This window comes from Emys orbicularis, chromosome 12, assembly GCF_028017835.1.
Source record: "Emys orbicularis isolate rEmyOrb1 chromosome 12, rEmyOrb1.hap1, whole genome shotgun sequence".
NCBI lineage: Eukaryota > Metazoa > Chordata > Testudines > Emydidae > Emys > Emys orbicularis.
The window spans coordinates 19581615-19652857 of NC_088694.1; the positions used below are offsets into that span (position 1 = coordinate 19581615).

The 71243-nt window shown below is 46.0% G+C and overlaps 2 protein-coding genes across 4 annotated transcripts; both read left to right on the forward strand.

Moving 5' to 3' along the window:
* The first annotated feature begins 9710 nt into the window (after window positions 1-9710).
* Window positions 9711-40852, forward strand: HNF4A (hepatocyte nuclear factor 4 alpha). Of its 3 annotated transcripts, none has more exons than XM_065414393.1 (11): window positions 9717-9831; window positions 9935-9937; window positions 18714-18888; window positions 21674-21768; window positions 25164-25270; window positions 29455-29610; window positions 33903-33990; window positions 34977-35132; window positions 37214-37450; window positions 38577-38699; window positions 40710-40852. In XM_065414393.1, exons 1-11 carry the CDS (start codon window positions 9717-9719, stop codon window positions 40850-40852), a joined length of 1398 nt encoding a protein of 465 aa, XP_065270465.1. The 3 variants fall into 3 exon arrangements, with proteins under 3 accessions (XP_065270464.1, XP_065270465.1, XP_065270463.1); XM_065414391.1 differs by lacking the exon at window positions 9935-9937 and adding an exon at window positions 39509-39537 and having other exon boundaries at window positions 38577-38703; XM_065414392.1 differs by lacking the exon at window positions 9935-9937 and having other exon boundaries at window positions 9711-9831.
* Window positions 40853-62147: 21295 nt separating this feature from the next.
* On the forward strand, window positions 62148-69254 carry TTPAL (alpha tocopherol transfer protein like). Its single transcript, XM_065414914.1, has 5 exons — window positions 62148-62205; window positions 64113-64566; window positions 65332-65525; window positions 67928-68038; window positions 68979-69254. The coding sequence occupies exons 2-5, from the start codon at window positions 64128-64130 to the stop codon at window positions 69252-69254; spliced, it is 1020 nt and encodes a 339-aa protein (XP_065270986.1). The 5' UTR covers window positions 62148-62205; window positions 64113-64127.
* Window positions 69255-71243: the final 1989 nt, after the last annotated feature.

The following is a 71243-nucleotide window of genomic DNA, read 5'->3' on the forward strand; positions in this document are numbered from 1 at the left end:
TTTTGGAGCTTTTTCTTACATAGGCACCTATTACGCACCACCCCCGTCCCGATGTTTCACACTTGCTGTCTGGTCACCCTAGATCTACACCAGCTCTTTACCTGATGCTTGTTTCAATTGGCTAGAGAACTATAGCTCTCTGCACCCCGGACTGACTCCAGACAAATTCCTCAGAGCTGCTTATTAACACACAGAAAACTCTGCTCTGTAATTGTTTATGGGACAAATTCCGACAAAAGGCAAATGGGATTTGACAATGTGGCCAAAATATCCCTGTTTACAAAAAGTATGACAAAATAGAAGCCCTTGGCTTTATCTTTCCCATTTGGAAACAGCCACAGAGCAAATATACTCAGGGCACGGAAGGGGGGGAAATTTATATTGACTTTAGAAAAACTGTTCTTTAAAAAAATAATCTCTCTAGATGCCCAGATTCAGTGCTGGACCCCAAAGTCTTGCATAAGGGTTTAAAGCCTGCCTGCTAGCTTGCAGGGTTTGTGTGTGAGCAAGTCATGCAGTAAACTATTCTCTGTTAATTTTTTAATGCAGAATAAACAGGCCGAGAAATGATTAGCATGCAAGTAAGTTCAGCCGAATTGGGGAAATGAGAGAGTGAGGAGGCTAGCTGGAGTTATCAGTTAACCACATGAAATGCCTTTGCTTCCAAGAGCTAATTCTGCCTGTTGCTTTCTGTACCCTTTTAAATAGCCTTTTTTAAAATTTAAGTAATGACCTAAAATGGCTAGTATAAGCACAATGGGAGCCCTTGTTTTCTCTTCTCTTTTTCTGTTCGTAATGGCTGCGCACAGGAATTGCAGGTGATAAGGGTCCTACCTGGTTTATTACAGATGATCAACATCTTCTTCCCCATTCCCAACTTTGAAAGGAAGCTGTTAGATTAAGACGAAAATGTGGAAATCCACTTTGTATGTGCGCAACCGTTCTGGTGAGAGTTTCAGTACGATCCCAGCAGACCCAACGAGTGAACAGAAGAGACTGCGAGGCAGGGAAAAAGCATAACTAGGTAGTTGCTTGGAATGGAGTTTGGTCAGTGGTCGGAGATCTATATTCTCAGATAGACAGGACTTTGTCCACAAACTGGAATTTGAAATTTCAAAGGGAGAAAAGCAGAAGGGACCTTTCCGGGTGTGGAGATGACTATGTGACGTTATTTCCCCAGGACTTTTGTTCTTTAGCTTGTAACTCAGGCGGTTTGCGCTTCTCCCTCAGCTCATTTGGTGAATGAGAGACCGAAAGATCAGACAGAGAGAGAGAGAGATTTCTTGATGACATTCAATGTGGCAATAAACACATGTCCCAGCTTCACAGTACAAAACTTTCACAGTACAGATCCAGTACAGAACTTTTCCAAAATTTGGGGTGGGTTCAGACCCAGCGTTTTGGGTTTGAACCCAGCTCTGGTTTACATACACTCATGACAAAGCCACTTTGGTCACAGTGGAGGCCTGGAGAATGTAGGCCGAAATGTTTAGAAATGGCCTCTACATTTGCACCAGCTATGAATTATTCAGGCAAATTGTAGCAACTAGATTTCTAGCTCTAGGCCTGAAGGTGTAATTCAGGATCTTAGATATCCAGTTAATGCCATTTGGGCTTGAAATTGTTGTGGGTACAACATTCTGCATGAAAAACTAGAGGCCAGGGGGAGGCCCAGCTGAAAAACAGATCTTGAAGGTGAAGCCTGGATGATTACTAGAAACTTGTATGTGTTTGAGATGCAACGTTCCAGGTACTACTCACTCCAAACCATGTGGCTACAGCCCTACCTGCTGCTTTGGCAAAACTTCACCAGGGATCTTAAGAATGTTTTTTCTAGGTCATCGGTTCCCAGACTGGGGGGTGCACCCCCCTGGGGGGGCATGAAGAAATTCCAAAGGGGGCGCGAGGCTGTGAAATTTTCATAAAGAAAATATTTTTTATCAGCGTAAATTTGTTATGTATTTATTTATTTTACTTATTTATTTAATAGCCCAGCAGACAATACATTATACATATTCTGTATACATAATAATAACTATTCATAAAATTGTCCAATTACAGGCCTATATTATTTAACTACAATAAAGTATTAACAATTGTCTCGTTTTTTATTATGAATATAAGTAGACAAGAATAAAGGTATAACATAAAGTACAATAATAATAAAAATACAACTATAAATAAAAGTATATAACTGCAATGTTTTCAAATTTCATACCATAAAATGCAAATATTTTTTATTTTTTTGCCTTTCGACATGTAGGAGTTTCGGTTGGTGGGGAGGCCGAAGAATGATGTAGAAAGCAATAGAACTTTTTAAAACTTCTTAGCTTGCTAGCGAGAGTGTTCGAAACTGTTCTATCGTGGGAGTGGTTACCTCCACCACTCACCGTGCAAGACCGGCTACTTGCCGGACTGGTGGTGGGGTATATATAGGGCAGCACGCATCCGTACATAATAGTAGTAGTAAATAAACGTTCGCGATAACTCAAATTAACTTGCATCCGTTATTATTCACGAATCCAAAAAAATATTTTTATAGATTTTTTTATTAGTATATTATGGCTGCGATTAAGAAAAGGAAGTACGATGAAGGCTACATTAAGTACGGTTTCACCATCATGGAAAAAAACGGGATCGATCATACTCAATGCATAATATGCCATGCAGTTCTCAGCAATGATGCCTTGAGTCCTAGTCGTCTTGAGCGACACTTGACAAAACACCACAGTGTTCTGAAAGACAAACCAAGAGTTTTTTGCTGCTAAACTTCAAAATTTAAAACGCATGAAGCTGGATACTACTGGCGCTTTTCATCAAGCGTCGGCCAAAGTGGTAGAAGCATCTTAAGAACTGTCATTGCTCATCGCTAAAGCCAAGAAAGCGCACATAATAGGAGAAACTCTTGTGAAGCCTTGCTTGTTGAAAGCAGCTGATATTGCGCTTGGTGCCAAAAGCAAGAAAAAAATATCGGAAATTTCGCTTTCCGACAATTCCGTGAAACGTCGCATCGATGACATGGCGAAAGATCTAAAACTTCAAGTTGTGGAGGCAGTGAAAGCTTCTCCTTTTTTCGCAATTCAGTGTGATGATACCACTTATGTAGCACAATGCTGTCAGTTGCTTGTCTACGTTCGATTCATTAACGATGGAACTGTGAAAGAAGAACTGCTTTTTTCGAAGGAATTGACGACCACATCAAAGGCTTCTGGTGTTAGGAAAATGGTTTCTGACTTTTTCGAAGAAAATGGACTTTCATGGGAAAAACTGGTTGGTGTATGCACAGACGGTGCTCCAGCGATGTTTGGCTCTCGCTCTGGATTTGTGACATTGGAGAAAGAAAAAAAGTCCAGACGTAACCACGACTCACTGCGTCATACACAGACAAGCATTGGCTACTAAAACCCTTCCAGATGACCTACATGACTCATTGAATTTGGCCATCAAAGTTGTCAATTTTGTGAAGAACAGCGCTTTAAATACGAGACTTTTTGCAGCTCTTTGCGCAGATTTGGGAGCGGATCATAAAATTCTTTTGTTTCACATGGAGGTACGATGGCTTTCCAAAGGGAACATGCTTTCGAGATTATTTGAACTGAAAGACGAAGTGGAAATTTTCCTCGAGCAACAGAAAAAAGAAGAGTTATATCATGCATTTATGGACCAAACTTTTCAACTTTCACTGGCATACCTCGTGGACATTTTTGAATCTTTGAACAAACTCAATTTGAAGCTGCAAAAAAACAACGCTGCAAACATTATAGTGCACCACGATGCCATCAAAGCATTTACGGGAAAAATCAAGCTTTGGAAACGTCAGACGCAAGCTCAGACACCTAACTTTTCGTCTTTTCCAACATTTTCATCACTCGCTGAAAATGAAGGTTTCCAAGAACTTTGTAAAGAGGATGCGAAGAACAAAATTGTGTTTCATGTGGACTGCCTTGCTGACAAATTCATCCGCTATTTTCCGGACAACTTTTCTGGCAACCCCATTCATAAATTAGCATGTAATCTGTTCAACATTGATGTCGATTCATTGCCAGAAGTATTGCAAGAACAAGCACTCGAAATGAAATACGATTCAAGTGCGAAAGATATTTTTGAAAACTTAAGCCTGGAGGAATTTTGGATAAAATATTTCCCAATTTACCTGAAAGTTGGAGAAGAAGCACTACGTATTATTCTTCCATTTTCGTAGACGTACCTCTGTGAATAAAGCTTTTCAAGTTTAGTCATAATAAAAACGAAACAAAGGAATCGACTGGATGTCGAAAACGATTTGCGTTGCGCACTTTCATCTTTCAAACCTAGAATTTCCCAACTCATGAAGAAAATACAGCATCATCCTTCACATTAAATTTGTTTTGTTTATGCTATATATTATTTTAAATTACATTTTTATTAAATGTTTGTGCCAAGAAAAACTATTTGTGCTTATTTTTCATTTTAAATAAAATATTTATACCAAGTTTTTGTGTTTATTTTTAATTTTAAATTATGAATTGAATTAGTTAAAAGGGGGGTTGGATGATGGTAAAGGAGAGGTGGGGGGCATGAGGGTTTCTCAAAAATTAAAAAGGGGGCGTGATGCCAAAAAGTTTGGGAACCAATGTTCTAGGTCTTTCTGATCCAAGGTCTGCTTTAGGTACAAGCAATGCAACTGACCACTTGAGGACACACTTTTTTGTGGGCTCCCTGGTTCTATGCTGAGTGATTTCATGGACTAACCCATCTCCCTCTCCAATTGTGGGACTCGGGATGCAAACACTCATCATGGTATCTCCCACTCCTTCCAGCAGCCCAGAGCTGTAACTCTTGCCTTGGTCCTTTTCTGATGCCTCTTCACCTAACTCTCCTGCAGCAGCAAAAAGCTTCACTTTTTCTGGTCTGCTAATCCGACTCTGCATGGAAACCTTGCAAATGAACAGGGTGCCTTGGGATGGCCATTGGGGTCTGTAGGGAGTGCAGGGCAGAGTGTCTTCGGTTCCTGGGGAATTAAAGATCACCTTTGGAATCCTATTTTCAACAGATTATGGAGCCTCAATGCAGTGCTTTTGAGCCAATATTCCTCACAAAATTATTCTGCCATATCATTTTCTGCTTCCAATGGCTTCTGCTTACTACAGGCCTCAGGCTTCCTGGATGTGAGGAAGGCCGTCTCCGTGCTGAATGGAAAGAGAGGCCTGAAAAATTGCTTCCCCTGCATCCTTCGCTGTTACTGATAGCGCTTACTGGATAATAAAATGCCTTGCGTGTCTATCAGCTAATACCTTCAATCAGCCAATGGTCTCAAACACTTTACAAACATTAATTATTTCAGCCTTTGTCTGTTTTACAGATGATAAATCAAAGCACAGAGGCGAAGTGATTTGCTCAAAGTCACAGAGTAAGCCAGCAGAACAGGAATCCTAACGCCCAGGCTGCTGCTCTCACCACTAGGCACACTGCTTCTCATGCCTCCCATCTGGCTATGGCTTCTGAATGGTGACAGATTGTGTTTTAAGAAGTCACTGGGGTTTTCCTTTCTCCCTAAAGAAGAACAATGATTTTTCAATCCACTTTCAATAACTCCATTGACAGGACAAGGTATGGAAGTGCTGCCAAAAATCATGTCCCTGAATATCTGCACAAAAGAGGTTCCACGTTAGTCATAGGGCAGTGGGGGTTATACGGCCGGGGCCATGTTCTCTGCTGGTATAACTCCATCGAATTCAATGGGTTGCCACTTCCACTGACTGTGAAGATAGTTCTGCATCCCTTTCCCTTCTTCCAAACTTATTCTTCCTTGCAATTTAGAAGGGGGTTGTTACATTTATTTGTAATAGAAGTAACAATCTAAAATTGTCAGTATATGCCTGTTATAGATTTTGGGCTCAGCCACGCCACACATATAAGCAGGCCAAGTGACCCAGTTACAATCTGCAGCGTGGACAAGCATCATCTGTGTTCAACTCTTGTCGTGTTCACAGTATAAATTGTAACTGGATCAGAAGACAGCCATGTTATAACTTCAGTGGCTCTGTGCAAGTGGTACAGACAGACCGCTCGTGTGTCTCTCTCTGTCTCTATGCACATAGGATGATTATATCCTTCCCATGCCTGTTTATTAATTGCCCGGTATCATGCTCCTCATTTAATGAGGCGCGTATCTTATTTGCTGGGAATCCCCTTTCCTCTTAGTGAAATTGCCAAGCTTGTCAGTCTGTATATGGGGCAGGATTAGTCTCATGTCACCCTTGTATGAGGAAAAACACAGGAAAATTTACTGCTCTCTGATAAAATTGAATGATTGCCCCATGCGCAGGGTATTCCGGTTCCTGGAATTCTAACAGTTTCCTATTACAGCTGTCTCACATAGTATGAAGTGCTGAGAAGGCAGGTGGGGAGAAAGATTGATGGGGTGGTAGGAGGAAGTTTCCCTAACCAACTGGATTCTGTCTGGGGCTCTGCTCAGTGCATGTGGAGCTGCCATTCACCGGGACTCTCATCACCAGGACAGAACATGGAGAGACCCATTGTCCAGCCCAGATTCCACCCTTAAACGCTCCATAGCTTCTGCCTTCTTTCCTCCAGCTGCTGCTACTTGCTAAAACTGGGCCAAATTCTCCTCTCAGCTGCACTGGTGTCAATGGGCCTGATCCTGGACCCATTGAAGTTGATGAGAATATTTTCTGTGACTTCAAAGGGCATTGTGTCTGCCCCAGTGTGGGGTTACTCCTCTGAAGTCAGTGGATTTGCTCTGGATTTTTACCAGTGAGATCAGAATTTGTCCCTCCCTCTGACTGGTACTAAAAGGGAAACATCTGCTAAGTGGGGCAGAAAAATTCAAATCAGCCTAAAAAGGAAGAGATTTGTCCATTAAATAATGTTTTAAGGAGTCCCCTCTCAGGCCACCCATTCAGTGGTCCTGGTCTATGTGCTTAGCCCAGGATGGGTCAGTGTGTCATTCAAAGATGCCATCACACAGGCACCAAGTTACCACTGATTCATCAAGGGAATCTCTCCTAAATTCCCAATAGAGAAGTTGTCAGTCTCTCAGGGAGAGGAGAATCTTCTCATACTAGATTGGAGCTTGGGTAACTTGACTAATGAGTAGGATGGTCTATTGTTGATGGGAGAAAAATCAAGCATTCCTGGTAGTGAACCCCATCTCTGCTTTGGTGTGACCATCCTCAAGAATGCAGGAAGTGTGTAGTCTCCTTGTCTTTGACCTCTCTGCTGAGATAAGGGTTTTGTGATATGGAAGTTAGGTGTCTTTGAGGATCTGGGCCTTGTACACTAGGAACTGAACTGAAAACACCAGTAATGGTGGATTGCAGTCACCACCAACCTAGAGGTGAAAGGCTCCTATGTCCTGTTGACAGTTCCCAGCCTCCTGTGCCATCTAATTTCCCTCAATCTCCCCCACTCACCTTTCGTATACATCTCTTCATTTTCTATTCCTAGCATTCTGAATCCTCCCTGACATACGTCCTCCAGACCTAATGGGAGTGAGCAAGGATTTCAGTCTTATTTAGTCAGCAGCCTAGTTGAACAAAGACTTGTTTTGCTGAACTAAGCAAAATGGGCCATGCTTTTATGATATTTTACTAGACACTATGGCAAATCCTGCACATATTTGACTTAGTGTCTGCACCATTTATCTAATCAAAGGGATCACTCTGGCCAAGCCTGGATTGGAACTGAGGTCCCAGGAATGAGGCTGTTAAGGGGCTGTATTCCCCCCACACACACCTCACACACATTGTTTCAAACAAATGAATTCCTGGCTCAGAATCCTCCTTGCTGAAGGGGAAGTGATATACCAGCCATGTGAGTTCAGAGGGGGATCTTTTGTATCTTTAATGATCCTCCTGCTCCCACCCCAGGGAAGGAACACTAGACATCAATCCCAAGAAAGGAATGTGGGGCTTTCCCATACCTCCAGCAACCAAGTGGAAGCAAGGTAGCCTATGGAGCATACAGCAGTAGCCTCAGGGTATAGGTGGTGTCTGTGCCTTCAAATATAGACTGTCAGTGTCTTGGGGCACAGACTTTGCAAATCACCATGCTGAGGACATCACCATGATTTTCCGTTCATGTGTCGAATGTCACAGCCCAATGGCATGTACAATTTCAGAGTCTGAGACCCCAGGATTTCAGTGTTGAGCTGCCATAGGGAAGCCATTCATATCAGTCAAGTCTTTTTGACTCAACGTGACCCAGTCTGTCCTGTGTGCCTGTGAAGAGTGATCAAAACTAGTTCAGGGCCATTAACTCGCAGTGTGTAGACTAAATCGCCCTGCATTGATTGAGAAATAAACTGGGATGTTTTGATTACATAGAGAGCTGACACTAATCGTTAATTACTGCCCCTTCTATGCAATTCAGCTGATGCTGTTAAGTGATACATTGATTTCCACTTGTTGATCTTGTGTTATTGTGCAATGGAAATTACAGTGGATTATACAAAATCTTCCCAGTGCAAACCACTGCCACACCCTGAATAAACTGGCATCTCATAAAGCCCACACGCAGCAGATGAAGCCAGGAGCTCTGAAAAAGAAAAAGAAAAAGCTCTGTTTTCTGACATTTGTAATGTACATTCTTACTGTCCTGTATTATTTGAAGGTCTGATCCAAAGCCCATGGACGTTAATAGAAAATCTCCCATTGATTTCAATGGGCTTTGGATCAGGACTTAGCTCTACAGCATGTGTTGCGTGCTATAGTATATAAGAAAGACACCCTGCAGAATAAAGTTCTGTTGCATTGTAAAATGCCTGGGGGGATTTTTAAAATACACACACACAGGGCAGATTTTTCAGATTGGCCCTTGAAAATCAAATACAGGAAAATGAGCTGGTCTTCCGGGCTGAGATTTTTCAAAAATGTTAGGCACAAAAAAAAATGTCAGTGCAATTTTATGCCTGATCCACCGTGCGCTCAAAATGCACCCCGAGTCACACTGGTGTTCACATTTGACATGTACCTTTGCATGCCTGGCTCTTCTGAAAATCTGTCCCTGAAAGTTGTTGGGAAAGGCTGTGGAGTGAGAGGTGTTTATAGTGAGCTCTGGCCCTGTAAAACTCGGTTTATAGGGAAGTAAAATGAAAGTCTCATGTTGTTACCATGTGTAAATGGCAATTCCGGTTAGAGTGACCTTCTGTGAAATGAAAGCGAGAGAGAGAAAAGGGTGTGGGGGACGAGAGGGAGAGAAAGCCGGAGGATATGGAAGGGGAGGGAACAGGGCAAGAACGTCGTTCTCCAGGAAGGGTTTTTCCAAGTTCTGACACTTCAGCTAAAATTAAGACCAATAATAACAATTAAGCATCAAGATCAATAGCCCAGCGAATGTACTTCACTCATGGAGAATGCTCCTCTCTCTAAATGCTGCCACCCCGGCATGTGCCCAGAAGCTGAAATCAGCAAAGTGCATGTAGATTCAATAATAAACAGTCAACAAAATCGCTGCTGCCCCACCAAAAAAAAAAAAAAACCCAACCATCCAGCTTAGCGTTCACCAGTGGGTGAGATGATTAAAGATTAACCCCCCCGCCTCTTGCCTCCACCCCTCTGGGGAGTATAGGCCTTGAAGCTCAGCAAATCCTTTCAGAGAAATATTTGAAATAAAAGACAACAGATAGGGGACGCAGTGAAGGCAGCCGGAGGCTGAGGGGCCAATAACCTCCGACGAGGGAATCGCTGCAATCTGGCCCGTGTTTGCTGATGATAATGCGTCTCTCCAAAGCCCTGATAGACATGGAGATGGCAGATTATAGCGCAGCTTTGGACCCAGCTTACACCACTCTGGAGTTTGAGAACATGCAGGTGCTGGCCATGGGCAACGGTAAGTCTACCGCTGGGTTTGCTTTTGCCAGTCGAAGGTGGGATCAGTGGTAGAGCCAGCCAGTGCCTTCGGGAGCACAGGTCATCTGGCAACAGGCATGTAGCTGGTGCAGAGGGCACAGGGGGAGCTGAAGCACCAAGTCAGAGGGGGACTTTTCCTGCTCCCGTAGAGAAGTGTTTCTGTTTAACTAACACGCCACTTGAACTGATTGAATGACATTAACTCAGATACCAAGGCAATGGGTGTAGTATAAGAACCTGAATAGAACAGAATTTTCCTGCTCAACATCTGGCCCTGGCAGACACAGCAGAGGGACTGGGGGCCCGAGCTGACAGTGACTGTCTCTCACAAGTCCCTAACCCAAAGGAAAGGAGAATGCAGAGTGAAGGGTGGTTCTTTACCTCCCTGCTAGGCAGGGCTTCCGAGTAAGGAGCTTTCCATGGCTTGACAGAGATACTGTGAAGTCCAAAGTTGGGACAGTGAACCTGGACAGAGAGCAGCCCCTCTAGCAGTGAAGTAGAATGAAAGCCCCAGAAGGTTTCAGTGCATCACACTATACAGATTGTAATACCTCCACATAGAGAGAAGCTGTTCATGTGCACAGGTGGCATGACATTTCTCTTTACAACAGGCTGACCGTAGCTAGCTTGAACCCCGTTGCATGGCATAATTGGTGTGAATTGAAACATATGTGGGGCTCTGAGGGGAAGGTTCAGTCCTTTAACTGGAAATAGTATCAGTGTATCTTATAGCTGTGATAAAAGGGCACTTTCACCCACACACCCTGGGGAGAATCACAATTCTATCAGGATTTGCAACATTGTCCCACTGGTTATATTTTGGAACTTGTGAGGATTCCTTTTTATTAGACACTCAGAGACACAATCAATGAAAATTCCTCTCCGGGGCCCCCCCAAGTCCTCTCTAAATACTGGGTTAATCACTAAGCTAAGTATGCTGCAGAAAGCAACTAACTAGCTCTCAGAGCTACCAGAATGACGTCCCCGCACCCTGGTCAGCTCCCTTAACACGAGCCTGCTCTGAAGACACAAACAGTTTTACTTACAGAATCCTGTCACTGATCTAGTCTCACTGTGGCTGCAAGAGAGAACTTCTCCTGCCACAAACCATCTATATAGAGTTGGGCTCCCCCTGTATATTGTCTCTCTGCTCAGCACTCCATGGGGTCAGCATCTCCAGAGCATATGAACCCAGAGGGAGCAGACCTGAGTGGTGGGTGTAATCTGCCTGAAGTAGGGCATAGATTGTAACTACCATTAACTGCATCAAGTCCCAGTACGCAGAGCTCCCCTCTCCAGTGCTGTCTCATGCAGCTTGGCTAAGAACGCTGTCAGATTTTCTAGAGGTGGGAAAGACTTATTAAATCCCCCAGCCTCTGCCAAGGGGCTCGTTAGGGGCAGAATGGGTGAGAGAGAGAACATAATGGGTTATGCTATGGAAATTAACTCCACAGCCCTGAAACATCCCTCATCTGCTGTAACTCCTCCAGCCATTGTTTTGGGTCTTGGTCCCACATTTGCACCTTGGCAGGCTGAGCGATTTGGCTTGGAGAGTTCAGGGGACACAGGGTGGTGGGATGCACAGAGAGGCAGCTGCCTTTACGCTCCATCTCCTTGAATTGTGTGGAACCAGTTGACTTGCAGAGATGCCAGTATTTATTCTTACAGGTGGGCCTAGGCTTTACTACTAAGCTTAAAGCCCCTTATGTGGCCCTTGTACCATCCATCTAATGTATTGAACCCTCTTATCTGTGGGGAGTCATAGAATCATAGAATATCAGGGTTGGAAGGGACCTCAGGAGGTCATCTAGTCCAACCCCCTGCTCAAAGCAGGACCAATCCCCAGACAGATTTTTACCCCAGTTCCCTAAATGGCCCCCTTAAGGATTGAACTCACAACCCTGGGTTTAGCAGGCCAATGCTCAAACCACTGAGCTATCCCTCCCCCCCCCCCCCCCGCTCTAAGGCCTAGAAAGCCCATTGAAGCTTTGTAGGGCCAGAGTAGACACTATCTGTACCGAGTTTGTTTAAATATGTTTTTAGCAGAAGTGGCTGACAAATTCTACAGGGATAGCCCTGATTTTATAAGCTGTAGAAAAGGTGATCCCCTTGCAACAGGCCCTGTGGGGAGAAGAGGAGAGTATCAGCTTCATTTCCTACAACTTTTCTCTTCCAAGAAGTTTGTGTGTTCAGGCCCAGTAGGAAAAATGCCCTAGAAACACTCTCCTAGTAACCCAGCCAATTCATCTGAACAGCTTCCCGCTTTTTGATATGTGATACTTTGGGGCCTTTGAGCTATAATGGAGAAGATTTTAGTGAAAGTCTACATCAGTGGCTCTCAATCTTTCCAGACTACTGTACCCCTTCAGGAGTCTGATTTGTGTTATATAACCCCAAATTTCACCTCATTTAAAAACTACTTGCTTACAAAATCAGACATAAAAATACAAAATACAGCACACTATTACTGAAAAATTGCTGACTTTCTCATTTTTACCATATAATTATAAAATAAATCAACTGGAATATAAATATTGTACTTACATTTCAGTGTATAGTATATAGAGCAGTATAAACAAGTCATTGTATGAAATTTTAGTTTGCACTGACTTCACTAGTGCTTTTTATGTAGCCTGTTGTAAAACTAGGCAAATATCTAGATGAGTTGATGTACCCCCTGGAAGACCTCTGCGTACCCCCAGGAGTACATATACCCCTGGTTGAGAACCAGTGGTCTACATCTTTATAAAGGATGGGGACATGAGGGTTAACTCTGATTCTGGCAAAATTCCCACTCAGGCAACCACAATCTGCCTACCTAAATAACCCACCTCTTCTGCTTTTTTTTTTTTTTTTTTTAATTGGACACAGTCCTCTACATTTCTGATCCAAAACTGCTGTGAAGTGTTGCTGTGTGCTGTTAAACAGACATTATGTTCCATTCCAGAGGTGGCTGCATTTCAATGGTAGATGCAGTTCATACCTTTTTATAGTTTTGATGCTTCTAGTTTTGGAAAATGCTTTGGGATTGGTCAGGATAAAAATTGCTATACAAGAGTTAGATCATTTTCAGTGTTATTAGTTCCCTGGCTTTAAAGGGGAATTAGCTTTTTCATCTTCTTTGTCCTAACTTCTGACTAATCCCCATTAAACAGGCATTGTTGGGACAGCCAGGGAGAGAGAACAGTCAGTTAAGTTTCTGACACTATACAAATAATAATAGTTTGAAAATTATCCATCAGCAAATAATTCTGTTTCCGTTTCCAGCCAGTGAGAATAGGAGACTGGTAGACTGTAAGCTTTTTGGGGTAGGGACTGTCTTTTTGTTATGTGTGTGTACAGACTCAGCACAAAGGGGCCCTGATCCCTGATTGGGGTCTCTGGGGACTACTGTCATTCATTTAATAAATAATGAGGTGATTGTGTGCAGCGCTCTCTGATGTTTTTCTTCTCTGATTCCATATCTTTGTTTTATGTTATATATGTTTGGAGGAAATTGACATATACTCATTTTTCTGACATGATTTCATCTCTGGCTGTCTGAGAGCCTGTGAACTGTCACACCAAGAGGAAGCATGTTTGTAGGCAGCAGCCTTCCTGCAAAGCATCACAGAGGCTACTAGCTGAAAGCTAACGAGACGTGACTCACTCGCGCAGGGGGCAGGTGCCAGATGGGGCAGCACAACTATAAAAGCGACCCCTAAAATCCAGAGTATCAACGAGAGGGAGCAAAACCTAGAAGGGCAGAATGCATGGGGACAGGTAGATAGGAGCTCAGAGAAGGAGCAAGTTCATGGATGATATCGAAAATCAGGAGGGTGATCTGGAATTGGAATCAGAGAACGAAGCCTGTAAAGGGGACAAAGGCTGCAGGGAAGGACAGGAAGGGAGTGTAAAAAAAAAAAAAAAAAAACCTCATTAGCCCACCACAGGAGAGATCATACCAGCTCCAAATTTCTCATCATTAACATGGCAGTGCAGGCTGATACTACAGCCCCCAGCATATACCTTGATCCAAGGGGCAGGGGACATTGTATGCTCCGGACGGTCACCTTTCCCTACTAGAGGGGGGGGAGGGGGGCTTCAATTTACTCTGTTCTGTGTAAATTCAGTATGGTCCTCTCAATCCTGACAAGATGCAAACACAGCCTGCTGGACTGGACAACAGCCACTTAGAAAGCTTACATCCAGACAGAATCCCCCCTCCCACCCTGCCTCAGCTGCTGCTGCTGCAGAGGATGGATCGAGCAGACCCAAAGCCTTAGGGCTTGTCTGCATGGGAGATTTTGCCCAGTTATATCAGTAGAATTATCGCGATCTAACTAAACCACTCGGGTTATACCAGTATAACTCCCCCACGCAGACACTCTTATTCTGAAATAGGCTTCTGCTGAGTTTGAACAGCTTCCAAAGTGACATAAGCCAAACCAGAAAAAGGCCCTCTGGGAGCAGAATAAGAGTGGCCATGTGGGAAGTAGAACTCCAGTGCTTTAAATTCACACCCCAGTTTATACCAGTATAACTTCCCCACACAGACAAGCCCTTACTCAGAGGTAAGTGAAGAGATATTTTGCTGGGAGTTTTGGTGCCTGTATGTATCTCTATGCAGTGGATCAGGGGAACAATTTCCTAGGCTGTGGTAGTCCAGCTCTCTAGCCTCCCTGGAGCCTAGTTAAACAAACAGGCAAACAAAAGAAACTTCCCACAAGCAGGGCTTTAAACAAAGAGCTCCCGAGGCTCCTTCAGCCTGGCCTCTAAATGAACTCTTCAGCAACAGAGCTTTGCCAGCAGCATTGTCCTACCCTCCTCTCCGCCCAGGATTCTGGCTCCTACTGCCAGCCCCAGCCCTTCCGGGCACAGCCCTCTTATCATGTGCTGGTGACAGGCCTAATTTGCCCAGCCTTGCTTCCAGGTGGATCTCTGCACCAAGGCAGCTGTGGCCTGTACTGAGAGAGTGTTAACCCTCTTCCTGCCAGAGCCTGCATGAGGTCTATACATCCCTTCACAACAGGAAAGGAAATCATGGGTAGGAAGCCTTGATGGTGGGTAGAATATTGGGTTTCTTCCTCTCAGACCAGACAGATTCTTTGTGGGGATTAGGGCAGAGATTCATTCACAGTGCAAGCCCGAGGAAGCCAATGGCGTTACCCCAAGAATGGGTTTGACCCCAAGGCCCCATGAGATCCAGTGTCTGCCATGTGCAAGGCAGAGGTTCATTAAAACCTTTTTAGGATTCCAGTTCATTTTTAGTTTACGCCCTCTGAGTTTTTGCTTTGAGTTTCACACCTGGGTATGGGACAGAGACCATGTCACCATGGATGGTTGATGATGGCCTTCTAGAGCCCCGATAGAAATTCCAGCAGTCTCCATTAGAATCCTTCAGGTAGCTTTCTAGGGTTTTCTCATGGTCTCTCCTAATTCCTACTGGCCTCTATCAGTGTCAGTGGCAGAACAGCGGTGGGACCAGTAGAAATCAGAAGACCAGCAGACTCATTTCTCTGTTTCTATGACCATCTGGAATCAGTAAATAATTTTCATCTGGAATTTCCATTGAGGAAGACGAAGGTATCTGTGCTGATACATGACACATGGAGGTGTCAGTCACAGTTACAGGGTTAGCAGCATTCGATGCCATCAGCCTTAAGGTTTGGTTGGCTCCCATCCTTCCCAGTCAATGTTTATGCAAAGCCCCTGGGGGAGATGATATCCTAGAAATCATAGAAATGTCAGACTGGAAGGGACCTTGATAGGTCATCTAATCCAGTCCCTTGCATTGAGGCAGAACTCAGTATTCTCCAGACCAGCCCTGACTAACCTGTTCACAAAAACCTGCAATGAAGGAGATTCCACAACTAGAGCCCTGCGCAGATACAAATTTATATCTGTTATCTGTGGATATAAATGAGTATCTGCGGAACCGCAGGGCTCTCCCGGGAACTCAGCGGCAAAATGAGCAGAATATGGGGCCACCGCTCTCAGGAGCCAGCGCCGGCAGCTCCTCCCATGTGGCTGTACTGCCCCCAGCCCCGCCCCCATCCCTTCCACGCAGCTGTCTGCCTGACTGCATCTCTTTTCTGGGGTCCATACAGCCACGCCGGAGGACAGGGCTGGGGGCGGGGTTGGGGGACGATACAGCTGCACTGGAGGAGCCGCCGGCGCAGGGCGCTGGCTCCTGGGTTCTGCTCCTTTTGCCCCTGCAGTTCCCGGGAGAGCCCTGCGTTTCCACGGACACCCATTTATATCCGTGGATATCTGCATCTGCAGATATAAATTTGTATCCGCGTAGGGCTCTAGCCACAACCTCCCTAGGTAATTTGTTCCAGTGCTTAACTATCCTTACAGCTAGGAAGTTTTTCATAATGTCCAACCTAAATCTCCCTCGCTGCAATTTAAGCCCATTACTTCTTGTCCTGTCCTCAGTGGATAGGGAGAACAATTGGCCACCCTCCTTTTTATAACAATCTTTCATGAACTTAAAGAATGTTACTATGTCCTGCCTCAATCTTCTCTTCTCCAGACTAAATAACCCCAATTTTTTCAATCTTTCCTCATAGGTCATGTTTTCTAGATCTTTAATCATTTTTGTTGCTCTCCTCTGGACTTTCTCCAATTTGTCCACATCTTTCCCAAAGTGTGGTGCCCAGAACTGGACACAGTACTCCAGTTGAGGCCTTATCAGTGCTGAATAGAGTGGTAGAATTACTTCTTTTGTCTTGCTTACAACACTCCTGCTAATACATCTCAGAATGATGTTTGATTTTTTTGTAACAGTATTACATTGTTGACACATATTTAGTATGTGATCCACTATAATGCCCCAGATCCTTTTTCCTAGGCAGTTATTTCCTATTTTGTATATGTGCAATTGATTGTTCCTTCCTAAGTGGATTACTTTGCATTTGTCCTTATTGTATTTCATTCTGTTTATTTCAGACAATTTCCCCAGTTTGTCAAGATCATTTTGAATTCTAATCCTGTCCTCCAAAGCACTTGCAAACCCTCCCAGCTTGGTATCATCTGCAAACTTTATAAGTGTACTCTCTATATTACCATCCAAACCCATTGGGGTCCTGCAGGGATCCAGAACAGTTCCCTGCAGAACCCCAATCAATATGCCCTTCCAGCTTGACTATGAACCAGTGATAGCTACTCTCTGAGTACGGTTTTCCAACCAATTAAGCACTGACTTTATAGTAGGTTTGTCTAGGTTATATCTTCCTAGTTTGTTTATGGGAAGGTCATGTAAGGTTGTATAAAAATTCCTACTAAAGTTGAGATATGTCATATCTACTACTTCCCCCTATACACAAGGCTTGTTACTCTGTCAAAGAAGGATATTAGGTTGGCTTGACAAACCCATGTTGACTGTTACTTATCACCTTATTATCTTCTAGGTGCTCACAAATTGATTGTTTGATGATTTGCTCCATTATTTTTCTGGGTACCGAAGCTAAGGTGACTGGTCTGTAATTCCCTGGGTTGTCCTTCTTCCCAGATGGTGGCTTGGGGTGTAATGTTCTCAGAGACTCAAGGATGCCCAGATCTGTCTCCCAAGTTCTACACTCTCAGCCCTCTCTTTCTGGGCTGGAGTGCGCAATCCTTGCTCAGATGGGGGGAGCACTGACTCACACAAGTCAATGGGGCTCATCATGTGGGAAAGGGCTCCCTCACCTCAGTAAGGACAGCCCAATCTGTGTCTGACTGCGCTAGGGATCATCATGAAAGTGAACCGGCTGCGGCCTATCCTGACAACCCAGGTGTGGTGCCTGTTGAAAGGAAGAAGCATTTAGAGCAGTGGGCTGAGGCTGCATTTGAGGGAGTTTGTCCACACTGTCCACCAAGATGGTTGATGCCCTCAGAGACCTTTCGGATTAATTGCTGCTTCTGGATTGCCAGTTGGAAACAGTGGCCCATAAGGTATTTTTCCATCAACCGCTGGCCACGAGGCTCTCATGCAAACCTCACAATAACTATCCCTATGTTTGTCACCACACTCCTTTAATACATTCTACTTAGGGCTAGTCTGGGCTCTTGGAAGGCTAAAACTAGTGCAGAATGCAGCTGCCTCCCTATTAAATTGGGTGGCCTACACTGAGCACATGACACCTCTGCTCCAAGCACTGCCCTGGCTAGCTGTCTGCTTCCAGGGGCAATTCAAGGCGTTGTGGTCAGCACCGCAAAACAGCAACTGAAATGTGAAAATCCCCAATGAATATCGGCTCTGTGCAGTGCTAGCTGTGAGCTGTGTTGCCACGAAGTTTGAGGCTGTGTCTGGATTCCAGACTGTTTGAATGCTAATCACACTGTTTGTGTACAGTGATTTTCACCAGAGGGTCTCGATGCACTTTGCAAACATGAAGTATTTACTGTCCCCCTTAAACTGAGCCATTGGGTGGCCTGATTTTAAGGGGTACTGAGCACCCAATGCCCTAACTGAAATCCATGGGAGCTGTAAGTGTCCTGCTCCTTAGGAACTCAGGCCACTTATTTGGGTGCCTAACTTTAGGAATCCAAGTTGGAACATTTTGACCCTAGGGCCGGATTTTCCAAGGAGCCGAGCACCCCCAGCTTGGTACATCTGTAGCAAGATATTGAAGTACGTGCATGTGTGTGTGTGCGTGCATGCACAGGTACTGTAACTAGAAGTGCTGCTGCACCCCAAGGCTTGAAGAGGTTTCCATTAGCTACAGGGTTTACAGTCTGGTTCAATGGCTCTCAGCACCCCCATGATACAAATTGTTCCAGCATCCCTGTGTGTATGTGCATGCCAAAGGGTCCCCCTGGTTACCTCCTGCCTCCTTGGGTAAAGAGCAGCTTCTCTGACTCTTCATTGTCTCCTTCTCTTTGTCCTTCCCGACGTAGACACGTCTCCATCAGACGCAACAAACCTCAACGCCTCCAATAGCATTGGGATGAGCGCATTGTGCGCCATCTGCGGGGACCGTGCCACGGGGAAGCACTATGGGGCCTCCAGCTGTGATGGCTGCAAAGGCTTCTTCAGGAGGAGCGTCAGGAAGAACCACATGTACTCCTGCAGGTACGGACTGAGGGCACCAGGGCATCATGCTATGCGAGGCTCCAGCTGGAGCAGGGCATGTGCCATAGACAAGAGTGGGAACAAGTCTACCAGGAACTGCTCTGAGAATCCCCCAATACTTGGGGTCACTATTCCCTGTTGTCTCCCTTTACCCCACATCTCACAGTACTGGCCTGTCCTTCCAGCTGAGGAGGGCTGGACACAGCTCCCAGCAGAGCTCCTCACCAGCCTCAAGCCAGGGGTCACCTGAGAGTAGCAGGGAATGACGGCCTCATTCTATGGGGCTAAGCACTTTCTCTGCAACACCCTCCCCCTGCTGGGCTGGGGAGAGAGGCTGAGAGGAGAGGTCATTGCAAAGCAAGATAGAATGTTTCCTACTGCCAGGGGCTGAGCACCTTGCCTCTGACGGGCAGACGTGGTGATGAACTCCCATCCCTCTGTGTGGGGCAGTGCAACAGGCCATTGGGATATTACTCCTGCATCAATCCCAGCAGAGTCTGGTCTGGGGTAAAATTTCCAAAAGCACCGAAATAATTGTAGAAGCCTAAGGCCTATTTTTAAAAGTGACTTAGGCACTCGGGTGGGGGGTGGGGTCCAGATTTTTAAAGGGACATCAGCCTTGCTCAGCTGAGCAGAGCTACGCTTAACCTCTTGGCAGCCCGTTCCTGGTGGAATTTTCAGCCCGGAGTGAGGTAGCTCCATGCCGCCTAAGCTCGCTATAGAGTGCGTGGGGATAGTCAAGCACCTAAGAAAGCAGAAGTTGGCCAGCTGAGCAGGGAACTGCCTAACCAAGCCAGGAGTGAAACGCTGGAGAGAGGAGAGGGACTTAGGGGCCTCCGTGGTTGAGCTGCTGCACCTGGCTGATGGCCCAGAGATAAACACCTCCTTCTGCCTGGGAATCCCAGCTGTGAACCCTCTCCTGGAGTTATGCACCTAAGCCTAGATAGCCCATGGCCTAGCAGCCAGAACCACCTCTCTCTGGCTCCTGTTCACGTTCAATACCTCACTCACTCTCGCCCTACGTATATCTGTGACCCTGGCTGTCTTGTGTGCAGATGCTGAGCTTCCCCCACCATCTGCAGCCAGCCTTCCTGCTTCAGGGGGTATCAGGTATCAGGTCTTAGGCATACTCAGAGCATGTCTATGGGATGGGGCCCTACTGACAAGACAGGCATCCCCCCACCAAGTTTGAGAATCCTTCTTTGGGGCCTCTGGGGTTTCAGTTTGAGCTGGGGCTCTGAGCAGCTTGTTAGCTGTGGGGCAGCAGCAGCACTTAGACTGTCTTGAAAATGCCAACAAGCAGAAATGTAGGCACTGTGGGGTTTAGGCGGCACCTGAACTGCAGCTTTGAAAATGTCAGTGGTGCCCCCGTGACGACCGTAGCACCTAAAACCCTTTACAAATCTGGCCCGTGGGTGCCTAAGTTTCACTGAAAGTCAATGAGGCCTCAAAGTCCCTTTTGAAAATGAGACTGAGGTGCTTTTGAAAATGGTATCCTAGATCTCGGGGAAGCCGGCTGGGCAGTGTGAATGCAGCACCTGAGGAGCAGAGAGGAGCCCCCGATGTGTGACAGAGGTGTAATTTGAAGTGTAGCTTGGAGCCTAGGGCTAAGCTTTTCAAAAATGGGTGCCTAATGTTAGACTCCTGCATCCATACTTAGACACCTAAATAAGTGGCCTGATTTTCCAAAGTGCTGAGCATCCAGGAACTGCGACTGACTCCAGTGGTCACAGTGACACACTCAGTAGTTTGGAAAACAAGGCCACTTATTTAGGTGCCTAAACACGGACTTAGAAGGCTACCGCTAGGCACCTATCCTGGAAAATATTGGCTATGGGCTTTAATAGAACACAATGAAACCAGCGCTCTCCAAAGCTAAACAACTGACATGCCGGGGGCCCTTTGTCCCTTGGGTCACCCTACACGCCATACTCACAGGTTTAGTAACCTGACGTGATCAGCCAGCTGAAAACTATATAGCGAGCATGAGAAGTGCCAATAAAATCTGTACTGCAAATGGCTATTGACATTGTGCTACACACTAGAGCCATAAACAAGGGAAACAAGGAAGTGTCATGGATCTGGATAGAGCAGTGGGGAAGGAAGAAGTTGCTTTGGTTCCGATCAGTGAAGCTTGGGGGTTATACTGGGAGATGGGTCTGTTTGAGCTTTAGTGCAGTGTTGTGTGGTGATAAAGAGCGGGAACCTGGGGGTCAGGATGCCTGGATTCTAAGCCTAGCTCTGGGAGGGACTGTGGTGTAGCGCAGTGATTCTCAACATATTCCATACCAGACCACCCATCCTCCAGGCTCTCCCTCCTATCTGGCTGTGTTCTACTGGGGACCCCCCACTCATTTAGCAGTATAGGGGGCAGGTTGGTTCTGACCCCCCTGTCACTTGTGTGTGACCCTGCTGGGGGTTGTAACCCCCATCTTGATCAACCCTTGTCTAGTGGTCAGAGAAAAGGGCTAGAAGTCAGGACTCCTGGCTCGTATTCCCACCTCTGCCATTACCTTGCTCTGCAACCTGAGGCAAGTTTCTTGGCTCCCACAGAAATTAATGGGAGTTGTGTGTCCGAATTCCTAAATTTCCCTGCGCTGCCTTAGCTGCGATAATTCTTCCTCAGTTCCTGGGGGAATAGTAGGTTAATTGAGAGCCTCATATTAAAGCGGCCCTGTAAGGGCTCTGCTCTGGTTTTGTGTCTCAGAGCACAGGGCCCCTGTGGGTTGCTCTCTCCATAGGCTCTAGGCTGTTGCTGCTGCTCACCCCCCTTTCTCCTCCCCAGGTTTAACAGGCAGTGTGTTGTAGATAAGGACAAAAGAAACCAGTGTCGATACTGCAGGCTAAAGAAGTGCTTTCGAGCAGGGATGAAGAAAGAAGGTAAGTCACCGCGTGCTCTGTCTGTTCTAATGCCAGCCACTGGTTGGGTGTGACACCAATTACACAGCTGGTTTGGTTGCCTCTACCCTGCCAACCACAGACACCTACACACCACTTCACACAAATACATACCAATCCAATTATGTACACTTCCAGAGATTCGCCAAGATCCTAGAGACTCCCACCTGTGCACCAACATCTACTTACACTCACAGAAAACACAAAATATTTACAGGCAGGCACGCCCTCCCTCCCTCTGACACACACACCTACCTTGCACTTGCACATCCAGTGTAGCTGTATACACATGTATAGGACCCATATCGCTGAACCATTTAGAAAAGCTTCATAATGTTGGCAAAAGCACCAAGGTTCAGAGCCCCAGTTAGTTTGGATACCGAGAAGATCGCCACATAATTAAGACCCTGAATGCATGAATCACATCAGGTCTGATCAGTGTGAAATCAGCTGTCTCTCACTTTATATCAATTATTTTTGAGGGGGTCGGGGTTGGCTGCAAGTTCTCTCCCCCTGGAGTATCTGATCATTCTGGAGTCCGGTGAGTAGTCACTGGGAATTGAGTAACCACCAGTGTGTCCCACAGGGCCCAGCAGACTTTTTGGCCTTTCCTCATTTGGCCTGTGCCCTAAACTAGAGGATAGGTTACCTAGTTGATTTCCAACTACTTAAGGCCTTCTCTGCAATGGAGAACTGTTTCAGTAGAACACTACAGAGCCTATACTGGCATAGCCACCTAGTGTAGACAGTGTACACCAACAAGAGGAGTTTTGTTGCTTGGGGGTGTGGTTTTTTTCACACCCCTGACTGACATATTTATGCCAATATAAGTTTTAAGTTTAAACCAAGCCTAAGGTGTGACTTTAAATCAATATAGTTATACTGCTCTAAATCCCTGTGTGGACACTCTTATTCCAGTATAAGGGTGTCGTCTTTGGTTTAGCTTATGTCACTTGGGAAGCTAAACCAAAAAAGTGTACTTCTGTAGTGGAATAAAAGTATCCACAAAGGGAGTTATATTTGTATAGCTTTATAACTAGTAAAACTTTCCCGTGTAGACAAGACCTCAGTAGTGTTTTGTATCTGCTTCTTTCTGGGATGAGCCACTAGTCCTTGCTCTTTGGCATTGAACTTATTCTGCTGATGAGGGAACATGAGGGTCTCCATTTGGAGGAGACAGACATTTTTGTTTTTGAAAACACTGGCCAATAATTTTTTATGTCGTGGCAAAGTTCGAAAATTCTTGATCCTCCTGCCCCGAATAGGGATTGGTGCAAAGGGCTATTTTCAATAAAGAGCATTTCTGCTATATTTTTTATCCTGAGGAAGTGCTGGTGGCTTTTACATAAGGAACAAATAACCAGGGACATTTTACACACTGAGAGAAGTGCCTTTTCACAAGTTTACCAAAAAGCAAAACTGTATTCATTTTTGCTCAAAATTTTCATTAGTATCCAGAGAATTATCCACAGTGTGGGGCATACTGAGGGAGCCAGCAAAAGGCCCATATACCACTTAACTCCCACTTAATCCCAAGTGGCGCATAGACCCCATGCTGGCCTTCTGCACAGAGATCAATGTCGCTCTATACACAGGCAATGGCAACATGTCCACTCCAAAATGGTGCATTTCCACCTTTAAGAAAGACCCTGGTGGAAAGTGCTGATAATTCACCCCCAGTAAAATGTGTGAATGGTCATCAAAATATCCACTGTCAGGTGCGGCTACTCACCACAGCCTCGCTTCGCTCCACATGCTCCCTGCACAGCTAGCTTTGGGGCCTCTGCAGTGTTTCCTGATGGGCCAGTCAGTGGCGTAACCTCAGAGATGAATTTGGTTCTGCAAATGCACAACTTAAAACCCAAAGTTCTCCTGATTCCAGCCCATTGAATAAAGCGACCTCCCAGGATAACAGACACCTCAAGCTGCAGCAGCCAAAACACGGGCCCTTTGAGAACACCCTAACCCTGCCTTCCATGAGGAACGTTTCTCCCCATACTAATAGGAGATAGGCATTGCTAAGGGCTTGCCTTAATTTTGCCTGGAGGACAGAGGAATCCTCTCTCTTTAGAGCCGACTCACCTTGTGCTCGAAGCTCTGCTTGTGTCTGTTAATATTCAATAGAAGTTACATTAGGTCCATGACCAGCTAATACTGAGCAAACATTTAGAAAACATCCTGGTGTGACTGAACCCGGGGCCCGGCCACTGATAATGAGCAGCGTAACCTTGAGAGCTATTTACAGCTGCTGACTGCAGGGCTTTTATTTCAGCCGAGCCTAGTTATTGCTTTTTATCAGACTGAATTATACATTCAGAAAATATAAATCCAGGGAGCCACAAGCGTCGTGCAGAGATTTTGGTGATACAGTGGATCGATAGCCTCTTCTAGCAAATTGCTCGGATGACTGTATCTCTTCCAGCGTGACTTGCCTACCATGGGTCACAATCAGTGCCTTTCAGCAGATACTGGAATTCACCTCTTCAGCATTATTGCCCCAACAGCAGCTGACACCCCTTAGACCTACAGCCTAAGCCCTTCAGAGGAACAAACCAACCAGGGAGATATATGAGAGAGAAACATACCTGTCACTGGGACTCTTCAGTCTCAGATATTCTGTGTCATACCTAACTGAGAGCTTAGATACTCTGGCAATAGTTGCTGCAAGATGCACAGTAACTATTTGTAGTAACACCGTCATTGTTTCCTTTATCATTCTAGCATACAGCTGGTTCCCCAAAGCACTATTGTACATCTCTAAGCCGCATGAAGGCAAAGCCGTATTGGCCACATTTTCAAAGGCTTCTGAAGTTATGTCCACAAAATACATTTGTACCCAGCTTTTGTGTGTACAGAGTGAATAGCTGTGTGCATGACGGCCAATTGTCACAAGTCACTGGGAGTGGGGGTTGTGAGTGTTAACGCGGCACATGGACATTTTTCATGCATGGCTTAAGAGGTTCCTTTAAAAAACTGGCACTATAGCATGGGGCCAAGTGAAGACACCCATTTCTGCACTTGGGAGCAGATCCACTACCCATGAGTCACTGGGGGGCTTTCCATTGACCTCAATGAGCTTTGGCTCAAGCACTTACACTCTAAAATAGCTCAGTACCAAGATGTTTTAGGCACCCAGGAGAGCCCAAATGTTGAATTATGCACTACATTTTGGTCACCAGTGTTTGAAAATCAGGCTCCCTGTGCTTAAAACTTGATTCAGCCGCATCCTGGCCTGCCTCCCACACTGTGTAGCTGTGAAACCTTGGCTAAAGAAAGCTGAGGATTTAGTGTGTAAAGGTAACACCAACGGAGTGTGAGGGCATTTGGTAAACACATTCCTGACTGAGCTTTGGCTGAGCCAAAATACTTCCTTGCAGCTGTACAAAACGAACGTGATCGAATCAGCACCCGGCGATCCAGTTATGAAGACAGCAGCTTGCCTTCCATCAACGTCTTACTGCAGGCAGAAGTCCTTGCGCAACAGGTACCTCTTCTTTCCTGTTAGCCTACTGTTAAAGCATCAGGTGCAAAGTGTTCAGCAGAGCCAGGTGAATAATCCATCACTGATTCTAGGGTTACCACCTGGGGCGGGGTGGGGGGTTGTTACTTATCTGCAGACTGAACACCATTTTTCTCAAATGTGGTTGTTACTTGAAACCATCCGTGGTATAATTGTTGGTCTGGAGCTGCTCTGTGAACAGGTTGCTGCAAGTACTTGACATTTCAGCTATTTTGACTGGACACAAAAGGCCACATCCTCAGCTGATGGAAGGTGGTGAAGCTTCACTGAAGTCAATGGAGCCATGCTGACTCACACTTAATAAGATTAATAGGCAGCAGATTTAAAATAAATAAACGGAAGCACTTCACCAAGGCACCGTCAACCTGTGGAACTCATTGCCAGGGGATATTGTGCAAGCCAAAAGTATAACTGGGTTCAAAAAAACAATTCGAGAAGTTCATGGAGGATAGGTCCATCAGTGGCTATTAGTCAACATTGTCAGGGATGCAACCCCATGCTCAAGTGTCCATAAACCTCCAACTGTGAGAAGCTAGGACTGGACAAAAGGGGAAGGATCATTCAAAATTGCCCTATTCTATTCATGCCCTCTGAAGTATCTGGCCACTGTCAGACACAGGATACTGGGTTAGATGGTCTGATGGGTTAGATGATACTGGGTTAGATGGACCCAGTATGGCCATTCAAGAAGTTCTTACACCATCTGGCCCATAGGTCATACGGTATGTTTCTATTCCCTGTTTAGACAAGAATAAATCTTGGAATCAGGCTTCCGGTGCAAATACTTGTGATTATGAATTCAAGGTTTGCTTTATGCAAATTTTCGCCAACGTTTGCTTAAAATTCTCTGTTTCTGTAAACATTCCTGCCAGGACACTCATTTGCTAGAATATTCACAGAAAGGGGCCCAGGAAGAGGAAGCAAATTTGTTTAAGAATTTGAATAAATAGCCATAGGCTTAAAAAATTGACTTTGTCTGGGATGAACTGAGACCCAGAATTCCAAGAAAGGCAAACACTAGGGATGTTCCTATCAGGCCTCCAGGTCAGAAAGCATTTCACACAATCTCCTCACCATCCGACAACCTGAATCTAAAGCACTGGCAATATCCGGCTGTGCAGCCTTAAATCCGGTGACATAATGCAAGGAAGTCATTCAAACCATTACCACTGCAATGCAAGGAAGGTCATCTTACAAGACCATGCATCACCCAGCCCATCTCAGACTTGTTCGCCTTAAGCACACTCCCTGCCCTTTCTGCTCTGCCAATGATGCCAACCTCAATCCATCCAGGGTCTTTATCTCCTTTGATAGGCATCACCATGTCTTGTGCCATGTTGCTGCTTATTCTTGGAATGATCTTCCCAAATCTCCAAGCCAAACCACCTCCCTCACCTCATTCAAATCTCTCCTAAGAAGGGCCGGAGGGAGAATAGGTAAGAAAAGAGAAAGGGGGAAATTAACAGAAGCATTAAGGCATTTCCAAGCACAACAGGGTGACAATTTTTGTCCAAAACTTTTTTTTGCTGATAAATGCAGATTTGGGTTGACTGAAATATTTCATACATTTGTGTCAAATTTGCCATATGGTTTCAGGCAAACCAACAAACAAAAACAACCCCGCCAAAACAAAACCAAAAAATTGTGAAAAAATTGAAATTGTATTTCAATATTTTTAATTTGAAATGACTTTTTGTTTTGAAATTTATTTCAATTTCATTTAAAACACATATAAAAACTTTGTAAAAGCTTGAAAATGAACAAAATGTTTAATTTGACAGGAAACTATTTTTTTCCTTACTTTTTGGTTTACCAAAAAATTTGAAAACTTTTCGTTTCAGGTCAGTTTGAAACAATGTTTTGTTTTGTTTCTCGGAACGGCCAGCAAACCGGAAAATCACATTAGTTACACAGCTCCATGTCCAAGTTCTAGGGCTTGATCCTGAGAAGTGCTGAGCATTCCTGGCTTCAAAGGGAGTTGAGGGCATTCAGGAGCCCAAAGGAGTGCTCAGCAGCCTACAGGATCAAGGCCCTAGTGAGTAACCACGTGAACTTTTAATTGTCCCCCTTGTCCTTCCTTTCCCTTTCCCCCACCTCCTGTCTGGTGATACTCTCGGTGGTGTATTGGGTAGAATGTCTGGCCAAGATTTTCTAAAGTCACTAGTGATTTGGGGTGTCTCTGTCTCAGCTTCCGGGTGCCCAACGGGAGACGATTTTCAGAGTCGGGTGCCATATTGATTTTTCTCAGCATAAATCCAACGCTCCCCAGATCACGAGTCATTTCTGAAAATCTTGGCCCATGTCTTAGCTCATTCTGGGAGGCTCCTAGCACATTTATGGGTGCTGTAAAGATAACATCGCACTCTGCTGCAAGGTGATATAAGGGTCCTCTGGCCACGAGGCTTGCACGGGAAGAGCATTTTACAATTGAGACTGGATGTTCTGAAGCAGCATGATCCTTTGTTGAGTCAGGTCTGTCGATAAAGCCAGCAGCCCCGAAGAAACTCATTGAGACTGCTCCATTCCAGCAGAGCACATACAGACGCATTAAACACTGGGGACTCTAGCATGCTAATCGGTAACTTATATATGCCTGGCTAATTAGAACAAGATACTGCTGAGGAGCCGCTTTCTCTGGGATCTCAGGTCACTCACCCAGAGGTCTGTGTTTATTTGCTAAGCCTTCCGGGCGCCCTGATTAGGGTAATACATGGCGAGATTTTTACAATCTTATTTATTCAATAACAGCTCTAGAGCTGGAGAGGTTCCAAGAAATGCAACCTGGAAAAAACGCTGGTGCCTTTCAAACCAGTGAGGCCGTGAAAGAGGGAGCCAGGTCTGGGTGAAAGTGCTGGGATGCACAGGACAGGAAGCGCTGATGCTGTACGGGATTCCAGAGGGCAGAAGGAAGAGAGTGGTGGGTCTGGTTAATCACTCACAAAGTCATAAGGAAAAACTGGTGATTAAAGCCAGATTTTGAAACAAGCTGAGTATGCAACTGTGCATGCAACATGTGCACGCACTTGTGCATCTGATTGGCATGGAAGTTTGCTGCACCTTTGCATGAAAATGGGGTCCCTGCACGTGAAGACGTGCCAGATCAGTCATTTGCAAGTGAAATGGCACCATTTGCCTTTGCAATCATAGTAATTCTGCATGCAAATTGGACGCACAGTGTATTTTCGTGGGCATGTTTGCACATGTACAGCTTGGCAAAATGTTTCTGACTTTAAACTGGGGCTTCAGCATTTCAAATGGAGATTTTAAATTTAAATGTTCTGGTTCTGATCTCACTTAAGCCAGCTTTATGGCTGGGTAACTGACCTCAGTGGAGAGACTCATGATTTATTTCAGCATGAGTGAGAGGAGAATCAGGCACTATATTCAATATATTATGAAAAAAGCCCAGCAAAGGCAGTGATGGCTCCGTTTGATTGGGAGCAGGGTATGGCTGGCATGGCAGGTAGGGTAGTTCTCTGATCCCTCGCTGGTGGGGAGAAGTCTTTTCTCTAGCACCGGCACTAGCCTTGATGAGCTTCTGCTGAAGGGAAACTGGGTTTATATCAGTGCCCGTAGTACAGAAAGAAGGAATGACATACTTGTCTGTGGGCCACATTGGGCTCTGGTGTAAACCCACTGAAACCTGACTTACTCAATGGGAGGAAGAATTCTTGACACTGGACGTGTTTCTCACATGCTTTACAGACCGCTCAAGTCTGGTCAGGGAACGACACATTGATAATGGGGATATCTAGGCTTTGCCTCTGTTTTTCATTCCCTTCCTCCTGTGATAAAGAAAGAAAGCAAATCTAGATCCAACTCCCAAGTTTCTGGGGGGCATATGTACTGATCCAGGCTCCCCATTCAGGCCTAGCTTAGAGATAGCTCAGTTGCTAGTACGGAGCATCATTCCTGACGTCTCAGCTATACAGAGGAAAAAGCTCCTGACTCCATTGATCTCTGCCTGCCTTTTAATCTGTTCTTTGATTAATCTCTGTAGAGCCACAAACCTACATGGTAGATCAGAGAAGGCAGAAATGCTGCCCCCACCTTTCACGGGTCTTCCCAGCTTCTGGGACTTTCATATCTCTGGCTCTTCCAGCTCTGAAATATGAAGATCCTACATGGGTCCCTTCTCATCCTTGCAGATATCATCGCCAATTTCTGTGATCAACGGAGACATCCGAGGGAAGAAGATTGCGAACATAACAGACGTGTGTGAATCCATGAAGCAGCAGTTGCTGGTGCTGGTGGAGTGGGCCAAGTACATCCCGGCCTTCTGTGAGCTTCCCTTAGATGATCAGGTAAGTGCTGCCGTTTGACCTCCCCTGGCTCTTTCCAGTGGAGGGTAATCTGTGGCCAAGAGGAATGGCCCGATCTGCAAAGAAGTTGCACATTGTTTACTCAATTATCATGACTGCACAAGCAGATCAGATAACTGCACGCATACAATACTAGCACTGGCTATTTGCTTGTGCAGTTAAGCAGACTGTTTGCACAATCGCTGTAACAATGTGCTCAGCTAGATGCATAATCGTGCACACATTTTGCAAGCAAAATTTTGCATGGGCAGATGGTTGGTGAATCATTGGTTAATGCTACTGCAGCACTTTGAAAACCTAAAGCGCTATACAAATGCTTAGGATAATTAGACTGATTAGTTTCAGAGTAGCAGCCGTGTTAGTCTGTATCCTCAAAAATAACAGGAGTACTTGTGGCACCTTAGAGACTAACAAATTTATTAGAGCATAAGCTTTCGTGGGCTACAACCCACGAAAGCTTATGCTCTAATAAATTTGTTAGTCTCTAGACTGATTAGGTACAGTATATTGGCTTAACATTTGAAGGCCTTTCTGTTGCCTAACATTAAAAAAATCTATCATTTAATTCATTCACTGGGCCTGTGGTTTCATGGTGTCAGTGGTAACTGTTATTAATAGTGATTTATAAATTATAATAAAAACGTGTCTAAAATCCCAAACCAACAGCAGCATCTCTGCAGACTGAAAAGTTGCAAATATATTTGTATTTAAAGCAAGATATTAAAGTAATTTACTTACCAAGACCAGCATAGAGTGCTCCGCATTCCCCTTGTAAGAACTGAACCATAAGACCTAAGGGTATGTGTACACTGCTGGCAGAGTGTGATTTCAGACATACCCTCGCTAGCTTTAATCTAGTTAGCTCAGGTCCGTGGCAGCCTGGGCTTCAGCCAGGCTGGCCACCCAAGTAAGAACCCAGGGTCCCAGGAAGGCTTGCATACCGCTACGGTCCCCACACTAGCTAGACTGAAGCTATCTTTGGCATGTCTACACAAGCTGCAATCATACTTTAGACATGCCCTAAAGCAGCCTCAGTGGCACAAGGAAATGCTCAGTGTTAAGGGCTACATTTCAAAGTTGCGGGCAACTGATGGAAGTGGTGAAAATGCAGAAATATCTATGGATAGGTGGTACTCTTGCTCAAAATACACACACATAAAAGTGGGGGTGTGCAGGGAAAACTAGTGAGAGTCCATTTCTGCGGAGGGCTCACAGTGCCTGTGGTGGGGCAGGAGGATGTTTCCAAGTTAATTGTTTTTTTGTTCACAAACTTTAAAAGGGTCCTTTTCATCCAGGATCAGGGAGCAGTCCAATGACCTCCGGATCAGGGGGTGGTTTTTACAGAATCAAAAGATTAGGATATTTAGAAAGTGAGAGTGCCCAGCTAGTCAAGAAAACCCACAGTCATCTCACAGTGCAGATCACTGGGAAGTCTGCTTATTTTACAGCCTTTAGGAATGCTCCCATTTCTGTGTATATGGGTGGTAGCTTTGAATTATTTACAGTGATAAACAGCATGCTAAATTCCTAAAAGCAAATACAATTAGAAATCACAGAAAACAAAATGGTGTCCAATGGCAAATTATATTTACCTAGCAAACAAGCTGCAGCATATAAAGGGCTAGATGCAGCTACTGTTCTATCAAGTCTTTCACTGCCACTTGGAATGGATGCTGTAAAACCCAGTTAATGCTTTGTAGGATCTATAGCAGTTTGCACATGGAACGTCCTCACCAAGTGTCTTTGGCTCAGTCATGGGAATATTTTAGAAGGGAAATAACCAAGGAGCAGATTGCCTGACCCCTGTGTTCACACTGAAGAGAGGTTTTTCACATGCCCCCTGCCCCAATGTGACTCCTGGTCTGAGTAACTGCTCGTCAGTGTGAGTAAGGGGCTCACAGTCTGGCCCAATATGTCAGGGAAGAATCCAGGAGGAAAACATTAGATATTTTGTTCTGAAATGCACATTAAAAAAACCCAAACAATTAGACCCACATTTTCAAAGGAAGATGAACCACATGACAGTGTGGGAGCCACAACTAGAAAAACATGGCAGCAAAAATGTGTGCGAGTCCCTGAGCTGGCTGCATGGTAGACACTCGAGAAGTTTTCCATCAGAAAATGCAGTTTCATGGAAATCAAAATGTATTGTGGGAATGTCAGTTTCAGTGAAACTTTCCACAGGAAGATGTCAAAACAAATTAACGTTGAAACACTTTATTCTGATAAGGTAAAATACTTCATTTCAGCTTTCTCATTTTGTTTAATTTTGTTTAGACTTTTATATTTGATTAAAATATTAATATTATATTGGTATATGTTATATTTAATATTTTAATCGAATATAAAGTCAAAATGAATCAACATTATGGAAATTCTGGTTTTGACCAGCTCCAGTACACACTGTAGTTACACAACAAACAGGGCGACTGAACACATCTGGCCATCTGCACATGCACTTCACATTGTGTTGCACAAATGAGGGTTTCACAACACCTTGAAGCATTCACCCTTTTTGCAGAAGTCCCTGTTCTATTTATTTGCATAATACCTTTGTCCCCTCAAGTGTCAGCATCTTTTCTAATCAGAGCTTTGTTCTAGCCCATTTGCATTCTCTTGAAACTTATGGTAGAGTGAGGAGAGTGAGGCTTCCCTTGGCTTCATCTGATGCTGAAAGATAACACCCAGGAAAACTGTGATATGTTCCTGCTCCTTGCTTCATTCTCCTTTTCACCCTCTGTTTGTTCAACACATAGAGGCTGGACCATCCCTATCAGGACACACTTTTCCGAGTCTCTCCATTAATGTTTAATAGTTGTTTTCTTCGGCCAAAATCCCTGGCTGGCTATTAAGAAGCAGCTGGGCCACATTGTCCAATAGTTAACCTTTGTTTCTACAAAAGCTTTGAAATTGTTAACAGAAGTGGGGCAAAAGATCCGGGACATTCTCAGGAACCACTGAGGGGTGCAACATGAAGAACGTCAATTATTAACGTCAGGGCAGAAAAACATCTCTTTGCCTTCATTGGTCTAAACTGTCCATTGCCAATGGGGGAGCAAATGACCAGAAGATGACCCCACCTGCTGGTGGAACATAGCACGTGGCATGGTGACCCCACCCGCTGGTGGGACATAGCACGTGGCATGGTGACCCCATCCACTGGTGGGACATAGCATGTGGCATGGTGACCCCACCCGCTGGTGGGATGTAGTGCGTGACACGGTGACTCCAATCTTGGTGGGATGTAAGGCATGAGATGGTGACCCCACTCCTGGTGGGACAAAGGGGGGACATGGAAATGATCCTACTTATTGTCATGATGTAGAATGTGAAATGGAAACCGCCCTCTCCCCTGGCATGAATGCATTATGCAGGAGTGACCCTGCTCCCCCAGCTCTCCAGCATGGCACGTATCATGCAGAAGTGACTCTGCCCCTCTGGTGTGAGTGTCCAATGCTATTCCAGTCAATGTGATATTATTGGTGTGACAAGTTCTGCGAGTGTTGCCAAAGTGTGAGAAAAAGACAGACCGCTCAGGTATCTGTCAGAGGCAGGAAGCCCCCCACCAGGCTGGGTCGCAGAGTCTCTGGGGTTTGATCCCTGCTTGTCACAACTATCTGTTCCTGAGCCAGTGGCTGGCTGCTCTGTGAGGTGATGCCATCTCTCTCTTTTCTCCCAGGGTCAGTCACAGTTTCTCCTAATCACTTTTTGATAAGACGTCTTTTATGGATCCTGAGAACCTTCTTGCCCTTCCTTATACTTGGGACACTGGAGCAGGATGAGTGTCTCTCTGCTGCCATGCTGGGTGCACAGTTGCTTCTCAGACTGGGCTTTGTACCTCCCGATTTCCACCTCTTGTGTGTGGTCAGCAGTTGTGAGAGTCTGCCTAAGTGTTGCACATGCCAGTGCAGTGAGGTGGGCGAGAATTCTGTGCAGGGATCTGGACCAGTCCCGCTTGCTGCTCGCTTTGATTTGTCCTTCCCAGTGACTCGTCATTGGGTGTTTCAGGTGCTGGGCTAGTATCTTGAGTATCTTTTGGTTTAGATTGTTGGCTCCCTGGCCAAAGGGTTGGAGGTGCTGCACCTGAGGAGTGGTGAGATGTAGGAGTACATTGTGTTTGATCCCCCACATATAACCAGAGCGAGGACCCCACTCCTCTGCCCTGACATGCGCAATGCAGGAGTGGGCACTTCCTCTACATTCTACTTATGTGGAATCAAAGCACTTGCCCCCCTTCTCCCAGTCACCCAGGTAATACATCTCTGTCCTTGCAGGTGGCATTGCTGAGGGCACACGCAGGAGAACACTTGCTCCTGGGAGCTGCCAAGAGGTCCATGGTGTTCAAAGACATCTTGCTATTAGGTAAACCACTTCTCCTCTATGCCAGGATGCTGCTGCTTCCTCTAGTAAAGCAGATACACTCACACGGGAGCATCCTCTTTATGGATTTGAAGGGGATGGGCATTTTATTTCGTCCTGTGTCATTTTTGCTGAATGGCGCGTTGGGTCGGAATTCTCGTGTATCCAGGGAACCCAGCACCACCCTGGGGTTTGGTTGGTGCTTCAGATCTAAGGGCTTGGTTCACGTTTCCACCATAAAGCTCCATTACAGTGCTCCAGCAGGGTAGAGGGGCCTACAGGTCATTGACCCCCACCCCATTAAGACCCCATCACACTGCCAGAGAGGTGAAAAGAGGCCTTAGTGTAAGTGAGAAGCAAAGCCTCCATCTTCATTCAGCTTTTCCTTGTTGCAATGATCTTCCTTTGCCCAGTAATAGAGTGAGAACAGGCTGCTTGGGTAACATAGATCAGCATTTATGGCCAGCACATCCCTTCTGCTACAGGAGAGGAAGGCAGTGGATATATATAGAGATAGGCCCATTTGCTGCTCAGGGATGGGTGGAAGAGGAAATTTCACTTGTCCTAGGTGGGTTTAGTCCTGTTCTGAGATAGAAAAAAGCCCAGTTGCTAAAGCCCAGGACTGTTGTGCTCATTAGGAAACCACTAGCATGTTGCAGCGTCCTGTCCCAGAGTAATGATACCCGTCCCATGCATGGCCCACCCACGGGGAGCAGCTTTGTGATGTCCTTGAAGTCTACAAAAGATCCTGGGTGCTTGTTGATTCAGGAGGCCAGAGTGATGTGTCCCCACTTACACTCACACCCACATACCACACGTAATTCCAGCCTTGGTCATGTGAGGTGAGGAGTGAATGTGTGAAGCCCTGGTCATCATTGTAAGTCTTGGTGGATGTAATAAAGTCTGAGGCGCTCAGGTGCCTCCTTGTTGCTGGTTTAATCATGAGCAGCAGAGAAGGCTGGTGATATAGTTCTATTGCGTTCCTAAAGGAAATGACCACATAATCCCACGGAACTGCCCTGAGCTGGTGGAGGTGATTCGTGTGGCCATCCGAATCCTCGATGAGCTGGTCCTGCCATTCCAGGAGCTGCAGATTGATGACAATGAATATGCCTGCTTGAAAGCCATCATCTTTTTTGACCCAGGTAGGCCCAAACCTTCAACAATTAATCATCAAAAAAGATCTCCTCTTACAAAACCCAGACTAGCAACCACACAAGAGCTTCGCCCTGCTTTCATGCTAGCCAGTGCCCCAGCAATTTGGTACAGTGTTGGTGGGATGTACCTGGTTTTCTCAAGGTGGTTTCCTCAGTGCTTTCAGAGCCCTTTCAGGTCCTCAAATCCCTTCTGGGACCCTGTGTCTCTTTGCAGGGTGCTGGCATTTGGATACAGCGAGATAGAGCTGGGCCTATTATGACAGAGGAATTTGATCCCCTGGAATACAGTTAAAAAGGCAGCAGCCCTGGCGGGCAAGACAATGGGATTGTTACTAGCAGAGCTTGGAGTCCTGGGAAGGTGCTGGTTCCACAGTGTTCCTGTGGGATCAATGGCCAGACTTCATGCTCATGTACCACAGCAATCCCAATGGAACTGGGGCAGAGCTAATGTTATCCCCCACCTGGACCCCACGTGTCAGGGTCGGGGAGCGAGGGGGTGGGGGCCTGGGAATGCAGTGGGATTCCTGAGGAATTCTGAAAGGGCAGGACTATGGATCCATGGCAAGGCAATGGCTGAACCATCAGTTTAGGAGACAAATTCTCACAGTCAAGCTGGACGGGTATATCAAGTGGGGTCCCGCAGGGATCAGTTCTGGGTGTGGTTCTGTTCAATATCTTCATCGATGATTTAGATAATGGCATAGAGAGTACACTTATAAAGTTTGCGGGTGATACCAAGCTGGGAGGGGTTGCAAAAGCTTTGGAGGATAGGATTATAATTCAAAATGATCTGGACAAACTGGAGAAATGGTCTGAAGTAACTAGGATGAAATTCAATAAGGACAAATGCAAAGTTCTCCACGTAGGAAGGAACAATCAGTTTCACCCATACAAAAGGGGAAATGACTGCTTAGAAAGGAATACTGCAGAAAGTGATCTGGGGATCATAGTGGATCACAAGCTAAATATGAATCAACAGTGTAACTGGAGTATTGTCTCCAATTCTGGGTGCCACATTTCAGGAAAGATGTGGACAGATTGGAGAAAGTTCAGAGAAGAGCAACAAAAATGATTAAAGATCTAGAAAACATGACCTATGAGGGAAGATTGAAAAAATTGGGTTTGTTTAGTCTGGAGAAGAGAAGACTGAGGGGGGGTGTGATAATGGTTTTCAAGTACATAAATGGTTGTTACAAGGAGGAGAGAAAAAAATTGTTCTCCTTAATCTCTGAGGATAGGACAAGAAGCAATGGGCTTAAATTGCAGCAAAGGAAGTTTAGGTTGGACATTAGGAAAAACTTCCTAGCTGTCAGGGTGGTTAAGCACTGGAATAAATTGCCTAGGGAGGTTGTGGAATCTCCATCATTGGAGATTTTTAAGAGCAGGTTAGACACACCTCTCAGGGAAGGTCTAGATCATACTTAGTCCTGCCATGAGTGCAGGGGACTGGACTAGATGACCTCTCGAGGTCCCTTCCAGGCCTATGATTCTATGATTCTCTAGGGTGGTATGGTCACTTTGTGCTGCTCAGGTGACACAAAGGGACTAGATCCTGGCCTTAAATAGTCAGCAGAGAATTCCCCTTGTGGAAGGGACCTCTCTTCTCACCTAAACCTGGCGAATGGGGCTCCTGTGCCAGCCCACCCCCTCCTCATTCATGGCGGGAGCATGCCAGGTAAGGAAGGGAAGATGTCGAAGCGGGCCTGGAGGTGACAGAGTAGAGCTGTGCTACACTGAACCTCTGCTGGTGAAAGGTGCATGAGGGACCTTATACCAGTGGTGTTAGTTAGCGCAGTCCTCAGGCAGCGCCAATGGATGCTGGGGCAAGGTTGGTGCAGAACAATGGAGGCATAACTGGCTTACTGATGGCTCCCGCCTCTGTGCCAAGCCAGGTTTGGATGCAGGGGAGAACTCAGCCCTAGAAAAAAGAACCACGAATGTCTATAAAACCAGATTGCAGGGAGCCAGAGAGACAGCCTGGGCCAGGCTGAGCCCATGGCTCATGGCACTAGAGAGGGTCTCTCCCTTGGGAAACAGCCCTCCATTTTTTGTTCTGTGGTTTGTTTCAGATGCCAAAGGGCTGAGCGACCCCACCAAGATCAAGCGGATGCGGTACCAGGTGCAGGTCAGCCTGGAGGATTACATCAACGACCGGCAATATGACTCGCGGGGCCGCTTTGGCGAGCTGCTGCTCCTGCTGCCAACCCTGCAGAGCATCACCTGGCAGATGATTGAGCAGATCCAGTTTGTCAAACTCTTTGGCATGGCCAAGATTGACAACCTGTTGCAGGAGATGCTGCTAGGGGGTGCGTATCTGTGCTCAGCCTCTGCAACCCTAATCCTCAGCACAACCCCATCACCCTCTCGTCACAGGGAGGGAAAGAGCCAGGATCAGAATGGGGAGTGTCTTTGATTCCCAGTCCTGTGCTCAGACCTCCTGATGCAGGGAGCTGAGCACATCAACCCAAGTAAATAATCTATCTTCATTCAGAAGCTGCAGCTTGTGTGAGATGTAATTCCCTCCCCACTGCAGCTTGCATCGTGTTTCATGTACCATGTGCTGAGTAATAACAGGAGACTATGCCGTTCTTATTAAATAAAACTGGCTGTTTATGCCATAGGCGCCGACTCCATGGGTGGAATAGGGTGGGAAGAGGCGGGGTGGGGTGGTGGCAGGGCCTGGGGCAGAGCGGGGATTGATCACCCCCAGGGAAACCAGAAAGTCAGCCCCTCTGGTTTATGCAACTATTTACAGAGCTTCAGGTTAACATTCCTAGCCGTGAGCACACAGACTGACTTCCTTGTGCCTCCTCCAAACCCTTCCCTCCTGCAACCTGTGCTCCGCCTCCTCCCAAGTTCCATGCAGGTTGCTACATGTGGCGAAGGTGCTGCTTCCCAACAGGAGCAGCTGCTGAAGGGATGACAAGCTGCCCCTCTGTCCTTACATCATCCCTGTGCACATTCAGAGGATGCATCTCCCAAAAGACAGAGTCAGCTACTTACCCAAGTCCTGTTTCCCCCTAGGAGGGTCATGGGAGCAATACGTGCACTAAAGGGCAATGGAAAGGTTTGGTAAAGCACGGCCCAGCTTTACCACTAGCTGCTGAAAGATCAGATAACCTCATGCGATGTATGTAGTGGAGCAGCAGTTTGCCCCTGTGCTGCTCCTGCACGTAGATCGTCCCCTGAAGCCCACGATGAGAGGAGAGTGACACTTTAGCCGGTGTTGCTGTGGCAGAGGCAGAGCAGCACTAAGGTGTAGTCTCTGTGGAAGACAGGGAGGGAGCAGGTCCAGTTCATTTGCACAATAGTGCACCTGGAACTACTGGCCTGGCTGTGAACATTTGGCCCTCTGGGTCTGGACTCTTTTGGACTGTCTAGTGCTTTCCCCTTCTGTCCTGCTCGTGATTACTGACACTGAAATGGTTCTAGGCTCGTCAAGTGAAACACCTCATGCTCACCACCCTCTGCACCCGCATCTGATCCAGGAGAATCTGGGGACGAACGTCATAGTAGCGAACACGATGCCTGCGCAGATGCACAATGGGCAGATGTGTAAGTATCCCTAGCAGGACTGACAGCTGCCAAAACAGACCTTGTTTGTTTGGAATAAAGCTACATGAAATGAGTAAGAATGGTAAGAATCAGGCTGGCATTCCAGTGACATCCCTGACCCTCAAGGGCCGCCCCAGTAGTGGCATATTCTACACTGCAAAGCCACAGTGATGCAAGATGGGTATTATGGTGCTAGAAATTCCTCTGCAGAAAGGACAGACAGACACACAGGGAGGTTAGAGTAGATTAGATTGAATGCTTGATTCAACTGAACACTCCCTAGCAGATAGTTTTTACAGTAGCTCTAATTTGGGGACTAATGCTCCAATACAATGCATGACTCCTGAGTGCTGATTAGATCAGGCCCCAAAAGACTAGCCTGGTATCTCTGGGGGAAAACCAGTAAAACTTTTGTTAATGTTTTCCCTGTCTTGGCCTCCCCATTGTCCTTCTGTCCAAAGAACCCAGCATGAGGGGGTTGAACACTAGGGTATCACGCTTGGCCACAGCACAAAGCTAGATCTAGGAGATGACATTCAAACGCAACCTACAATAGGGTTGCCAACTGTCGAATGGCACAAACCCAAACACTCTTGCCCCGCCCCTGACCCACCCCTTCCCCAAGGCCCCACCCTTGCCATGCCCCTTCTCCGAGGCTCCGCCCCCGCTCACTCCAGCCCCTGTCCCTCTGTTGCTCGCTCTACCCCACCCTCACTCACTTTCACCAGGCTGGGGCAGGGGGTTGAGATGTGGGAGGGGGTGCGGGCTCTGAGCTGGGGGGTGGGGCCAAGGGTTTAGGAGTGTAGGAGGTGGCTCCGGGCTAAGCCTCGGGCAGGGGGTTGGGGTGTAGGAGGGGGTGCGGGTTCTGGGAGGGAGTTTGGGTACGGGAGGGGGCTCCAGGCTGAGCCTGGGGCAGGGGGTTGGGGTGCAGGGGCTCTGGGAGAGAGTTAGGTTGCGGGAGGGGGTGCAGGTCTGGGAGGGAGTTTCGGTGCAGGAGGGGGTGAGGGTTTGGATTCTGGGAGGGAGTTTGGGTGCGGGAGGGGGTGCAGGCTCTAGGAGGGAGTTTGGGTGCGGGTGGGGGTGCGGGTTGTGGAATCTGGGAGGGAGTTTGGTTGCAGGAGGGGGTCAGGGGTCAGGCTCTGGGAGGGAGTTTGGGTGTGGACTCTGGGCTGGGGCAGGGGGTTGGGGTGCAGGAGGGGGTGCAGGGTGCAGGCTTTAGGCTGGGGCAGGGGGTTGGGGTGCAGAAGGGGGCCAGGGGGTCGGCGCTTATCTCGGGCGACTCCCGAAAGCGACCGGCACATCCATCCGACAGCGGCTTCCAGGTGGGGAGGCCAGGGGGTCTCCATGCACTGCCCCTGCCTGCAGGCACCACCCCCGCAGCTCCCATTGGTCAATGGGAGCTGCGGAGTCAGTGCTCGGGGCAGGGGCAGCATGCGGAGACCCCCTGCCCTCCCCCAGGAGCTACAGGGACAGTGCCAACCACTTCCAGGAGCGGCATAGGGCCAGGGCAGGCAGGGAGCCTGCCTTAGCCCCGCTGCCGCGCCGGACCTTTTAACACCTAAAATCTCCCGATTTGGCTGCAGTAGCCTCCAGGAGATAGAGCGTTATTCCGGGAGACTCCCGGTGAAACTGGGAGGGTTGGTAACCCTACCTACCAGGTGAATCTTCAGTGCGGAGTAAAAGGCGGGCACAGAACCCCTGACCCTGTGCTTCTTGCTGCAGACTCCCCCAGCGACTCTAGTGGCTGTCTGCACTGGAGACTGTAGTGCAGCCTAAGCAGCAGCATGTGCACAGCCCACTGGAAACCATGTTTTCATTGAAGAGCAATTGGCCTCTCTGTAACCGTTGTGCCAGGGCTAGAAGGATCCAACCATACCCAGATCCTTAGCCCTTCCCCAAACTCTGGAGTATATGGAATTGGGATCCAGATCTGAATGTTGCCTCTTGAGTCCTGGTTGTCCCGTGGCATCTGCTCCTTCTGCCTTTGTAACATAGCGTTTCTTTCTGCAGCCACTCCGGAAACTCCACAGCCTTCCCCCCCTGCAGGCTCAGGATCTGAGCAATACAAGCTACTCCCTGGGGCCATCGCTACTGTAGCAAAACAGCCAGCCTCAATCCCACAACCCACCATCACAAAACAAGAAGTCATCTAGCATCTCCCAGAGGAAAACCAGCCTGTTTTAGAAAGACCGTGCGGGGGAAAACAGACTGACTATCCCAGTGAAGACGGATGCTATCGGTGGATTCACAGGCACAAACGCATCGGCTTGTTTATTGGAATACAGCAAAAGGCTGTCTTTGTGCAGCTAGAGAGAGCATGTGCCATGGTCCAGCTGAGAGTTACATATCTGGGAGTTAAACTGTAGTGAAATCATTAGTCCTAATACGAAGGGCCAGAACTGAAACTCATGCCTGCTGGTGACTCTTTTGAGATTTGCATTGACTGGCTGTGAGATTGCGCCTGACCATTTCTTTACTGCCTCGGAGTGGGTTCAAAGCAAACCAGACACTACTGAAAAAAAAGGACTTGTCCAATACAGACGTTGCATTGAAGGAAGGGCGGAGATGTCTACTGCTGTCTTTAAAGCTTCTCAGAATAGTCCCAAGTTTCAGCTGATGTTAATGGAGATAGAAATTCTCTGGAAAGCATCATTCCGGGTCAGGGGGTATAATAACCTCTTGTGACAATATTTAGGCAAAGTCTGGTCCACATGGTGAGTGATTGGGCTGGGAAATCATAGGCGCTTCTGGATTCCCTGCCATTTCAGACTTTCCATATGTTGGAGTGCTGCTGGAGTTCCTTATCCCAGCACCATTATTCCCTCCCCATGGCAGAAACTGAAGGAGGCAAAGGCAGCAAATTCTTCTATTACGCTACCACGGCATATTTGCTAATAAGAATGGAATGATGGTAGAGTTGTGGGATTCAGCTAATGGGCTTGGGAAGTACAGATACGGGGGCGGGTGATGATATTTGCTCAGCACCCTGAAATACTGCATAGATCTCGCTAGGATGATTGCTGGGATCCTGTGCGTGTCTGTGCCTCCTAGTGGTACTCACACAGGTTAACTATAAGCAAAAGCTTATCTGCAGCCTGTTCCTGGGAGATTATGGTAGGAGGAGACCTGAAGGGGAGTGGGGAGGATTCAGAGGTGGAGAGATGAGAGATGGACCCAAGACACAAAGGTTGGACCAGGATCTCATGTTCCTCAAGGCTTGGGAGTGGCTGGACCCAGCGGCTAGGTCCAGGCCCATCTTTAATCCCAAAGGATGAGTTATAGCCTGGCTGGTGCCATGTGGACTTCTCCTTCACCACAGTATAGCTGGTCGATCACAGATTTATAGGGTTTTATATCGTGACAGAGATTAGTCGTGACAGTCCGAAAGATACAGACTGTCAAAGCATGAAGACGATTAGAAAACCAGGGAACCTCAAACTCTGCTGCAAAGTTCTCAAGGGGTCAGGGAGAGACGTTTTATTATGTAAATGTCCCACCTAGCCCCTGGCCTGTACCCTCGCCATAGAAGCTCCTGGGTTTCACTTTGCTTGTGTTTTTCTTTTGCTCACTGAAGCCTATTGGTGCTATTCCCTGCAGCTCCCCCCACCACAGGGAAAGAAGGCCATGAAGCTAGCAATTTCTCTCTCCCTAAGAACTGAAATCACCTCCTGGGGAAATACTAGCTTTTCCTGACCACACACTGTATTTCTGCAAGGTCTGGGCCTTGTAGGAACATCAAGAAGTGGTGGAGTCACAACTGCCAAAAGCTCTTGGGCCAAATCCCCAGCTGGTGTAAATGAGAGCTCCTCTGATTTACACCTGCTGCGGATGTGGCCCCTGGATTTCAAATGCAAAAGCCAACACCCCACCCCTGCATGTGGGTTTCAAAGTATTGTATTGTCTGTCAGACCTGATGGCATTGTGCTGAGTAATTTATTGCAATGATGAATCTAATCATTTTCTATACATTATTTTGTAAATCACATTGATTATTTATAATCAGGAAATTAAATGCGAACAACTTAATAACGAGACCGTCTTTTTCCAACTGTATGTAGAGATAGTGTGTGGGGAATATGTCTCAGTGCACATTTCATTCGCACCAGACATCCCCAGTACGGTACATTAATTTTTTGCTGGTTACTGCCTTCCAATGGAAATAGAGGAATATTTCTTCACTAGAGTTTGTATTAATAAAAAAAGAAATAAATGCAAAAATATTTTCTAACTTTTCCTGGACAGATGGATTTTTTTTTCTTCTGGGAGGATAGTTCTAAACCCCCAAGCCCTGGTTAACTTTAGCAAAAGGGAGCGTGCATACCTTTGTTTTTCCAATTACACCAGGGCTGAATTTGACCCATAAACCAAATGGGCCTTCAGCAGTGTTGCCAGCTCTCTTTTTATCACAAGTCTCTCAATATTTGCTATTTTTCTTAAAGCCCCAGCTGCTGGAAGTATATGATTGCCTGAGAATTTCATTTAAAAAAGTAACTTTCTAGACATCGTGGTTGTAGAGAAAAGCTTGAACACATGTAGGTTAACAATTACACTGTGAGGGCTCAGACACCAGAGAGTAAAGAAGAAGAAGCCAAAATCTATTTCTCTTAAATCCCAGGATTTTTTAAAGGAAATCACATGATTCTTGCTGGGGTTGACTCATGATTTTTGAACATTTCGAGGTGGTTTAGTTCTACATCCCACGTCCACTAGTTCCAGGGGGGTGTAAATGAAGGCAGAATTGGGCCTACAATGCCCAAAAGGACGACAAAGTGAGTTAATTTGTAACATGTCTAGAAAACATGACCTATGAGGGAAGATTGAAAAAACTGGGTTTGTTTAGTCTGGAGAAGAGAAGACTGAGAGGGGACATGATCACAGTTTTCAAGTACATAAAAGGTTGTTACAAGGAGGAGGGAGAAAAATTGTTCTTCTTAACCTCTGAGGATAGGACAAGAAGCAATGGGCTTAAATTGCAGCAAGGGAGGTCTAGGTTGGACATTAGGAAAAACTTCCTAACTGTCAGAGTGGTTAAGCACTGGAATAAATTGCCTAGGGAGGTTGTGGAATCTCCATCATTGGAGATTTTTAAGAGCAGGTTGGACAAACACCTGTCAGGGATGGTCTAGATAATACTTAGCCCTGCCTTGAGTGCAGGGGACTGGACTAGAAGACCTCTTGAGGTCCCTTCCAGTCCTATGATTCTATGATTGTGAAGGTGAAGAAGTACACTGACAATTAGGGAAGGCAGTTAATGACCTGCCCTTCTGATCAGATGAGTTTAATCTAAGCCATAGCGTGCACCATAAGACATACATCCCAACATTTCCGGTGGCTAAAGTAGGATGGGTCCTGCTCCCAGTTTGTGGGATTTGGGGCGGAGGTCAGATGCTGCCCCTTGGAGGTGGGGGGAGTTATAGAGTGAGCCCCCTCTGCACTCACCCTGTAGCTGCAGCCCCTGCAGCTCCTGTCCCATGGAGCGGGCGCTGGGCTCAGCTCCCTGGTTCGGGCATTGTGACTTGGACCCACACGCATGGGGTTGCAGCAATGCTCAGGTTTGGCCTGGGCCCTCTGATGGGGTGCAACTGGGCCAAATTTGAGTGAGTGGCACTGCAACCGCATGCGCCAAGTCGCAACATCAGAGGGCCTGAGCCAAACCTGAGTGGTGCTGCAACCCCTTGCTAGGGTGACCAGATGTCCCGATTTTATAGGGACAGTCCTGATTTTTGGTTCTTTTTCTTATATAGGCTCCTATTACCCCCCACCCCGTCCCGATTTTTCACATTTGCTGTCTGGTAACCCTACCCCCTGCTCCTGGGGCCAGGTCACAATGCCTGACGTGGGGAGCTGAGCCCAACCAGCCCCACAGAACAGGAGCCACTCAACCAGACCAGGAGGTTTGGGGGAGCAAAGTGGGGCAGTCCTGCGAAACCCAGGGCTAGTATTGCCATCTGTCTAATCGCACAAACCCAAACACCCTTGCCCTGAGGCCCCGCCCCTACCCTGCCCCTTCTCCAAGGCCCCGCCCCCACTCCATCCCTCCACCCCGTCGCTCGCTCTCCCTGACCCTCACTCACTTTTACCGGTCTGGGGCAGGGGTTTGGAGTGGATGGGGGGGTGGGCTCTGGGAGGGAGTTTGGGTGCGGGGGGGTGCTCAAGGCTGTGGAAAGGGGTTGGGGTGCAGGAGGCACCGCCCCCACAGTTCCTGGCCAATGGGAGCTGGGGAGTCGGTGCTTGGGCAGGAGGCAGCGCACAGAGGTGGCCGCCCGTGCCTCCACCTAGGAGCCACAGGGACATGCTGCCACTTCCAGGAGCTGTGCGGGGCCAGGGCAGGTAAGGAGCCTGCCTTAGCCCCGCTGCACTGCCCCCTTCGACCGGACTTTTGGCCTATTAAAATCTTCCAGATTGCTTTCAATAGCAACTGGGAGATTGAGGCCGATTCCGGGAGGTCTGGCAAGCCCTATCTAGGGCTGTTGGGAGGACTGGCAAGATAATAGGGGTTGAGAGATAGAGGCCTAGATTTCTGTAATGACTGAGACTTTGCCGAAGGAAAGACAATCATGCATTGGTGAGGGGTGACTGAGGCTTTCAGTTGTAGGCTCCCACAGGTAGTCGCCACAAACCATTCCCAACAAAGGGCTGCTCGGTGGCCTATGTGAAATGAGTTGGAGGGTTCTCAGTCTATTTCCCAATGGGGACAGGCACTCACCTCACCTCTGGAGCTGCTTTTGTTGTGAGGCCACCTGAAAACCTGATTCGCTTTTAGATGGAAAGTTGACAGCAGGAATGAGCCCAGGACCCAAATTCAGAGCTAGCTTCCCCAGACTTTAGGGTTGTTCATGTCCAGGGCTTCCACTTGGGCCCATCATAGAGCCAGGGCCTGGCCAAAAGTCCAGGTCCAGTTCAACACATCTTCAAAGCTTGGGAACCCAGCTCTAGCTAGAAAATAGACAGTCCTAGAACCTGAACTCCGCTGTTCAGTTACAGAACAGGTTCAGCAAAGGAAGTAGCAGGACAAGTTCCCATCTCCCATCTCACAGTCAGCACCTGTGTGGTTAGCCTGCTTTGGTACAGCTTCTTGCCTCTAATAATGTGCAGCTAAGCCCAGGCCTCACTCAATCTGGCCCAGCAAAAGTGTAATGCTGCCGTTGTTTTGCCTTGGTATGTGTTCAGTAAATCCATAGACAGCATCAAATCTGTGAAGCAATAAATTCTCCTGGACTGCTGCCCACAAATTGCTCCACTGAGGTTACCCTTCGCCTAGTTAATCTATTTTAAATCAGCGTAGTCCCTACTTTGCTAGCTTCAGTTTGTGCTGGAAAAAAAACACAACCTCTCTCAGAAACAACTCTGACCTCAAGTCAGCTCCACTGTCACAACACTCCCTCCTCTTTCACCCCTGACAAGACACAACCAGGGAAGCTTCAGGCTGTCCCGGGCCCGGCAGGACAATGTTTTACCCTTTCTAAGGCTCTTGTCACTAAATGGCTCCCATGACCATGGTTCATTTTGTTCTCTCTAAAATCATTTTCTTACACTATCTCTGACCAGGAGTGTTCTTTGTTCCCCTTTACTGGCCCTCAGATTTTAAGCATTTTCTGGACAGTAGCAGAAATATCTCCAGCAGCGACGGTTTACCCTGACAGCCAAGCCACGATGTGAGAAAGTGGGATTTTTAGGTGTGCTGTAAAATGGGATCTCGTTCATTCCTTATGTCAGCCGGCTCTGAAATAGCTAATGGGCCTCGGAACTTTTCCCTTTTCCAAGTGCTTTCATCTCTCAGTGGAACATAGGAATGGTAACTTGAGTTTTACAGCCCATAGATCACGCCTGACAAAAGTAACTATTGCTGCTATTAAACCCTCAAGTACACACACAGCACCGATAGCCATAAAAGCAAGAGCCTGCAGGGACAACGTGGCACTGCTGAGACAGGCATTTCCGTGTGCCAGGCTGTACAGTCCGTTCAAGGCTGATGACAAGAATTGCAGCTCGATTTCGAGCTACTCTGTTCTGCACCACGAAGACCCTTTCCATGCAGAGAGATGGCACTTGTGGCAGGAGGCTAGTGTGAGGACATTCCAAATCCGCCTCCCACTTCCTAATTAAACTGCCTGCAAAGATGTGACTCTGTCAGTAGTAAACTCAGCGAGAGAGCTGCAAATCACCAATAAAACACCACTACTCTGTCAGCCTCGGCAGGTATAGAATAAACAGACGAGCACAGCGCGGTCAGGCTTCATATTCACTTCCTTTAACTCAGCAAGGCCAGCGCCTCAGCTGGGGTAAAGCACCACAGGCCCATTGAAGTCAGTGGAGCTACACCAGCTGAGGATCTGGCTCTGAAAGAGGCCTCTTCTGAGCTTGGAAATGAAGTTGGGAACTGAACTTCCAGGGTTTGCCTGCCCACTCTGTGACTCTTTAGCTCAAGCTGCAGCAGCTCCTGCTTTTCCTTCTGGAGCTCCTGGGTTCACTCCCTGGGGTGTTGGCTAAAATGGCTGCCATCACAGATGCATGATCTGAGGCTGTGCCCTAAGGGGACTTCTGCAAGATGGCAGCAGAGTCAGGACACCACGCCCTGCTCTAAGCATTAGACAATGTTCTCCCTCTGGAGAGTGACAAGAGGCGATAGACAAGACATAAATAGGGGCATTTGAGCCCCTCAGTTCCATACTGTTCTCATCACTCCGCAAAAATCACCCTGAGCTCTCACTTAGGAATTACCCCTGGAGTCAGATGTATGTGAGTCTGATTCTCTCAGTCCCTTGGGGTTGTAGTCCACTGCTTTCCCAGAGGCTCCAGGGCTGGAGGAGGGCCGGGCAGCTGGTTACAGGTTTGCAGGCTCATACCTTTGCATTCGAGTGTGATTATTTCCTGTATGAAATGCGGCTCTTTGCCCCAAAGCTCTCAGTACAGGCAGAGCATTCCTCAACCCTGAGGCCATGTGAGAGGGGAGATCTTCATTCCAGTGTTGGCTTCTCTCTCCGTGCTGAGAAACACGGACCATTTGCCGAGCAGAGGCAACAGGCCGGGATATTAATTAGCTGAGATGACAAAGAGCCCAGCAAGTTTCTCGCAAGGCTCTGCTGCTCCTTCCTTTCCAGTGAAATTTGGGCTGGTGAAAGCTGCCAGATTGACAGCCTCAAGCCTCTCTTTTTCAAACCAGCGGCTACAGTGTGGGCATCAGCAGGGCAAGCTTCCCCCTACTCTGCCCCTCTTACTGGAACATTCCCCTCTAGGAGTAAAAACAGAGCAGACTCTGTTTCTATAGTATCCTGGGCCTTTTTGCTGAGGCTGCCATCAAGGTACTGGCAAGAAGCACAGATTCCTGAACAGCCTAGTCACTGCCCCCAAGATGACTAATCTTCCAAGGGATCCACAATACCGTGCAGCTAGCTTTGCTTTCATTCCAGGGTGCTGGGGTATTGGGAAAGACTAAGTCTTAGAGAAGAGTAAATTAAGCTACCGGAATCCTGTAATATTTAAGGTGTTTTGGATTCTCCCACCCCCACTCCACTTATATTCTATTCTCGACCTAATTCTTGCAAAATGCAGGAATTGTTGCAGATCTAGAAGCTAGAAAAAAAGGGGGATGATGATTCTTTTAATGGAATACACTACCCTTTGCATATATTTGCATGGCTGTGTTGCATTGTGCCTTTGTGCATCATGTTTGCTGCCTTACGTTGCATTTGTGTCTGCTTACATACTTGACTGTGTGCTTGTTTAGGGTTTCCTGTTCGCATGTTGGCACAAGTGGGTGTGTTTGGGCAGGTTTGTGTATGTGTGCATACAGTTGCCTCCTTGTGTAAGTTAGCAGATTTGTGTGTTTGCATAGGTTTGCGTATTATGTGTTGGTATATTTGTTGCTGTTGTGCTGTAAATGAATGGCTGTTGGTGTTGAATTCGCACAATACGGTGTGTAGTTGCTGACCGTAACCGTTTGCATGTTTACCCGTTAGTGAACTGTACTACGTATTTGCATAGGTTTATATGTTTCTGTGTGTTTGTGGGCAGAATGTTTACATGCCCTCTCAGAGTTAAAGTTGTCATCTTTATAAAAGTATCCTACAGGCCAAAAGTATATATGGGGTCATGGATGTAAGGGGTAGGGGGAAAAGATGACTTTAAGTTCCCTCTGTGCTTACTGTATTCTGGGGCAGTGCATGGGTCTGCCTTGCCCTCGCTGTAACTTAGAGCAGCCTCAGAGCTGCTCTGATTAATGCTGTGCTTTCTAGGGCCCCCTACGAACCCTGGTAAGCAGAGAACAGATGCAGTGGAAGGCACTGCAGCCATGCCCTTATCCATCCCCTATGCCATGGGCTCTGAGCAGAGCCAGGTTTACACCAAGAGGAGGCCCTCTGCACTGTGGGAATGTTTAGGATCTGTTTCCACCTACTTTAAGGCCTCTTTACATTGCCAAAGTGGTGTAAATGCACCCAGGAATACCTGAGAATCAGGCCCATGTTGTGCCCAGGGGTTTCCTACCCAAACTACATTCCAGGCTCTGCTTCTTGCGAGCTGGCTTTGCAGGTTGACAGGCAAAGCCAAGAATTTCAGGATGGGCAACTCCCTACTCAAATGCTGAGCAAATTCATGGTGCTTGTATCATTTGTAGGCCCCCAAGGCTCAGCCTGCATACCCTGGGAACCTTTGGCAGGCCCTCATGTGCTAGACACTGCACGTAGATTATCTTTATTACCGGACTGTTATGTTTGCTCAGTTTAGTGATTAAAAATCAGTTTAAAGCTTTCTCCCCGAGCTCTGCTGTTTGAAGTTGTGCTTTATTTTCGGCTTCATACAAATCACCCATCTCACCAGGACTGTAAAATGTTTATTGCTAATGGTGGCAAACTTAAAGAAGCCAAGATAACTTTCCCAGGCTGGGCATTCAGATTGCTTGGATAAGTCAATAAGTGAAGCTCATTACATGAAACCCATTAAATATAAACCAGCACCAACAGCCATTCAGTTACAACACAAGGGCAACAAATATCCTAGAGCTGGGGAGAAGCCAGGGGCTGCAGAACTGAGACAAGCATGAACTATAAGGTACAGTCATGGCAGAGGACCATGAGATGGGTCAGATACACAAGTGGACACAATGTGTGGCCTCCAGAGTCATAAAATGCAGCCCTGAGCACTCTCTCTCTCACCCCCAGAAGCACCAGGGGGGAACAAAGTGGTTTAGCAACAGGATTTAATTGCTTGGGAGCCAGGAGAACAGGCAGTTCTCGTCCGTCTGCACGGGGAGACAATCCTGACTGGGCACACTTCTAGTCAAGAGAAACAGTCATGCAAATTCTATATGAAAATTAGTCACGGTCCTGAGGCTCCAGGCAAGTTGCAAAATGTGTTTCTCAGATGGTATGAAGCTTGGGTAGCCCTGTCTCACATGACTCTGGGTGAGCTTCACTTGGGGGCTGTGTCACTTATGCCACTGTCCGTCTGGGCACAGGGCACCTGGCAGTGGATATTCTGCAAGGAGAAGGTGGCCGGAGAAGGCAGCTGCTACCTCTCTCTGCTTAGGGACCTGCAGAGGGCAATGCAGTTGGAAACTGTGTCCATCCCTTCAGCAGATTCTTCAGATGGGGCTCCCCTGGAGACCTCAGTGGGGGGGGGGGGGTAGAAAGCTGTCCTTTCTTGGCACAAACCCAGAGGGAGGTTGGGAATAGGAACAATTCCCTCTCCCCCATTAGAATGAAGTTTGCATCTCCCAGCTGGAGTGAATCTAGTCCTCTGAGTCTAGGCTCATCTGTGCCTCGTAGGTTTAGAAATCAGTCTGGAAAGCTCAGGAAAACAGATTTCCTTGGGAGATTTCTGCTACTTACTATTTAAATACAAGCTGGAAATATCATGGGAGCAGGAGAAGTTTTGGCATCCTGGGGTTTCCTAGCACAATGGGACTTCGACCTGCTTGAGATCTCTCTCGGTGCTACTGCAACATAAAGGATAAATAACAACGATGAACCAGGCAGTGCTGAGGTGCAGGGCAATTCATATTTTGAAATTTCCCAAACATTTTCATACATCATGAAACATTTGGGGGCTCAGTGTATGAAATGCAGAGACCATCCAAGCTGGCCCGTTCTCAGCGCTGCCACCTCTCGCAGTATTATCCTGTCTCGTGACATTTCATCTGTTTCTGTGTGAGACGCGCCACTTTCATTTCAAAGAAAAAATAAAATAGCACAGTCTAGGCCTCGTTGTTGCAGAGAAATGCTTGGAAAGGTGACCCGAGTGCCCCAGTGAGGCTCAGAAAGCAACGAAATGTTGGATTCTTCTTCTTCCTCATTTTTAATTTCATGATTTTAAAGCCAATTTCAGGATTATGTGGGCCTGGCCTCATGAATTTTGAATGCTTGGGACTAGCAAGACTGCTTTTCAAACCCTAATTTGCAAATATACTGCCTTGCTATCCACAATCTGTGACGACAAACAGTGAACAGTCACTGCTAGCCCCAAGGTTAGATGTTTTTTCACAGACACAGAAGAATAAAATTAAGTACTGCCGGTATGTATCCAAATTAGGGGGGGAAATTCTGAGCTGAACTGGGGAACAGTATTCAGATCCAGGTGAGGCTTAGCCTGGGGTTTGGGAATCAGGAGAAAGGCAAAACCAGGGCTAGAATTTGCGTTCTTGTTCAACAGCCCCCAGATCTCATGAGCTGCTCTTGTCAGCTGTCTGCCATCTTGGTGTAAATCTCATGCAGCCCTTGTGGTATTTCAGCCCTGGAGGCTGTGCTTGACAGCTTTCAGCCTAGAGGTGGAGAGTACACTCTCTTTCGAGGCTGAGAGGTCACCTAGAACCAGTCACAAGAGTGTGTTCAGATCAAGGGATTTGAAACAGTTCTCCCATGACATTCAAAATGTTTTGGATTCAAAGAACCAGCTTTGGGGGGAAGGATAGCTCAGTGGTTTGAGCATTGGCCTGCTAAACCCAGGGTTGTCAGTTCAATCCTTGAGGGGGCCATTTAGGGAATCTGGGGCAAAAATCTGTCTGGAGATTGGTCCTGGTTTGAGCAGGGGGTTGGACTAGATGACCTCCTGAGGTCCCTAACCAACCCTGACATTCTATGATCTCTTTAAAACAAATGATGAGTTTTGCCAGCTGCATTAAACAAGCCTAATCCACAAACTATTTGGGAGGAAATATCCATATCCATTTATTTATTTGATGTTTTATGACCTATTATGCTGTGATATAAGAGAGTAAGACATATAGTACATTAAAAGAGGCCCATTCACTGAAACAACCCATAACAGACAGTGCAGACCATCTCTATTAGCACCCCAGTGCCTCATAAGAAAATCCGGGAGGTCAGCAAATTGGGTCTTCCCTTTATCACTTTACAATGATGTCTTGCAATTGCATTAACTCTGCATGTCTCCAAATGGCAGCACATCCCTCCATTCTATTGCTGAAATGTGTGTTTCCCCGTGCCGGGATTGTATTGTATTTGTTTGTAAGATTTCCTAAAATGACAGCTGTTAAAGTAGTTTTTATTTTCATAAGTAGCAACCTACAAAGGTATCCTGTGCATTCTGTCCGCAATAATAACATGGTTTCAATGTGATGTCATTTTCCAGAAGCCAATCTCAGCAGATTAGACTTTCAGCAAATTTCAGCAAACAGTTCCTGGCCCCAAGTGTTTGGTTTCACATAAAGGATGTTGCAGAGGCTGCAGATCTTTTCTCACAAACCAACTCATCTTTAAACTGTTTGTTGGAACCAGCACTTCCATGGGCTTTGATCCAGGATAGCATCCCTATTCAGGAAAGCATTTAAGCCCGGAAACCATGCTTTCCTGAGTGGGGTCCATAAGGATAGAACAGAAAAGTATCCAGAGATCCAGATGACTTGTAATGAGATCCCTCAAATGGATCCAATGACTTAGATGATGTCATTCCCCACTTTGTATGCCCAGCCTCAGCAGCTGTGCACCTAACTTTTTTCATGATCAGACCTTAACTTTTCACCTTCCTCTGCAGCCTGGGGTGCAGGTCACTTGCTAGGAGCATCTGGGTATGTCTCACCAAATCAATTCCCTGCCATTGGCAGGCGCCTCTGCCATTGATGCACCTTGCTCCCTCCTATTCTCTGCCAGTGGCACACAGGGCCAGCGCTTCCATTTAGGCGACCTAGGCGGTCGCCTAGAGCACCAGGATTCGGGGGGGCAGCATTTTGCCGCCCTCGGTGGCAATTCGGCGGCAGGGGAGTCCTTCCGTGCTCCGGGTCTTCGGCGGCAATTCTGCGGCGGGTCCTTCACTCGCTCCGGGACCCGCCGCCGAAGTGCCCCGAAGACCGGGAGCGCGGAAGGACCCCCCGCCGCAGAATTGCCGACAACGACCGGGAGCGCGGAAGGACCCCCGTCTAGGGCGCCAAAAACCCTGGCGTCGCTCCTGGTGGCATGCAACAGTTTAGTCTCAAGAAGGCTGTAATACTTCAGTCTAATCCAAGTTATTGGAATCAACAGTGGGGTAAGTGGGTGGTGATTAGCGGACTGTGATGTGCAGGAGGTCAGAGTAGATGATCTGGTGGTTCCTTCTGACTTTGAACTCTATGACTCTAACTACAGATTATATTATTTTAAAGTTGCTTTTCAAAAGAATGATCAGCAAGAACAATGCTGGTGAAAGCTGCTGGCTTGACAGCGCTGGAGACTGAAATCCAGAGCAGCTACAGCACAGGTAGTAGCAGTGCAAGCTTCCCGCACACTTGCCATGTCCTGAATCCAGAGCTCTGCCTTCTAGCTGATAAGTAGGGCCAGATCCTCAGCTTCCATAAATCAGCATAGCTCCCTGGTAGCCTCCCTGCATTCCTTAAAATGTCTCCACTCCCTGCTGGGAAGACACCAAATCCTGAACTCAGGGCTTGGCCGAGGAGAGGAGAAGGAGCTGACATTCAAATTCTTCTTCTTTTAAAAGCATTTTCAGTAATGTTTTCAGCACCATGGATTCTTTGTTGCTGGTTTGCAATATTTTTTTTTATCGGTTATTATTGCTGGAGCGCAGCATGTGGTCACAGAGCTGTGCAAAAAGCGAAGAGCTTGAATGTGTTTACAAAAGCCTCTTTGGTCCCTTTTAAAAGCTGACTTTGTTCCTAACGTGCTTTCTGAAGGGGGGCAAGGGACAATTTTCTTTCAATCTAAGAGAAAGTCCTAATAATTACATCAACTGTACAAGTGTAAAAAACAACAACAACAACAACAAAAGGCAGTTCAGGTCTATTTAGGGGGGTTGCTACCAGATCAGATCCTGGATCTTTGCTGGTGTTTTTGATTAACCTTGTGGTCAGTAAATGAGTCAGAACTGCAGTGTGCTGCTGTCATGCTTTGGAAGGATTTGGAGTCCTGTCTGGTTTCCAGGGCCGTGTCATAGCAGTGCAAGGACACCTTGTGTCACCCCAGACTGGGTCGGGCCTCTGACTCAGGAGGTTAGCAAATCAATATGTGACTGGAAAAACACCATGATGTACATTTCTCCCCAGAAACATCAGGAGAACGGGCACAGAAACACCAGCGTCCCATATTTTGCTAACTGGTCCCAATGTGTGTTCACACAGGTGGCTATGGGACTGCAGTGAAGCCCCTCCAGAACTCACAATCCACCCTCTTTGCCACACCACCTCCAAGACCCAACACTCGGGAAATGGTCATAATCCAATTCCAAAGGGTTTTAGGGGGGTGTAGCTTAGAGCGAGGGTGCTGTACAAGAAGAGTGCAGAAAGTGCACAAGGATTATAATGGGGGTAACTGTGTGGTTAAAAGTACATAAAAATGGATCAAAATACCAAAAAAGCCAAACTTGACTCCAGGCTTAACATTGGCCCCCATTTTTCCGGTGAGCAATTTGGGGTGTATTTATCTGAGTGGGAAGCTACTACTTCTGGATGCCATTAATCACCTAAAATCCTCAGTGCAAAATTGGAGGCTGGCTTGAGCCTCTTTAAACCTTCGGTCCTCCTGTGCAGATGCAAGCTGAGCCATGCGCCCAAGAGAAGAAGGAGAGGAAAGGTGCACACAACATCATTCTTGCTTTCAGGAGCATCCCCATTAAGAAACAGCAGTGAGCTGTATAGTTCTTTTATGGTGTAGTCAGTTTAGCAAGCTCTGCTTGGCCCCTTCGCTTCACCCTGGAATTGACATGCCTGTAGACTGAAGTGCTCTATTATTTAGCCCAAGAACAAACACAGCATGGGCAGCAGCAGTGCAAACACCCCCCCAGCTAAGCCGCCAATATACATAAAACCCTGGCCTGGAGGAACTGAGATAGGAGCTCAGTCTCCATGACCCATCCTTGTCCTCTAGGCTGAGAGTGCCATCAAGATTGCTAATCATGGTGGGGAGGACTTTCAGTTCCTGCATCAGAGTCAGACCTTAATGGCCTATAGATTAGAGTTTCCATACCCTCTAAGCCAGCTAGTCCTCCACAAGGCAGATATTTCTTTCTTATTTCCACAAGCCAGACAGCTGGTGACTATTTTTGCTCTTGGAAAAACAAGGGATATTAGTTAGTTTTATAGGCCAATGGGGCGTTCTGAAATCTATGCTGACTGCTCAAACCAATTGCACTCACTGAGGTAAGAAATGTCTGAGAGGTCTGCTTCCCCCCCCCCCCCCCCCGGCAGTAAGTGCCAAATATATGGAGAAATTTGTCTTGGGAAAATTTCCCCATTCCCATTAAAGCTAAGTTTTAATCAGCTGTTAATATGATTGACCTAAGGGACTGATCCAGCTCTCACTGAAGATGAGTCTTTCCATTGACAGGAGTTGGTTTAGGCCTTAACAACCAAAGATCCTTATATCAGGGAGACCTTGAGAGCTTGCAAATAATGATGCGTGATAGGAGAAGCCTGCAAAGAGCCAATGTAGAACCTGGGGGGAAAGAAAGACGATGGAAATCCACACAAAATTAGAACTGTGTGAATAACAGATTTTTTTTGATTCACTGGCAATTTTTAAAAATGGGCTTGTGTTGACCCAGAAAAAAAAAGTTTTGGAATCTTGGGTGAATTGAAAAGTTAAAAAAAAAATTGTTTTGGGTCCAATGATATATTTTGTTTCAATTTTGACCATTTTAAAGGGGTTTTGATTTTATTAAAATAAATAAAAGGACATTTCAAAAAGAAGTTATTTTAAACCAAAAAATATAAAAAGACTGTTTTGAAAATGTCAGAATGAAACATTTTGACTTTTTCTGATTTTTTTGGCTTTTGGGGGGGAGGGGCATGAACATTTTGGCAAAATCGACATCAATTTTCAAAAAGCCACTGAAGCTACATCCTTCTCCAAAGAAGTTTCAGATGAAAAATGTTGCCCAGTTCTACACACAACACAAACCCTTCAGAAAAGTCCACAGCACAAAGCCACTTAGCAAACGGAGAGACTGTCAGTCTGGAGAAACAGGCCCTCTGTTTAGTGAACTATGGGATTAGCTGCTCCAACCACACAGGCTTTGGAACTTCTCTTTGCTGGTAAACTTCTGGGAGACTTGAAAGTTGCAGCCAGCCTACCATGTGTGCATCATTTTGCAGGCATGTGATTTGCAGGGCAGTGTGTCCTTGGGTTGCCAACTCTCCAGGATTGTCCTGGAGTCTCCAGGAATTAAAGATTAATTTTTAATTAAAGATTATATCATGTTATGAAACCTCCAGGAATACATCCAACCAAAATTGGCAACCCTAGTGTGTCATTTAATGGAATAGTAAACAGAGTATTTTGGAATGATAAAATCTTGAACTGAAATAAAATGAAATTGAACCAGAGAAACTGATTCTAAGGGAAACTAACCCCTTCCCTCCATGGAAGGCTTGGAAGACTTCCTGCTACAGTATTTGTCAAACAGCCTTTGACTCCCTCTGCTGGCTGCAGGTGTGTATTGCCCTGAAGGAATACCGCAAAGCCCAGCAGAAATGATTGGCAGTAGCAGAGACGGTCCCTAGTATTTTAGATAAGTATTCAATTCTTTTGTGCTTTGTCCCTTTTGAGACTTCTCCTTGCCCCCTGTATTGCAATGCAACAGAAGGGCATGTCTCCTCCCCCAAATGCTCCTATTTGTAGCTTTCGAACTCAGGCAGGTGTGGAGACTGAACATATATTACTTATTATTTATTATTTGTGTCACTATAGCACCCCGGAGCTCCAATCACGAACCAGGACCTGACTGTGCTAGGTGCTGGACAAACGCAAAACAAGACAGTCCCTGTCCCAAAGAGGTCACAGTCTAGGTAACAAGGTGAGAAGAAATCAGATGGTCTTAAAGGTGACAGCTCCTGACTGATCCAAAATAATCCTCAGGAATAAACTAACCCACCCAAATGCCCCAACCCATGTCATGGCACTGTTGGGGGCTCTGAGATGTAGGTCTCTTGCTGGAAAATACTGTAGCCTCTTTATATAAGGAAAGGACGCAGGCTATCTTCCCTCAGGGAAAAAACAGTGTTTCCTCCCTCCAAATAAAAGATCATAAAATCATATTTACAGTCCAAACCATAAACGAGTCTGTATTATAAGGAAGTAGCTGACTGTTGCTTATTAAGCACCTGTGCTTGTTTCATTGTAACTGGAGCCTGTGTTCAGTTTTAGCCAGCATCTGTGACTCACATGGTATCAATAATAATCCCTGAATTTTCTAGAGAGCCTGTCAGCACAGGTGTCTGTAATTCTCTGGACGAGTCATTGCTCAATGGGAGACCATGCCTAAATGCTGCAGAAATGGTGGCTCACTATGGGGGGCTCTTCTGTCTGAGCCTACACCTATTGTTTGAGCTAACGGTGTGATTCCCAGCTTGTGTTGATATACTTGTGCTAGCTCTCACTGAACTAGCGCGCTAACAGTAGCATCCTAGCGGCAGTAGCACAGGTGGCTGTGAGCAGCAGCACAAGCAAGTCATCCAGAGGACGTACCCATGGGGTCCAGGCGGGTTTGTACTCAGGGCAGCTAGCTAGTGCCGCCGCTCTACGCTACCATGGCTACAGTTCTATTTTTAGTGCATGAGCTCATGAGGGCTAGCCCGGGTGTGCCAGTGCAAGATGGGAACCACACCCCAAGCTCCAAGTCTGGCTGAAACAACGCCCCTAGCAGGGTAATAAGGAGCACTGTGCTACTGGAGGTACCACATTTTGAGATGAGCCATGAAAATGACATTCCTGAATACATAAGGTCATGAAAGACCCTATCCATTGTCCAGTAAAACTGAAGGTTTGTTAATCCAGAGGCCTGGCCAAATTCTAGCTCAGATGATCGCAGTCTGCTGACCTATATTCCCCCTAAAACTTCATGCAGGTCCAAGTCTTCTGTCCTAACAATGAACCTAGAACCACACTTCCTCACTCCCTCTCTTGAACTGCTGTGTAGCTGTGCTGCATGTTGTTAAACAGCTACCATGCTCCACCTCACAGGTAGCTACATTACAGTAGTGCATTAAATGAGCTCTACAAATGGGCTGTCCCTTTCCCACCTTGGTGGAGGCCATTCATGAGGCATGAGTAGTTAAGCACTTGAAGTTCCTCACATGAAGAGAGTCAATAGAAAAGGACAAGCTAACTACGTCTCTTGGATTCTACATCTCGCCAGCAAAGGCTAGATAGGCTTCCCTGGAGCGTGCAATAATCCCTTAAGGAATAATTGTGTGGCTCTGAGGCATCCTTTGCCTTTGACTGGATGATTGAGGTGCAGCTCCCAGCTTCAGTGCACTTTAAGGTTAGTTCTTTTAGGAGAGGACCAATGTCTCTCAGGCCCTGCAGTGGTGCTGTAACCCCAGTTCCCAGTTTCGCACTCCAAATGTCTGTTGATATTGTTTAACCCAGAGTTAATGACCCAAAGATGTGGCCTGGCCTGTTTAGATACCCATGGTTGCACTGGAAGGTGTCATAGCCAAATCACAGTGGTTCTGTAAGGAGCTCCCCCGCCTCAACAGCCCTCCTAAAAGGTGATCTGACTAAAAGTGTTCCCTCCAACCCCAGGTCACAATGTGACTGGCCCCTTTAAGAGAGAGCAGACTCCAGTGCACCTGTGACTGATTACCTGCAGCCCCACTGGGCTTAAGGTAAGGCACCTGTGCCTTATAAAGTGGAGAGTAGAAACTGTTCAGGCTGCAGTGGGTGGTGGTTTCTCTCTCAGGCTTCAGGTGATTAGCTTGTCCTAATTCAGAGACTTTAAGTTTGGGAGCTCTGCACAGGGTCCTGAGGTGACGACCTTATGAACTGATTATTGTAATTACTCCTTTCCTGAAACTTCATTAAAGATCACATGCTATTCTGTGAATATATGTTGGCTTGCTTCTCTTGGCCCAGATCTGTTAAAGCTGAATTTTATTTTCACCCCAATAGAGGGAAATTAAGGTAGGTCACACCTGCTGTGCCACACTAGGCCACAAGGGGGCAAGTGGGGACAGCCCATGCTTTTATACCCCATTTCTGGCATCTGATACCCTACAAGTCCCTGAAGATCAATTCCAGATCAGTTTCTAGCTAAAAATATTGTGTGTCTAGCAACTTTAATGCACAGCTGGAGGAAACACCCTTGTAAAATATAACTACAAAATAGGGTAAGAAGCATTCATCCCTGGGACAATGGGATTTAATATTTCAAATTCCCTTAAGTGGCTGAATCAGCGACACTAGAGATGGGAAAGACCTATTCGTTTTCCTGGACATCATCCAGAGAAGGGTTGTAATTTATGATATATTTACTAGTGTTTTGTCCAATAAGTTTTAAAAACCCCAAGCATGAGGGCTTCCACTGCTTTCCTTAGAGACTATCCCATACCCTGATACCTCTCCATCTAGATTTTCCTGATACTGAGCTAACATTTTTGTAATGCCATCCCCTTTCTCCTAGGGGAGCCCCTCGCTTTCATATACACCCACTAATAATTATAATTCCTTTCCCTCCTTAGGGTTCACACCCTTCAGATGCTGCCAGACTGTTAACATGTTAACATCTCTCAAGCACCCTGATCCAATTTTGTTGTTCTTCACCCAACTCACTCCAATTTGTGTCAATACCCTTCTAGAAATAAGGTGCCCAAAACTGAACAAAATATTCCAGGCACAGCCTCATCTGACCCATATAGAGAGTGATAATCATCTCTCTGCTCCAGGACACCTTAGAGGTGTAGCCTCAAAATTCCACTGGCCTTTTTTGTAGCCCTTTCACATTGCAAACGCATTTGATTTGTTGTCAGCTGTGTCCATTAAATGATTGTAAACTTCAGGGACTTTCTCTTCATACTTGCTTGCAGAGTGCACAGCACAAAGAGGGTGCTATATGCATAATAAATCAAATAAAATAAAACAATGCATCTCTTGGCTAGGTCTCTTTCAGCATTTCTGCTTCTTAGGTTTCTTCCTGTCACTGAACTGCCTAAATTATTTTTCCTTGGCTCTTTCAGGTGTGTGTTCCCTAGCTGAATCTCCTTGTTTAAGTGCGATTTGCTTTAACACAAAAGTTATTGCCCCCAGCTCAAGGTAAGTCTATTCTGAATCTCATTATGATAGATAAAGATGAATTAATTACTGGACTGGAAGTTGGTTGTTACCTAGGGACCAGTGATCATGACCTGACTACATTCAATATTGGAAAACAACAGGACAGTCATAACTAGTAATATCTTCAAAAGGGCTAATTTCCCAAATCTGAGGAAAACTGTGAGCGAAATTGATTGGGAAGACAAATTTAGACAGAAAAATGTGAATAAAAATTGAGACTTCTTTAAGAATAGTTTATTATGTGGCTAAAAAGCCATCATTCTACTAGCAAAAAAGAGAACAGCTTTGGCTAAAAGCATATCCTGGTTCAGCAGTGAAATGAAGGCAGCAATTAAAAATAAATTAACATTTAATATACATATAATAAATGGAAGAAGGACTAGATAGCAATCTGTATATATTAGAATTTATTAAGTGCAGAAAATTGATGAGGGAAGCTAAAGAAACCCAAAAAAAACCCCATAGCTGCCAGGGCTAAGGATAAGAAGTTTTTTCAAATATACTAGGAACAAAAGAAATTCTAGCAATGGAATAGGCTAGAATGAATACGGTAAAATAATTAATAATGATACAGAAAAGGCAGAAGTGTTCAATAAATAGTTATTTTCTGTATATGGAAAAAGTAGGATGAAATACTCATATCATAGGAGAATGACAAAGTGCTGTCCAGTCCACTAATAGCTGAGAAGGATGTTAGACATTTGCATTGAGTGATGAACATTTTTAAATCAGCAGTCCGAGATAACTTGCACCCAAGATCCTAAAAGAGTTGGTTGAGGAGAGCTCTGGTCCACTGATGTTAATTTTTAATAAATCTTGGAATACTAGCAAAATTCCAGAAGACCAGAAAGGTGCTAATGTTGGGCAATATTCAAAAAAGGGCAAGTGGGATGACGCAGGTACCTATGTGCTAGTTTGACTGACATCAGTGTAGGCAAACTAATAGAAAAGCTGATATGGGATTCAATTGATAAAGAATTAAAGGACAGGAATATAATTAATGCCAGTCAACACGGTATTATAGAAAATAGGTCTTGTCAATAAATCCAATTTCATTCTTTGATGAGATTATAAATTTGTTTGATAAGGGTAACCATGTAGATATGTCCTTAGACTTTTATATGCTGTTTGACTCAGTACCACACAACTTTTTTATTTAAAAAAGGCACTATGCAATATCCATAAAGCACACACTACATGTATTAAGAACTAGCTAACAAGCAGATCTCAAAAAATAGTTGTCAATAGGGAAATAATCGTTGAATATGGATTCTCTGACATGGATGGGTTTGTTGTACCAAGAAGCAGGGCACTGCTGGGACCAGTCATCCTGCAGGCAGCCCCAGTGCAGGCTGGGGACTGTGGTCTCTGAAGGGGGTTGCACTGTGATATGCACACCCTGCTCTGGCAGGACCTGGAGCTGCTTCCCCAGCCCTAGGAGGGTGAAAGGAAGCAGGTAGCAAGGTATGGAGTGCACAAGGACACACGCACCTGGAAGGTACCACACTGTGTGTGTGTGTGGGGGGGGGGGGGGGGACACATCCTCCCCTTCCCCCAGAAGGTATCACAACATGTGGGGTGGCGAGACATGGCACATCTTGACCTCCGCCCGGTACACCGGTGGGGGGCAGCTTCACCCTCCAGAAGATATACCAGTGTAGGGGGGGTGACAGCCTCACCCCCCTCCGAAAGTACCACAGCGTGTTGGGGGCCCATCCGGCCACCCCCAGAAGGCACTACAACACGGGGGGAGCACATCCTCACCCCCTGGAAGGTACCACAACGGCTGTGGGGGGGGTAACCACAATCCGCGCGGGGGGCACATCCTCATCCCCCACGGAAGGTACCGCGGAGCGGGGGAATTAATAAGCCCCCCCGCCGGAGCGCAGGTGTTCAGCGCGTGAGCTCTCCCATCGCCTTTGCGTGACTTCCGGCGGGCCGTGGGCGGTGTGTTTCCGGGGTCACGGTGTCTAATCCCCCCGGAACGGTTCCTTCTGCTCGGAGCCGGCGCTCCGGTAATTTGCATGGGGAAAGCACGGCCCCGGCCCGGGGGATGGGGCGGGGCGGGGCGAGACAGTGGGGGAGGGGTAACCTCTCTTGCCGTGGGACCGAGCGCGTGGAGGGGGGGGCGGTGTCCCCCCCCCCCGGAGTGGAGCGCGGGGGTTGGGGGCTCGGTGCTCTGTCAGTGTGGGGGGGTCTGTGACATTGAGACAGGACCTGGGAGGCTGCCAGTCTTGCCCCTGTCGCAGTGGCCGGGGCCTGGCCCTGGCCCGTGTGTCTGCTGTGCCCGACTGATCAGGATCCCCTGCCCGGTGGCAGGTGCTGACTCCTAGGGAAATCGGCCCCCGCCCAATCCCACATGGGCTCCAGCTGTGGTGCCTAAGGCGCTGACAGCCCCGGCTGGGAACAGATGAGGGTAATGCTTGGCCCTTGCTGCTGGTATCCAGACTACTACCTAGCGTCCCTGGGGTGGGACGAGAGGAGACACGTCCCAGGAAATAACCCAAATGCCTATCCTGCTCCCTCGCACCAAGTCCCTAGGGTCTGCTATAGAAGATGAAAAGATCAATTTATGCAATTGTTGCATCAGGGAGTTGATCCTGTGCGATATTTATAGAGATGATCCCTACTCAACACTCTAGGGGAAGGCACAGCCTTCCCCTCGCCCAGCACATCTCTCAGAAGGTCTCTGTGCAGGTGAATGTGAATCACAGTAGCCACAAATGTAATCCTATTTTTTCCTAGTGCCAGCCCCAAATCAAGCTCCAAGAAATAACTCAAATATAGTATTTCAGCCTTTATTCTCTTCCCCTCTCCCCACCGCTTATCCACTCACCATATGTCCCTAATCCCTGTTTGCCAGAAACTGGGAATGGGCGACAGGGGATGGATCACTTGATGATTACCTGTTCTGTTCATTCCCTCTAGGGTGACCAGATGTCCTGATTTTATAAGGACAGTCCCGATTTTGGGGCCTTTTTCTTATATAGGCTCCTATTACCCCTCACCCCCGTCCCGATTTTTCACATTTGCTGTCTGGTCACCCTAATTCCCTGTGGGGCACCTGGCATTGGCCATTGTCGGAAGACAGGATAGTGGGCGATGGACCTTGGGTCTGACCCAGTATGGCCGTTCTTGTGTTTATGCAATAAAGGACATTTACAGTTTGAAGGTATCTGCTGTTTAATCTACTATATATTTGAGGAATTGTTGCAATAAGAATTTGTTTCTGTATCTACTACACTTCTCCAGTCTGTGCACTGCAGTACTTTCCAGTATAATTAAGACATGTACTTCTGGAATGCTACACATCTGATTGCCCAAATGACATAAATGTCATAAATGCTAATTGGCAGTTACGCACAACTTTGTAGGGGAACTCAATGAAAACTTCTTGCTGCAAGCTGATACTCAGAAGAATTTCTTAGGACAGTGATTGTGACTTGACCAATGCTTTATGCAGAGACTTAGAAAATTTCAGTCAGCTGTACTGATACAGATCTGTTGGTGTAAGAGACCTAAAAATCCCAGTCAGGACAATGTATATCTAATTAAAAACTGAAAGTAAATGAAGTGCTAATACAAACTTATTTCTCTTTGATTTACTGTTTGCAGTTTATTGGTGGCACAGCTCCATAACTGTCATCATCAACTGACTTATGTGCAAAAGCTTCTTCTAATATTATTTTATACTGTTTTGGGGGATAAAATAATGACATGGTCTAGTAATCTGATTCTAGGACAGGGAGACAGGAACTCCTGAATGCTAATTCTGGCTCTAATACCAATTCCCATTGTGCCTGTGATTGAGCCACTTAGCCTCATTGTGCCATAATTTTCCCACCTATTTATTAGAGATAATACATACTATGTAAATACTGATAGTATGGGGATTATTTGTTGTGTGTGTTGTTTTGGACAGACTTCCTGCTAACTAATGTCAGGAGACAGTGACTGTACCCGAACAAGCCCATCCGTGGGGTCTCCATCGGATAATGAGTTCCTGCCAGATCGGCCAAGGTATGTGTGCTCACTGTCTCCTGACCTTATTGCCAAGGCTCGTGAAGAGCTGCAGGAGAAACCTGAATGGAGGCTTCGTGATGTGCAAGCCCTCCGAGACATGGTGTGTAAGGATTACCCTACTCTGGGCACGTGTCTGGACGATGCTTTCTTGCTAAGGTTCCTTAGAGCCAGGAAATTTGATTATGACCGAGCGCTTCAGCTTCTGGTGAACTATCACAGCTGCAGGAGGAGCTGGCCTGAGGTCTTCAATAACTTGAAACCATCTGCAATTAAGGCTGTCCTAGCATCTGGCTTTGTCACTGTGCTGCCTCACTTGGACACTGAGGGACGCCACGTTGTCTGCATTCGTCCAGGTATTGTAATGCCTGAATACCCTGATTGGAACAAGATTCTTTGTGTGTTTGAGGTATCTCTGACTGTGCCAAAGTCTGTTTCTTGCTCCCTTGGGGACACTGGTGACTCTTACAGATTACATGGCATTGCTTCCTTTTGAAATCTGAAAAGTTACTTGTGAAAGGATTAATGTCTGTTGTTTCCCAATTTAGATCACTTTTTTTCCTGTTTTAACAATAGCTGCAGTTGAGTAAAACCAAAAATACAAAGTGGGTTAATGTGGTTGCCTGATGATTTGAGAAAAATATGAATGTGCAGTCAGCCTGAGATAGCAATAGGTCTGCTGTCTTCTAGATGCAAGTTTATAATAAGCCTCTTTGACAACAAGTTGGGGGTTCAAGGTGGGGCAAATCTGCTTTCAGTGCTGCCAGGTTTGCTGTAAACTGTTTTCATACTTTGCTTTCCAGTTTACCTGCTTTCTTTCTGAGATGAAATGATTTCTCTTCTAGTAATCTGTGCTGGGGAAAGTAGGGGTTTCTTAAGACCAGGGCCTTTGCTCCTTGAAGTAAATATGGCATCTTGCTTGAGAAATGTTGCTGTGATCTAGGACAGTGGGTATTAAAGAATAACTTAGGAGTTCTGGAAAATAGATACTTTATTGGCATATATATATATATATATGCCAATAAAGTATATATATATATATATATATATATATATATATATATATATATAGTCATTTTATATTTAGTTTCCAAATAACCATACATGTTTTGTAACCTTAGACAGATGGACACCAAGTAATTATCCAATTACTGAGAACATTCGTGCCATATACTTAACGTTAGAAAAACTCATTCAGTCTGAAGAGACCCAAGTGAATGGAATTGTAATCCTTGCAGACTACAAAGGAGTCAGCTTATCTAAGGCATCTCATTTTGGTCCTTTTGTAGCCAAAAAAGTGATTGGAATTCTTCAGGTAAGACCTGACTTGTGCACTGTAAACTACTTCTTCTATGTCTAGAGTTCTGCTCATGCTAACAAAAATATTCATATGTTGGCTTTTACCTGAATGCTTTTAAAATGTGTTTCTGCCTTCTGCTCTTAACTGGTTGATGCTGGCTGCTAGTGGGTCTGACTTTATATTCCCAGCCTCCCAAGACTACTGCTACTTTGGGAACTTGAAGTCTGAGTTGTTGAGCCCGCTTGCCATCTGGTAGGGGGAGGATACATGAAGTAAGACTAGGGAGAAGAGACCCCCTTGCTGATCTTTGAGTGTTGATAATCTGCTCTGCTGTACAAATGGTTTTTGCTAAAGAGCTTCCAATCTAGATGGGGCATAGAACCATTCACACACTGAGCCTTGGGTGATTGCGCAAATTTCAGGTGGTGCTGCAGGAATTTGGCAGAGTTGGCTTTTGAAAGGCTTCCCTGAAAGGTGTGTTTTGAGGAAGGATTTCAAAGAGGAAAGAGGTTGAGAAGAGAGAGGCTGCTCCAAGCCGAAGGGGGCAGCATAGAAGGAAGTGCAGAGCAGACACTGGTTACCTTGTCTGAGTGGCAGGAGAGGATGATAATTGTAGTTGTAGCGTTTTCTATAGTCTAGAGGGGAGCGTGGTAATGTACTGTGGACAAGCTCCTATTGAATGACTTTTTATTCTTCCCATGAGCTATAGTCTAGTCTGAGCTGTGCATGCTTTTTTGCTGGGTCTCTGCAGGGAGAATTGGGAGAGTTCCGTGGAGACAAGAATAGACACTTAATTGCACACTGGCTAATACTTCTTACTGTGCTTACAGAAGTGCCACGATCTGAACATGATTGTTTTGCAAAGTTCTGTCTGAATCCACAATTAACCTACGCAAGTAAAATGGGTGATAAATTTCAATTGATAAATACAGATATAATAAAATAATTACACAGAAGTTTGGGTGAGGGACTAATACTTATTTAACTTGCCATTGAAGACCCCAGTTGAAATATGGTATAAGTTGCATGTGAGATGCGTGCACTAGTTCTTCTCCTATAGCAGATGTTATTTGGCACACTTGAAAGCCTGTGGTGAGGGGAGAAGACCCCAGGGAGTTTTTGCTAGCTAGATTTGGGGTAACTTGGCTGACGCGTGCAGAGAAGCTTGCCCAGACGCTGACCACACTGTCTTGCTTTTGCAAGAGTTATCAATCGCTCACTGCTAAGAGCCCCCAACTTCATTAAACATTTTACAGAGGGAAAACATTTGTGCAGTGCAAGTGTCCAGTCTTCAGTCCAAGCAATGAATGCGTTCTCTGTACAGCCAGAGTTGGTTATTGGAAGAGGGGGAAGCGTCGGTAACTCAATGATGAGACCATAGTCCTTAAAAACACCTTTTCCCGTTAGTGATTCTTCCTACTGAAAGCCTCCCAGGGGAAGCACCATGACTAACCTTATTTTTTAATTTCAACTTATACTGAAGAGCCCTGTGTTCCCTTGGCAGCTGATACAGCATTCTAACCTCCCTCTCCTCCATGTGCTGATATGGTGTCCACCAGTGCAGGGTCCCTTTATCTTTTGCAATCAATTTGACCAACCGGTCAGATTTCCAGTTGAATAGTAGCAATAGGTTTTCTCCTTCTGTGCAAATACATGAATGTTTTCCCGAATAACATGGGCTCTGATCCTTAATCATTTAAAATGCTTTGTTTAAAACATGGGTTTCTCTCTGGCCAGTCAGTGCTTTTGATTCCCCAGTAGTCTGGGGAATCCGACCCTCAGAATCCAGGGTCATTCATTTTGCTGCCTTTCGAATACTGGGGAATCCTGATCAGGGCAGAGGTTGCTAACTGATCCTTCCAGTGAAGTAATGTGCTATAATTCTTATACTGGGGCTGCTCCTGCCTTAATTAAAAACATTATATTTTTTTCAAAAGAAGGCTGGGGCGAAGGTAGAGACACAGTAAATGAAACGTACTATTGGAATTACATCTCCTGATCCAAGAGTGCTGTCAGGCTCTATGTGAGTGCCAGACCCTCTTGTTTTTGTCTGATTCTTGCACCCATATACTCTACCTCACTGCATCAATTTATACACCTCTACCCCGATATAACGCGACCCGATATAACACGAATTTGGATATAACATGGTAAAGCAGCGCTCCGGGGGGGCGAGGCTGCGCACTCCGGTGGATCAAAGCAAGTTCGATATAACACGGTTTCACCTCACCTTCGATATAACGCGGTAAGATTTTTTGGCTCCTGAGGACAGCGTTATATCGGGGTAGAGGTGTATTTGACTTGCAAATAGAATTTTGGGAGCAGTTGGGTTGTGTTGGCAGTCAGTGTCAGGAAAGTTAAATAGAAAAAGCTGTCCAGTGTTTCTAAACTGCTGTAAAAATCTCCTCCTCCCCCAGGATGGTTTTCCCATTAGAATCAAAGCTGTCAATATTATAAATGAGCCTCGCATATTCAAAGGAATTTTTGCCATCATCAAGCCTTTTCTGAAGGAAAAGATAGCAAACCGGGTAAGTGATTGTGCCTTTTAATATTGGACCTAATGACAAGCTCTTTGCTGGACATGAAATGTAAAGAATATTGAAACAGATAATAGTTGGGAATGGCAGTGTAATATTCAGTGTAACTATATCATCCTTTGCTTCCTGGCTTTTGTCAGGCTCTGTCATAACTTCATCGCTTGGAATGTGCTGAGGGTTAGGGAGACTGGTCAGTAGGATTTCTCAGAAGAATGACAGAAGTGATTGACTTTCTTTGATAAATACAACCTGGCATTTTACCTGGTTAAATGCACATTTTTAGGACCTATATTATGTACTCAGTATAGTAACTTTCCTCTGGAGTTGGGATTATTGGGTCAACAGCATCCTATGCATTAATGTTATGTTTGTTAGAGGAAGTCTTCTGAGTTGTCATTTCTCTCCAATTTATTCTTCCCCTTCCTTTCTCAAAGGTCCTGTGTTGTTGTAACTTTCTCATCAGCTAAACAGGTTGGATGCCGTTCCCCCTGCAGTTGGTTGATTCTTCTCTTTCACATGCAGAAGAGGATGCCTCTCTCCACAAGGCGGAGTGCTGCCTTCTCTGCACTCCCAGTCCTTGTGAATGAGTTTAGACTCAAACTGAGCTGGAAACCTGGTTATTGTGATTAAGATTTTGTAGGTGGATCGCCTATAAGGCGAGATTTTCAAAAAGGTATCGAACTGGCTTCTACTCTTGCATGCACAATGTTGTGCACTGTCCTTTGCAAAAAGAAAATGATGTTGCTTGCAATTGTGCATGCAGAGCCAGTGGCCTCATCTTGAAATGTGCCCCTTAGAATTATTTAAAGAGCAAAATAGACTCTCCCTACTTGTCATGTGCTGGTCTCGCTGCAGTTTTAAAATGTTTAATTACAAGCTGAAAAAGTATGTGATACATTTTATTAAAGTATTTTGGGATTTTCTTCCTCAGTTTTTTCTTCATGGCTCTGATTTGAATTCTCTTCATCAAAACCTTCCACAAAGGATCCTTCCTGAAGAATATGGTGGCACGTCAGGAAAACTGGACATCGCTGCCTGGAATGAGTTGCTGCTCGCCTCAGAAGAGGATTTTCTGCATGACTTCTCTCAGCTGGTTCTCCCAGGTGACAGCTCACCATCTGAAGCTCTAGTGAGTGGGGATGCTGAGGAGAAGCAGAGTGAAGAGCCTCTGCGAGGCATGAAACCTCAACTCTACTACTGTTATTAACAAAGCCGTTAAAGGAAGCTTCCTTGCCCAGTCAGTCTAGATGCCCTCTCCTGTTCTGAAAGGAATAAGAACAAAGTGGGGTTATGAACTCTTCCTTACTCCTAAACTTCCAGTTCGTGAGTAGACTGCCGAGGCACTGTGGAACCAAAGCAAGTTAAAGTGGGTGAGATGGGGGTGTCGGAGAATAACAGAGTTCTCACTTTTTCCACAGGGGCAAGGCAGAGTTCGCTTTGGAATCTAGGCAGGACACACGATTCCCAAGCCACCTCAAGTGTTAAGGGTTGTTAATCCCAGCGTGAAAGATGCCGTCTAGCAAATTCCTCTTAATAGTAGTGAGAGAAAAAATATCTCATTAGAGTGAATCTCATAAGAATGTCTCTCAGGGTAAAAGTGGCAGAAAAGACTTGCTAGTTTGGCAATCATCAGAAAATAGCATCATCACTGCACCCTACAAAGTGAAGCTCTGTCAGTGGAGATTGTCAGACATGTCCAATTCACAGTCCTGGACCTAATACCTGGTCCTGTCTGTGTACTAGCATGTTCCAGGAGTATCAGAATGCGTACTGGAGCTTCTCCCTGATATTTTGCACACTCTACGTGTGGAATTCCTACAGATTTGCCCTTTGGATTTGAAAGGAGAAAGTTACCATAATTTTGTAAACATTGTGACTAGTTATTTCAAAGCATAGTGTAATCATACACAAATTCCACTTCCAGAAGATTGAGCCTTTCAGATCATGTATTGCATAGCTTTTTTCCAATAAGATGCAACTTTGAATATTGACAACAATATAGCCAACCTGAGAAGGAGTGAGGTCATTCACTCATATTCAGCATGGCTCAGATATAATCAGTTGCTCTTTCCTTCAGCTGGTCGCTTTGATGCCCTGCCTTACTTTTCAACTTCCCTAAGTAACTTAAATAGAATTTATGTGGAAAGATTTTGTAGCAGGTAGCATCTATAGAAGGCAATATTAAGTACGAGAAAACACTTTAGTTCTTGAGCTACATTACTTTGGATAGAATTTTTGAATCAGAGTCTTCATAAACCAAATGCAGACGGATATTTTTAAGAATGTTCAGATTTGTTGTATTGCAGTTGTTCTCTGTTCATGTCTGTCCTGGTTTAAGTAACAGTTGCTATTTGTCATCCCCTTCTCTTTGGATGGCAGCTTCTTTTGTAAAGTTTAAACTTTGGTCAGTTCTGTAGGGCTTAAGCTTAGGTTGTGTTCCAGTGCTTTAGATCCTTAGTTCTAATGTCAAATGAGGTTAACATGTCCTGCATCTGTGTAGGCTATTCCCCAGGTTCATTCTGTGTCATGGTATTGAACTTTAAATGAACTCTGAGCACATTATCTTTGCACATGTCATGCACTATATAAATAGTGCAAAGGTGAAACCTCATTACAGCCAGGAAAGCACACCCCGTTATTTTAAAAGGGTATGTCAGTGGACAAGAACACTGATTATAATCAAACACCTCATCTTTATAGCACTTTTAAAATGGCTGGAATTTCTTTTGGGGGGGTTGGGGGGAGAGAAGTTGGGAGGGTAAATCTTTTTACTGAGTGCCAAGTGGGAAACAGGGACCGGTTATCTTACTGTAAATATGAAATGTATGGTCTCAAGGAGTTGGACCATCCTTTTTCTGAGTGCCAAACTGTGCTTGTTTGAATGTCTCTTCCTAGATTACACCATAGCATGACTTTGTTGCCAAAGAGTTTGGGAAGGACTAGATTAGGGAAATCACAGCTCCCTGGCTTGGTAAAATGCTAGCTCTTTATTCAAGCAATAGAAGAGTGGGATTGGGTTTTGAAAGGAATAAAATCTAAAGCTTTTTCCAATTAGCAGTTCATAGCTCCAATGAGGACAAGAAGTTCATATCCTGTCACTTGAACAGAAAGACTTTAACAGACCACTTATACTGTTGTGTAGGATGCTGGAGAGCTGGCAGGAATCTATTGAGAGAGAATATAGCTTTCTTCTTTC

Coding starts and splice junctions, on each gene's coding strand:
- TTPAL (XM_065414914.1), top strand. CDS start 64,128: ATGTCAGGAGACAGTGACTGTACCCGAACAAGCCCATCCGTGGGGTCT. Junction 64,567..65,331: donor CGTTGTCTGCATTCGTCCAG/GTATTGTAATGC, acceptor TTGTAACCTTAG/ACAGATGGACACCAAGTAAT. Junction 68,039..68,978: donor AGGAAAAGATAGCAAACCGG/GTAAGTGATTGT, acceptor TTTCTTCCTCAG/TTTTTTCTTCATGGCTCTGA.
- HNF4A (XM_065414391.1), top strand. CDS start 9,717: ATGCGTCTCTCCAAAGCCCTGATAGACATGGAGATGGCAGATTATAGC. Junction 33,991..34,976: donor CAAAGACATCTTGCTATTAG/GTAAACCACTTC, acceptor GCGTTCCTAAAG/GAAATGACCACATAATCCCA. Junction 38,704..39,508: donor CACAATGGGCAGATGTGTAA/GTATCCCTAGCA, acceptor GGAGTGTAGGAG/GTGGCTCCGGGCTAAGCCTC.